This window comes from Notolepis coatsorum (assembly GCF_963971535.1).
Source record: "Notolepis coatsorum genome assembly, chromosome: 1".
NCBI lineage: Eukaryota > Metazoa > Chordata > Actinopteri > Aulopiformes > Paralepididae > Notolepis > Notolepis coatsorum.
Window position 1 is genome coordinate 80,570,174 of NC_140165.1, and position 72,089 is coordinate 80,642,262.

Below are 72,089 nucleotides of genomic sequence, written 5' to 3' on the forward strand. Positions count from 1 at the left end.
GCAGTTCGAAGAGGCAGTTGTTCGGGTGACTGGAGTCTTTAATGATTCTCTTAGCCTTGCCCTTGCAACGCTTGTAGTAAATGTTCTGGAGGGTGGGGAGCCCCCCTCCAATTGTGCGTTCGGCTGAACGTGTCACTCTTTGTAGTCTGCTTTGGTCTTTTGCAGTGCTATTCCCAAACCAGGAGGTGATGTTGCCGGTCAAGATGCTCTCTATTGTACATGAGTAGAAGTTCTTAAGGATCTTCTGGCTGACTTGGAACTTCCTTAGGCGCCTGAGGAAGTAGAGGCGTTGTCGTGCCTTCTTCACCACACTGTTAATGTGTGTGGTCCATGTCAAGTCCTCGGATATGTAGGCTCCGAGGTACTTGAAGCTGTTGACTCTCTCAACCGGTGCCCCGTCGATGCTGAGGGGGCTGTAGTCCTTGACCCCCGACCTCCTGAAGTCCACAATCATCTCCTTTGTTTTGCTGACGTTCAGGGAGAGGCTGTTTTCCTGGCACCATCCCGCCAGGACCTTGACCTCTTCCAGGTAGGCCCTCTCGTCGTTGGCAGAGATCAGGCCCACCACCACTGTGTCGTCAGCAAATTTGACGATTGTATTGCTACTCCGCTGAGCCACACAGTCGTGTGTGTACAGGGAGTAGAGGAGGGGACTCAGAACACAGCCCTGGGGGGCCCCTATGTTGAGGGTGATGGATGAGGAGGTGCAGTTGCCTGCTCTCACCACCTGGGGTCTGCCAGTCAGGAAGTCCAAGACCCACTGGCAGAGGTCATAGCCCAAGCCCAGGTCCCTGAGCTTGGCTATGAGTATGGAGGGGACTATGGTATTGAATGCCGAGCTGTAGTCGATGAATAGCATTCTCACATAGTTCCCCTGCCTCTTGTCCAGGTGTGATGCTGCTGTGTGCAGCACATGGGATATGGCGTCCTCCGTGGACCTGTTGGGGCGGTATGCAAATTGCAGGGGGTCCATGTTGATGGGGAGGGAGGAGCAGATGTAGCCCTTTACTAGCTTCTCAAAGCACAGAAGAGGGTCAAGTCCTAAGAAGGAATCGACGAAGCTTGTTGAAAACACCAGAGACACTTGGAGAACGGTCAACAGCTGATGACGAAGTTTGCACCACAGCAGCACCACCGACAGCTGGGCTGACAAACTTGCCACCACCAGCTGACCAGACACCTTCAACTCCAGTACTGAGAAGATCTACATGTCAGTCTAGACCAGGGGTTCCCAAACTTTTCAGGCCAGGGCCCAGAAAATAAGGCGTCAGAGAGCCGCGGCCCAATGCACATCGTCAGGCTTTTTTTTTTTTTTTTTTTGCCAAGCCAAATATCACTTCAATCCTATTAAGTTAGTTCAAGTTAGTTATTCATTTATATGTGCTATTTATGAGAGGGCTAACTTGTTGCAAAATAATAATGATAATAATAATAGCCTCATTAAAATACTATTGTTGCTTCGGTTGTTTTCAGCGTTTTATGTGCATAATCTGTTATTTAGTTTGAAATGTTCGTTGAAATAAGTAGATTTTTCGTTTTTGTTTATGTATTAAGTTAATATAAAACCATATAGTCACATTTTAGAATACAATAGAATAGAATTTTAGAATACAACTAGAAACACTGTCCTGGCCTGCTTCTAAGTTCAGTGGTCTGACAAAAAATATATATATATATATATATATATATATATATATATATATATATTTTTTTTTTTTTTTTTTTTTTTAAATCATCTCGCGGCCCACCCGTGGCTGTTCGCGGCCCACCTTTGGGTCGTGACCCCGACTTTGGGAACCACTGGTCTAGACCACATGACAGACTTCAGTATTTGTAAAGAACAGCACAGAGCTCTATCCTTTTGCATTAAAAAATATATATAAAAAAAAAATTGAAGGGGCAAAAGGAAAATAATTATAGAGCATGATATATATATCTATATATGACGTTGATTTATGGTATGCAGATTAAAGTAAATAAAAATATTTGTATTTGGAAATAGCAACAGTAGAAAAAACTAAAAGATGACTGTGTTTTGAGTCAACAGAAATGTTTACATTTATTGTTGTATGCCGGTATAGCATTTAAAGAAGGAAGGATGTGGTGATTTATACTAACCACTAGATGGCCCCATCTACCAGGGTACCACGACTACACGGTCTCTATAAATGTCATAATGAGACACCTGTTGCATGTTGACATAATGCTACCTACCTATTACCAGGACCTAAATAAATGATATTAAAAGAACCCCAGTTTCTTCATTGATGGACAGAAACATTACACATAGCACTAACGGGCCTGAGGAAGGGGCCCACAGAGACTGTGACCGAATACGTCAACAGAGCGGAGCAGATCACGACGCCATTGAGGAGTGCCGGAGAAGCACCAAACGATGGGCTAATGATGGCGATGATGATGAGAGGACTACCGGAGCTGTACAAACCGTTCACACTCTTGGTAACACACGGCTCAACGGACATGACGTTGGGACAGTTCAAGGCTAAGTTAAGGAACTTCGAGGCCTCAGAAGATGCCCACCCAGCCGCCGCGGAGGCGGGAGAGAGGGTGCTAAAGGCCCGAGCGACGCCAAGAGAGAGAACCAGGACCACGACGGAACTGGCGTGTTGGCGATGCGGAGATAAAGGCCATCGGAGAAGCGACTGCACAAAGACTGTCTGGTGTAGCTTTCTGCAAATCCACGGGGCACACAGACAGAGCGTGCACGAAGAAACACGACCAGAACGCGCGATATGCGCATGGGCAAGATGACAGCCATGGACGAGACAGCGGCCATGGACGAGACGGAGGCCACGGACAAAATGGCAGCTACGGACGAGACGGCGGCCATGAACGAGACGGAGGCCACGGATAAAATGGCGGCTACGGACAAGAAGACGGCTGTGGACAGGATGACGACAGCGGACACGATGGCGGTGACGGTCGACGTGAGACGGATCGAGACGACGCCCGGAGAATAACGGGACAAGAAGACTGCGCTTTCGGGGCGCGGACGGCGGGCACTGCCGGACCGGCCCAGCTGCAGCGGGCCCAGAGAAGGGGACTGATCGTGGACACAGGTGCATCGTCCCATATCATCAACGAGTCGGTTCAAGAACTTTGACGACACTTTCCACCCGGAGAGGCACAGCATGGAGCTGGCGGATGAGAGACGCACCTACGGATTGGCGCAAGAGAGGGGAGACGCACAGGTATGCCTCACGGACAGTAAGGGGCGCCGGCGTACGGTGACGTTAAAGAACGCTCTCTACGTACCATCGTTCCCACAAGGACTATTCTCTGTAATAGCTGCTACTGCAAGCGGTGCCAAGGTATTCTTCGATAAAGGTAAAAATGTTCTTGTAGAACCTGACAGTACCCGGTTTGACATAAAGATGTACCAGAGAATATATTATCTGAAAACGGAGTGTAATAAAAACGACCAGTGTAATGATAATAATGATGTGTGTAGCGGGACGGCCAGTCACGATATTCAGACATGGCACGAGATTATGGGTCATTGTAATTACGAGGATTTACTGAAACTGCAAGTAGTGTTAGAGGGCATGCACATTGAAGGGGAAAAGCGTAGACCTGACAAATTGTGCAATGTGCAAAACGGGGAAGTTTACTCAACCGAGATACAGAAATCCCACAGACAGAGTAAGGGTACCACTTGCACTAGTTGACATGGACCTAGCAGTCCCAGTAAGCAACGAGTCCATAGGAGGTTTTAGATATGTACAGTCTTTTACAGACGTGTGTACAGGGGCAGTGTTTGTTTACTTTCTCAAAGCAAAGAGTGACACACTCCAGGCCACAGAGAAAATCCTGGCAGACGTAGCCCCTTATGGTACAGTAAGATGTCTGAGATCCGACCACGAAACCGAGTTCACAAACAGAGAGTTCCAATCACTGTTGAGAAGGTATAAGATAAGGCACGAGACGTCACGTCCATATCCCCCACACCAGAATGGGGTGGCAGAGAGGGAATGGCACACCCTTTTCGAAATGGCTAGGTGTAAGCTAGCATATAGTAACTTACCTAAGAGCCTATGGCATTATGCGGTACAAGAAGCCGCTTACATCAGAAACAGGTGTTTTAATAAGCACTCTGGCACCACCCTGTATACAGCGCTGACAGGAAAGAAGTGTAATCTAGCCAGAATGCACCGATTTGGATCAGTGTGTTATGCGTACCTGCAGGACAGGGGAAAGCCCACATCCAAGGGTGTAAAATGATTTTTCGTAGGACACGACAAAGGAAGCCCTGCTTTCCTAGTTTATCATCCCGGTAACGGGAGAGTGCAGAGACACATGCTAGTCAAGTTTGTCACGAAGGCAACATGTGAGAGCGAGACACAGACAGAGGAGTCAGAGCTGGATTCCAGAGTAAGGTGTGTAGAAACAGAGACACATCAACCCAGTGTACTTAGTACAGTCGTGCAGACAGACAGTCAGCAACCCCCAGAGGGCGATGACGAGGAGCACCCGAGGGTGACGTCATGTGCCCCAAGCAGTGGGAGGAATCCCTCAAGGGAACACAAACACCCAAAATATCTGACAGACTATGTGTAACTGAGGGGTACAATTCCCTGACTGTATTAATCAAGTATTGGTATCATTAAACCACTACCGTCTTATGTACATTATACTGGCCATACCGTACACTAGTATATGATGAGAACACTTCCCCACAATGAATCGGTTCTACACAAAGTTGTCTTTAAGTATTTATTAGCAGCAAGAATACATAATATACTTTAATTGAATGCACTTGTAAGGCAAAGGAATGTGCGTAGGCAAATCAATAATGAATGTCCATTCTCTGGTTACGCATGAGATAATAATACAACTTGAATATTAGGAATTATATCTAGGGGATACTGGTAGGGGGTTCCACCGGTTGTAAGCCAGCAGGGGGAGGCAATGCTCTAATGCAAAGTCTGGGTCAGCGGGGACTCAATAGGCTCCTGCTCGGGAGGCGGTATATTACTCCCTGCTCGGCAGACGAAAGGCAGCTGTAATCCCAGTGTGCGCGCAGCACAGGTGGAAGCCGGTCAGCCTCTCCAATAGAGACGGGCTCGAATGATGGTCCTCACGGTAGATCCCACAGCAGTGGGTGTAGACGATTCTTATCCTCTCCACCAGCCTGGTACAAAGCAATAATAATAATACTCCAGCCGGAAAGGGGCTCCGCATTCACCGGTGCAGATCCTCCGGTGCGCGGTACTCCACACCAACCAAGTTGAACTTGACGTTACTCAACCAAGCTCTGATACTCCACTATCCTATTCGCACGCGGCTATAAGTGCTCTATTTAGACACACAATTGCTCACTTCACTTGGTCTTTGACTCGTGATGAAGGCTTTTACTAGTAAGGAGCGAACGATACGTTGAACAAACGTATTAGGATAAACAAGACTCTATCTTGGGGCAATACGAGCCCTACTTCACCGCACGTTGCATAGTGGGTGAGGCTTCACTTGTTACTAAGACTGAACTGAACGGACTGCGGACTGAACTACTTCTGTATTCACCTGCGCCATATTTATATGTTGGGCGAATAAACTAGTACCAGCCTTATTTCTGTCTCGTAGTCCTGGGCAGAACCGGGCATGTACAGACAAGCCTTGACGGTAGCTTTGAACTCGACTCTAGGGGTAAGACACTGGCGCTGGTGGCACGCCATCCAATAAGAGAACGCAATATTATGGTCTGTAGGCTACTAGGTTAAAGGGATATTCCGTGTATATGTACAAAGAATACACAAGGGATATCAAACGATATACAAATATTATGCAATATATATCGATCAATAAATACATATATTCGGTTTAATCTGACCCTTTGTAACAGCCGCCTCCTAATTAGTCCCACCTAATTAGCTAAGCAGAGACAGATTAACCGCACTGTCCACTACTCAATGTCCGTTGTGAGGGTAGGCAGTTCACAAAGTCAGTGGTCATGGTCGTCATTAAGCGAGTCGGGGAGCCTTGGCGACTCTATCAGCCTCGCCACGGGTCGGTTGTAGGTCCGCCCTTGGACGAGCAATTCTGCCACTCTGACCTTTCCGTCGGCACCAGTGGTCACTTTGCTTACGCGGCCGGCCGGCCACGCAGCTCGGGGTAGTGACTGGTCTATGGTCATGACGACTGGACGGGATGAAGGGGGGCTTAGGAGGAAGCGGGCCTGAGACTGCTTTGATCTGTGCTTGGCTGTGCCTCCTCCTCCTCCGTCTGTTTCTCTTGTTTGCTCTGTACCCCGTCTGAGGAGGGGCCGGTCCCGGCCGCCCAGTCAAGGAGTCGCTTGGGGTGCTGGGTTCGAGGTCAGCTACGTCTGGAGCGCAGCTGAGGGGGGTGGAGTTCCGAACTCCCTCTGGTGCCCACGGTTCTCTCACAGGCCTCTCGCTTAATGTCAATAGCCTCTGCTGTACGAGGGAGTGGCCGGTGTCGCTCACCTTTGTGTGTAGGCAGCGTGTAGACGTGGGTTGACTGTCAAGTCCGTAGAGGGGGCCCTGGAGCGTCCATCCCAGTCGGGTCTGAACCGCGACTGGGCATCCTTTGGGTCCGATGTGGGCCGCCTCAATTGGGAGAATGAGGTCCGCGTGGTCGGAGCCGATGAGCAGGGTCGGTGTGGCGCCGTCGATAAGCGGTATAGGTAGTTGACGTAGATGCACATACTTGGCCATCAGCTGTGGGATGGGGTAGGTGTACTGAGACAAGCCTATGTCGTGGCTGGTGAAGACGTTGGTTATACTATACTGCTTCTCGGGCTGGTCCACCGCTGCTATCTTGAAGGAGACCCTTTCACCTTTTATGGTCTTCTGGTCCCTTCTGATGGTGCGTATGGTCATGGTATCTTTGACACCCCGCAGGCCCAACTGGGCTGCTGCGGAAGCGAGGAGGAGAGTCTTTTCAGACCCATCGTCCAGGACGGCGTAAGTGTCCAGGACCTTGTCCTCGTAGCTCAGGAGCACTCTGACCACTTTGAGGAGCACTCGGGGGGTCCCGCTATGCTGGTCAATGTGGAGCACTCCTGTGCTTTGGATCGTCTGGGGTGGTGACGACTCGCGGTCGTCCGAGTAGCACCGTGACTCCCAGTGTCTGCTGTAGCAGTCGGGACACCAGGGAGCGGTCTGGTGGAACTTTGGTGCTGGTGCCACCGCCTCGGCATGGTACATTACCGCGACGGGCCCACTCTGTTGTCCTGGCTGACGCCTGTTGATGTCATGCAGGACCTCCAAGTGGGTGCCACCGCACCTGTTGCACTTCTTCTTCAAGCGGCACTCAGCTGCTAGTTGGCTGCGCGCGCAGCGGAAGCAGCGGCGGTGGTCCTTGATCCACTGACTCACCTCGTCCGTGGTCAGCTTCCCGAAAGTGTCGCATTGGTACAGCCGATGTTCTCCCTCACAGTACTGGCACTCAATCTTCCACTGGTCCTCTTTCGTCGAGGGGGTGTGGTGGTTCTTGTGCTGCGGTACTGATTCGGCTTGGTGCATAACGGTCACCAACCGACGGTTATCTGTTGATCCCCGAGGTCCGAGTCTTGGGCTTGGTCCACTCCATACGAACGTGTCGAGTCGTAGGCTACTGACCTCCCTGGCGAGGAACTCAGATAGGTCTAGGAGGGATGCCTCTGGACCGTTGGGGTCGCGGTGGTCTCTCTGCCGCCGAAAGCGCTCTTGTCGGGCGGGAGGGAGCTTCTCTAGTATCCTCTCTACATTAGAGTTAGCGTACAGTTCATAGATCCCCTTTTCCTTTTGGGACCCCAGCATCCCTACCAGGGACTGTACCTTGATAGCGAGGTCATCTAATGCTCTGTTGTCTCTGGCTGGGGGGAGACGGTCAATGTCTCTTATCTCCTGTATCACATAGTCCCATATGCGTCCATAACGTTGGTCGAGGGCTACTAGAGCCGCGGTGTATGGGGTAGTAGAGCTGGAATATGCCAGCGCTATATTGTGCGCTCTGGGCACCTTCAGGTGCTTGAGTAGGATAGCATACTTGTATGGTTCATCTGGTACGTCGGACAGCATAGTCTCTAAGCACATTCGTAGCTCTGTGTACTGTGCTCTGTTCTCGTGTGTGAAGTCCGGGAACGTCGGTGTGCCAAGGTACGATGCCATGGATGACTGGCACATCGGTGAGCGTTGGGGGAGAGGCCTCCTAGGCGAGTCTCCTCTTGCGTGTCGTCTTGGGCTGGTACTTGGTGGGTACCGAAGGTCGGGTACCCAGGTGCTGTTCCTCGGGGCTGGCGGTGCGTCAAACTCACCCGTGAGTTGAGTCGGGGGTTTGTAGCGTAGTGCCTCGGGGCTGACTTCTGGGCTGTACTGGGCCTCCTGGTCCAGAGTACGTTGCTGCTAGTCGGGGCTGTACTGGGCCTCCTGGTCCAGAGTACGTTGCTGCTGGTCGGCTTGACATTCCTCCTCTTCCTCCTCCTCTTCCTCTGCTAGGACCTGGAGTCTTCTGTTCAGTCTCTCGGCGTGGTCCGGTTCTTCCCGGTTGCTGGGTCTCGTATGGACCGGCCGGGGAGGGGGTTCGGAGACGTGGACAGGATCCTCCTGTTGGCGGGGTCCCGGGTCGCTTGGTCGGGTAGGGGAATGCGTCCTAGACCCTTGTCGTGACGATCTCCGGGAGCTCCGTGCGGAGAGAGGGGGTGTCGCCATGGTGATCAATTTGTCCATCAGCTGCGCCTGCAGCCGGTCGCGCTCTGTCTCGCGCTGGGCATGGGCGGCGTCGCGCGCTGCTTCGCGCTGGGCATTGGCGGCGTCGCGCTGCGCATTGGCTGCGGCGTGCTGCGCATCGGCGCGGCTTCTCTCAATGTTCTCTTCCGTCTGGAGGCGTCTGGTCTCCAGTCTTATGCGGTCGTCTTCACTCCTTTGTTGCGCCTGGAAGCGCTCTCGCTCGGTTGCAGAATGTTCGCGTTCACGGAGGGCTTGCGCTTGGAGTTGCGCGTGAAGGCGCTCTCGTTCGTCTGCAGCTTGTTCGCGCTCGCTCGTCTGTTGCGCTTGGAGTCGATCGCGTTCACCCTGAAGTCGATCGCGTTCGGTAGAGGCTGCCAGGGTGGCGATGAGTGCCTGTGCCAGCATCTTGTCCGCCTCGCTGGGGGAAGACGCCAATCGAGGCGATCGGCTCCTGGCAGTACTCGTTGGAGATCCGTTCTCCTGTCGCGTACCGAGGAGATCCATCTCCTGGGTGCGCGTCTCTTCTTGTGGTGGGTCGGGTTCCGTCCCGGGAGGGCTTTCTTTATCCTGGAGCTCTCCGGGGACTACCTCGTCGACGTTGGCGTTGTCGGGGGGTAAAGTCATGTCATGTCCCTCCTGGTCCCCCCCGTGAGCTTGGTCAGTTACGTTAGAACCCACTAGGGTCTCTACTGGCGGGGTAGCCTGGTCGGTAGGGTTGGACATAATTTTACTATCCGCTTTAGTTACTTTATCCGTATTTAACTTCCTTTTAAAGCTAGGTATTGGACTGACAACGTAGTCCTCTAGGTGAAGAGGTGGCTGCCGTCTGCGCTCCGGGCGATCTAGCTTAGGAGAACCGTTTGTGGAGTGTTCATCATCGGCCATGTCAATATTAATATTATATTAATATTACGCTAATTCTCTCCGGCTCGAAGGACCAATTGTAACTGAGGGGTACAATTCCCTGACTGTATTAATCAAGTATTGGTATCATTAAACCACTACCGTCTTATGTACATTATACTGGCCATACCGTACACTAGTATATGATGAGAACACTTCCCCACAATGAATCGGTTCTACACAAAGTTGTCTTTAAGTATTTATTAGCAGCAAGAATACATAATATACTTTAATTGAATGCACTTGTAAGGCAAAGGAATGTGCGTAGGCAAATCAATAATGAATGTCCATTCTCTGGTTACGCATGAGATAATAATACAACTTGAATATTAGGAATTATATCTAGGGGATACTGGTAGGGGGTTCCACCGGTTGTAAGCCAGCAGGGGGAGGCAATGCTCTAATGCAAAGTCTGGGTCAGCGGGGACTCAATAGGCTCCTGCTCGGGAGGCGGTATATTACTCCCTGCTCGGCAGACGAAAGGCAGCTGTAATCCCAGTGTGCGCGCAGCACAGGTGGAAGCCGGTCAGCCTCTCCAATAGAGACGGGCTCGAATGATGGTCCTCACGGTAGATCCCACAGCAGTGGGTGTAGACGATTCTTATCCTCTCCACCAGCCTGGTACAAAGCAATAATAATAATACTCCAGCCGGAAAGGGGCTCCGCATTCACCGGTGCAGATCCTCCGGTGCGCGGTACTCCACACCAACCAAGTTGAACTTGACGTTACTCAACCAAGCTCTGATACTCCACTATCCTATTCGCACGCGGCTATAAGTGCTCTATTTAGACACACAATTGCTCACTTCACTTGGTCTTTGACTCGTGATGAAGGCTTTTACTAGTAAGGAGCGAACGATACGTTGAACAAACGTATTAGGATAAACAAGACTCTATCTTGGGGCAATACGAGCCCTACTTCACCGCACGTTGCATAGTGGGTGAGGCTTCACTTGTTACTAAGACTGAACTGAACGGACTGCGGACTGAACTACTTCTGTATTCACCTGCGCCATATTTATATGTTGGGCGAATAAACTAGTACCAGCCTTATTTCTGTCTCGTAGTCCTGGGCAGAACCGGGCATGTACAGACAAGCCTTGACGGTAGCTTTGAACTCGACTCTAGGGGTAAGACACTGGCGCTGGTGGCACGCCATCCAATAAGAGAACGCAATATTATGGTCTGTAGGCTACTAGGTTAAAGTGATATTCCGTGTATATGTACAAAGAATACACAAGGGATATCAAACGATATACAAATATTATGCAATATATATCGATCAATAAATACATATATTCGGTTTAATCTGACCCTTTGTAACACTATGCCAGGAAAGGGAGTGACGAGGAGGGCAGTACACCTACCCCCGTTGAGTACTACTACAGGGTAGTCAGTGGGGTAAACCCAACCTTTAAAGAGGCCATATTGTCCCCCGAAGAAGGCAGACATACAGTGGGAGGGAATTGATTGATTGATTGAAAACTTTATTAACAGATTGCAGAATGGGTACAATACAGTACAGCTCAATACACACAATTGTTAAGGGGATGCAGACCAGAGAAAGACTTTCGTCTTGTTTACACCAGGGTCCCCCATTTTCAATTCATCAGGACATATATGACATACATGACATACAGATAGTCAGTACTGCTACATCTATACATTTATGACATACCAGATTTGCAAATACAGTACTGTTTGTGATACAGAAGGAGTCAAGAAAAGGGAGTATATACATTTGACGTAGAAACTGTACATTGGAGGAGGTTGGGTGGGGGGGGTTGGGTACACTGGGATATTGACAACCATACTGGGTAATTTACATTGGAGGTGGTTGGGGGGGGGGGGGGGGGGGGGGCACACTGTATAAACAAGCAAAACTGTACATTGAGGGGGGGGAGACTCTGTACAAACAAACGGGTGGAAATGGGTGTATTCAACCAAGTTACCAGAGGGCAGACATACAGTGGGAGGGAAATGGGTTTATTCAATCCAGGAGGGTATTGAAGGCCACGACAAATACAAAGTATGGTTCGTAGAAAATTGCTTAAATGCTGAAGGAGGGTAGCCTACCCCATGTTTAAATAATGAAGAAGGGTGAATAATTGCTTAAATGCTGAAGGAGGAGTAGAATCCAAGTTTGAATGTCTGACTAGAGACCATGTTTGAATACTGAAATTAATCCTATGTTTAATTCCACGTTTAAATACAGAAATGGGTCCCATGTTTAAGTACAGAGGTGGATGAGTTACCATGTTTAAAGTACTGAAATTAATCTTATGTTTAATTCCATGTTTAAGTACAGAGGTGGGTGATTTACAATGTTTAAATACAAAAGAGGATCTATGTTTAAATACAGAAGTGGAGGATTTGATCACCGCACCAGACAACAATAGAAAGACCTAGGCAGGTTAAACCATTTTATAGATATGGACTTCGAACAGTCTGCCAATTGTGTAAAAATATCCCAGAAGCGATATGTGGAAAAGATCCTGAGATGTTTCGACTGAAGTAAGAGATGTATAGAAAAACTGTGGGTAGGTTCATTTAGTTAGACAACCTGTACTCGCCCTGACCTATGTTTTGTAGTGAGTAAGAGTGTCATAGTATTTTTGCTGACCCCACAGAGAAGCATCGAACTAAGTCAAAAATATGTTTTTCGTTATCCCAGAGGTGCTGCAGACGGACAGCGGTGTTTCAGAAAAGACAACAAAGGTTTAAGGCTTAAAGCCTACAGTGATACTATCAGCCTGTGAAGCTGAGTATATGTTTCTAGCTATGACAATGCAAAATGTGTTTATCTAGAGCAACTGCTCGAAGTGATGGAGATAAGGTTATGAATATATTGCTCAAAATGCAGTAGGTAATTGAAATGTATCCTCTATACCGAATATGGTGTTTTTGAAGAATGGGCGTTCTGTCAAAACCGTTTAAAATGATGGACATTGTGTATATATGGAGACTGTTGTTTATGAGGACAACCAGGGGACCATTGTGATTGCTAGGAACCCAATGTGTCAACATAGATGTAAACATGCCATTATAGAAAATATCATCTCATCAGGTATGTCATCAGAGAAGAAAGAATGACACCGGTTTACTGTCCAATGGACGACAGAGTAGCAGACACTATGAGGAAACCTGTTTCAAATTAAAATTGAAGGGATTTGCAAGGGTCATGTTTAATGTGAAGATATTGACTGTCATACCCTGTTGATGTTTTTGGGATTATATTATTTCCTTTGTAAAATGTTTTTCCAAGAAGTCAGCCAGTATGTTAAACCCTAAGTGGGAGTGTTGAGGGCAGAGGTTCTGTGTAGGATTGTTAGTAATTACTGTCTAACTGCATAATATAACTGTTCACACTAGTGACTGTCTACCTGCATATATAACTGTGTCCACTAGAGGGAGCCCTAGGCGGAGACACTCAGGAGTACTACCAGGTGGCGTGTATAAGTAGCTATGTCTCCTCCCACTTCTTTATCTCCCCCATGTCTCTCAGTGAGAGAAGACCTGTAGAACTGCTGCTCTTCATGTGAATAAATAAACCACGCCAGTTAAGGCTCAAGATAGAAACCATGCCTCTTGACCACATTATTGTCGCCCTATAGCCGAATTCTGTTAACAAATAGATATATAAATAAGTAAAAAGGTTCACTCTAATAAGCTAATTAGCAGTATAATACAGTACAAAATATACATAAATAAAACAAATCTTCACATTAATTAAGTTCCTCTGTCTCTCTCTCTCAAACCATGGGCCGCAGTTCCCCAGCTGTCCGCCAGATGGCGCATGAAGCCAGGAAGACAGGACAGATGGCGGCCACGACAAAGATGTAAACAAACCAACTCCATCCAGTTTGTGTGAGAAGCTATTGTTTTGTGTCCGTTCACGTAGGGCCACTAAGTCAAACTTCAACTACATTGGAAGACGATGTCTCTCAGCAGCCGTGCTTCGGACAGGATCTACACTTTAGTAAGTAACGCTTGTGTTTGTGCTTTAACAGGCTGTAGGTGTTCCATCCAGGTAGGGTGTCGTTGTGGGGCAGCTATTTTGTTTTTATGCCCCTGATTTTGAGGACATTTGAGGTTAAACATCCGGACTCTAACATATTCGTTTAAAAAGATAAGTAAAACATTATAAATGAGCTAACTAACATTAGCTGCCACGTCTTGTATGGTGGATCAGGATGCTAACTAATTATCCCTGGTGGCTAGCTCCTATTTATTCTCTCTCTCTCTCTCTCTCTCTCTCTCTCTCTCTCTCTCTCTCTCTCTCTCTCTCTCTCGTGTGAGTGAGAGAGAGAGAGAGAAAGAGAGACACAGAGATGGAGAGAGAGAGAAAGAGAGACAGTCAGAGAGAGACAGAAAAAGAGAGACAGGGAAAGAAACTAATGAGGTTGTGGCATGTCAGCAATAATTAAATAACATTATAGACATTGACAAATAATTGGCAATGTATAAACAATTAGCTAATTAGCTAATCAACAACAATGTTATCAACAGTCAGGGGAAGGAGTCATCTCTCTCTTTTTCAATTGAATTCAGTTATTGACATGAATAGTTACTGAATGTTGCCAAAGCATATTACACACATATAAATACAATGTTACAATATTAGCATGAATTCAAGTAGATATTAAATTTCATACATGTTGTGACTACATCTGTGTTGATGTTACACATTTCCAGTTGTTTGAATGATGTGGCTACTAGGCTAGGACTGATCTGTGACCCTTTCTACTTACAATAGTAGTACCTACCTACCCTTACAATCTGTGTATACAACCTTCTACAAAATGCATACATAAATACATCTATGTATGCTTATCCAGTGCAATAACTTGCAAAAGGGCAATGTGCAATAGACATACATACATACATACATACATACATACATACATACATACATACATACATACATACATACATACATACATACAAGTATACATACATACATACAAGTATACAAGTATACATACATACATACATACATACATACATACATACATACATACATACATACTCCTAATAGACAGTCTCCTCCCCACCGCATGTATATATTCTCTCCCCGCCGTATGTATATCTCTCTCCCACCCACCCCCTCCTAATGTACAGTCCCCTCCCCATCATGTATACTGTCAGGATCTTGGGGTAACAGTACTGTATATTTGAATACCGTTTATGTCACAAATGTATCAGTACTAAATACCTACATGTCCCTATGCCATAAATGTCATGTATGTTGTGTATGTCATAAATGTCTATATGAATTGAAAATGGGGGACCCTGATGGAAACAAGACAAACGTCTTTCTCAGGTCTGCATCCCCTTAACAATTGTGTGTATCAGTGGAGGTTTCTCTATGACAACACGTGAAACACAAATTCACTCATAATTAATAATTATTATTAATTTACATATATATATATTTTTTTTTTAATTATTATTATTATTATTATTTTATTAGAAAAGTTTTCCTCTGTAAAAAAATGCCAGTGAATTTTTTTTTTTTCAAAAATGGTCAAAATTGACAGCTCTGAGCAGGCCTGCACTGCAGTAATGACTGCAGTAATATTCGTGCAGAATAACTGCACAGGTTGACCCAGGATTAAATAAATAATAAATAATAGCCAATCAAAATAGGCTATTAACTTCATCTAAGCACGGTCTGTGCAGTTAAACTCTTGCCATTGAATGGGGGATTGAATGATTGACAGCCTTGACAATCCAATAATACACGGAGGATGAATGATTGGCAGCCTTTGAAATCCAATCAGAGTCTGCCTGGTAAAATACCTGCGGAACTGCAGCTGGACTGGCGTCAGTGTTCTAGTCAAAGTTGTGTTGTATCATCTCATGTGTGCAATTTGCCTGAAGAAGAACATTAATTTGCCTAATATAATCATTCATATTTTAACCCTTTATCTGCCAGGGATTATTCTGATCTTAATCCACTGTCTGCCAGTACTGTAAGTCTATGGAGATGTTCCCCTTCTTTGCAGGGCTATAACTTTTTAAATTGTATTGCTAAATTGACATTACTATGGCCCATTCAACGTCAAGTATCTATCGTTTAGGATGTAGCAACGTTCTACTTTTTCATTCACATATTCATACTAAAATACGGTCTAAAGTATAAATATGTTTTTATCGTTTTCTGCAGCATTCTGCAGAACGCGAGTTATAGCTATAAATACATATATTACATCATCAAATGTAGTTTGATACCGATTGACGTCAGATAAAAAATGTCAATTGTACAAGGTCCTAAACGTCATGCCTCATCATCTGCTGGTGACCGGAGGGGTGGGGGGGGGGGGGTTTATAAGTCCGTGGCCGACGTTAAATCATTAATGTAGTATGGGCGATACATAGATCACAGCAGTTTATATGGATCATAATAATCAAACGCACTAAAACTTACCGCAGCTTCCTCTGACTGTTGGGTGGTCAGCGTGGAGCAGAAAGTTCGCGATTATGGGATGTTGATATATGCGATCCATTTCCAGGTTGTATAATAGTATATACGTCCAAATCGAGTTATTGGCAACGGATCGCTATCCAGTGTATCAAGCTCGAGTCCCGGGAGCAATAGCGAGTGGCCGGACGAAATATGGTTGAGCACCACTTCCTGCCGCGTCACTTCCTATTTGGGCGATTCGCAGATCGGCCACCAGATGGCGGTCTTGAACCGTTGGAGAGTTGAGAGGAGATCAACAGCAAGTCTCAAGTCTCCGTGGGTAAAATATGATTGACATGACAGATTTTTGAAATATTGATCTCAAAGATGCCTTACGGCGTCATTGGCAGATTACGCATGGCGGAGAATGACGTGGTAACACGTCATTGGCGAATAAAGGGTTAAGATCTTTATTCACTTGTTCACTTATTGTTGTGCACTGCATCGTTTACTTGGATGATATATATATTTTTTTAAATCTCAGTTGAAGACTAGTGTAGTTGTAGTTGACGTGAACGTGCCGTCTTGGACTGTGAAGGCAAGCTAACTTGTAGCTAGCTACTAGCTTAGCAAGCTAGTAGTTTACAGTACAGCTGTAACAACACAGTAGGCTAAATTAAACTTTGCGCCGACATTAGGACCGAAGTATAAACCAGCAACTGAGCAACATGAAGAAGTGGACTTATGCATCTGGATCAGAAAAAAGTAAGTTGTAATGTTTGTATGACGAAAGCCTGCTTAGCCTGGATGCTAACGTTAGCCAGCCGAATTGTTTAGAGAACAATACTTGTAGTAGACTTGATTAAGGGATTGAAACGTTGTTAACGGCTATGTCACATATAAACACAATGTAATGTATCACGTTGGCTGCTGGCTGCTAATGCAGCCTGCAGATAATATTTGCATGTGCACGGTGTTAGTGATGCTGGCTAAATGAATGAACGTTGTGTCTGAATGTTTGCCGCTAGCTTGTGGCTAGGCTAACGCACTTTGCTGAAGGTGCACAGCTGAGCTAGTGTCTTTGTGGCTTTCCCGGTTTGTCACGTGAGATTCACTTTGGTGTGTGTGCTCTTATGAATGAGAACTGCTATCTTGTCCGTTGTGTGGGTTTGCGCTGTGTCTGAGACAACGGGTGGCTTGTGTGTTGCGTGAGATGCAGAAGTAAACATTGCCAGGCATTCTGGTTAATGTAGTCATTGTAGTTCTCCCTCTTTTCACCCACAGTTAAAGGAGACATGACATGCTGGTTTGATGAAATGTATAGTGTAAATGAAATGAATAGTGTATGTATATTCAATAGTAGTATTGATAGTATATTAATATGTATATTGATATTGATATTAATTAATTGATTGATTGGTGTTGGTATTAATATTAATATATAGTGTATATTAATATTATGTTTTCATCTGTGTCCACTGACCACTGACACACAGTGGGGGATGTTTTAAAAATATAATTTAATATATAATATAATATAATAATTTGTGCTTCACCTAAAAATTTGGTCACCAGCCTCCACTGGTGTGTATTGAGCCGTACTGTATTGTACCCATTCTGCAATCTGTTAAATAAAGTTTTCATTCATTCATTCATACATACATACATACATACATACATACATACATACATACATACATACATACATACATACATACATACATACATACATACATACATACATACATACATACATACAAGTGTGTACTCTCTCTGTCTCTCTATCTGTGTCTCTCTCCCTCTTTCTCTCTCTGCCTCTCTCTGTCTCTTGTCTCGCCTCTGTCTATAATCTGGCATATTTACACAGAAATGATCATTTTGACTGTGTACTGTGCCTATTTTAAATAAATACAAATAATAAATTATTATTCAAATACGTATTCTCTCTCTCTATGTGTGTCACTCTGTCTCTCTCTGTCTCTCTATCTCTCTCTTTTTCTCTCTCTCTCTCTCTCTCTCTCTCTCTCTCTCTCTCTCTCTCTCTCTCTCTCTCTTTCTCTTTCTCTTTCTCTTTCTCTTTCTCTTTCTCTTTCTCTCCCTCTATCTCTCTGTCTCTCTCTCAGATCCTCCTGGCTATAGTAGTATTATCCTGGTCCTATGTGATCTATGGCAGCAGGATAGCAGCTCAGTGGCTCCTGGAGAAGAGGACCATCCTCTCGCCGCATGACTGACAGATGAAAGCAACCAATAGTGTCCTGTCATTACACAACTGACACCTAAATGGACCAATATGTTCACTGCGTGTCCGATGGATTGACCCTTATTGGACTTAAAATGATCCCATCACTGCAAACAAGCTTAACAAGGTTAGTACAAGTGATTTGTATTATGGCTGCCACCAGGGTGAGACATTTCCCCTCCAGTTAATAAACTCATGATGACGCCAGTGTTACTGGTTAATAAACTCATGATAATAAACTCATGACGACACCAGTGTTACTGGTTAATAAACTCATGATAATAAACTCATGACAACACCAGTGTTACTGGTTAATAAACTCACGACAACACCAGTGTTACTGGTTAATAAACTGATGATAATAAACTCATGACAACACCAGTGTTACTGGTTAATAAACTCATGATAACACCAGTGTTACTGGTTAATAAACTCATGACAACACCAGTGTTACTGGTTAATAAACTCATGATAACACCAGTATTACTGGGTAATAAGTTCATGACAACACCAGTGTTACTGGTTAATAAACTCATGATAACACCAGTATTACTGGTTAATAAACTCATGACAACACCAGTGTTACTGGTTAATAAACTCATGACAACATCAGTGTTACTGGTTAATAAACTCACGACAACATCAGTGTTACTGGTTAATAAACTCATGATAACACCAGTGTTACTGGTTAATAAACTCATGACAACACCAGTGTTACTGGTTAATAAACTCACGACAACACCAGTGTTACCGGTTAATAAACTCACGACAACACCAGTGTTACTGGTTAATAAACTCATGATAACACCAGAGCTACTGGTTAATAAACTCATGATAACATCAGTATTACTGGTTAATAAACTCATGACAACACCAGTGTTACTGGTTAATAAACTCATGATAACACCAGTATTACTGGGTAATAAGTTCATGACAACACCAGTGTTACTGGTTAATAAACTCATGATAACACCAGTATTACTGGTTAATAAACTCATGACAACACCAGTGTTACTGGTTAATAAACTCATGACAACATCAGTGTTACTGGTTAATAAACTCACGACAACATCAGTGTTACTGGTTAATAAACTCATGATAACACCAGTGTTACTGGTTAATAAACTCATGACAACACCAGTGTTACTGGTTAATAAACTCACGACAACACCAGTGTTACCGGTTAATAAACTCACGACAACACCAGTGTTACTGGTTAATAAACTCATGATAACACCAGAGCTACTGGTTAATAAACTCATGATAACATCAGTATTACTGGTTAATAAACTCATGACAACACCAGTGTTACTGGTTAATAAACTCATGACAACATCAGTGTTACTGGTTAATAAACTCACGACAACATCAGTGTTACTGGTTAATAAACTCATGATAACACCAGTGTTACTGGTTAATAAACTCATGACAACACCAGTGTTACTGGTTAATAAACTCACGACAACACCAGTGTTACCGGTTAATAAACTCACGACAACACCAGTGTTACTGGTTAATAAACTCATGATAACACCAGAGCTACTGGTTAATAAACTCATGATAACATCAGTATTACTGGTTAATAAACTCATGACAACACCAGTGTTACTGGTTAATAAACTCATGATAACACCAGTATTACTGGGTAATAAGTTCATGACAACACCAGTGTTACTGGTTAATAAACTCATGATAACACCAGTATTACTGGTTAATAAACTCATGACAACACCAGTGTTACTGGTTAATAAACTCATGACAACATCAGTGTTACTGGTTAATAAACTCACGACAACATCAGTGTTACTGGTTAATAAACTCATGATAACACCAGTGTTACTGGTTAATAAACTCATGACAACACCAGTGTTACTGGTTAATAAACTCACGACAACACCAGTGTTACCGGTTAATAAACTCACGACAACACCAGTGTTACTGGTTAATAAACTCATGATAACACCAGAGCTACTGGTTAATAAACTCATGATAACATCAGTATTACTGGTTAATAAACTCATGACAACACCAGTGTTACTGGTTAATAAACTCTGCCCCAGTGTCTGTGTTTCCTCCAGAAATAAGCACGGCCACAAGTACCCGGATATGCCGGTCAGCTGGTGTTTAGAATGTTGGCCATCGCACCATGGTGATATTATAGTTCTAGAGTAGAGACATCGACAATCTGATGGTGTCCACAGTCCAACCTAGACAAACTCTGTCTATCTATGCTTCTGGCGTGTAACTGCACCATGGCAACTGTTGATTCTTGGAATTTAAAGACCCAGTACAGTGATGCTAATTACGTTATTATTGTGGAAAGTTAAAGGTGTGGCGTCTGTAGTGTGGTAGTGAAAGGGTTAACCTTCTGTAGTGTGGTAGTGAAAGGGTTAATGTCAGGCGTGTTACTTCACACCTTCAGACGTATTATTTGATTTGTTATAACTGTTTTAGTGCTGCACCCTCTCTGAGTGCAGCCAACTCTCAGTACGTTGAGCGAGCCAGCCAATGCCAAGTCAAGTCAAGTCAAGAGTCAAGAGTTTTAATTGTCACGGCATACAGGTATACAATGAAATGCGGGTGGTCTTGCCCGCAACGATGTGCAATACAGTGGTACAACATAATAGAATAAAAAAAAAAAAAAAACATTGTGCAGTTAACAGGTAACATGGAGTGACATCTCGGTATCTGTACATAGTTATTTACAGAGCATATGGGACATGCTAGTTAGCTTTGGTAGTGCAATACACTGTTCCTGTTATTCTAATTTAAAGTGTCCTTTCCTTTTGGCCATAAGTGTGCGTGTGTGCGACATGAGTGTGTGCCCGCTCATGTTAAAGTGTTAAGTGGCTGCTCGTGTGTGAGCGTGCACAGCGTGCGTGTCGTGTGTGTGTTCATGTGTGCTTGTGTGTGGATAGTTCAATGTTCTGAGCACTCAATGTTCATTGTTCAGGGCTCTGATGGCCTGGGGGAAGGGGCTGAGCCTAAGCCGCTCTGTCCTAGTAGCTGGGGTTCGCAGGCGTCTGCCTGACCTCAGCAGCTGGAACAGGCTGTTATTGGGGTGGTGAGGGTCTTTCATTATCCTGCAGGCTCTGGATTTGCACCTCTTGTTGTATAGAACCTGCAGGGGGGGTAGTGCAATACCCGTGGTACGCTCGGCTGAGCGCACCACTCTCTGTAGGGCCTTCTTGTCCTGTGCCGTGCTGTTTCCATACCAGGCAGTGATGTTTCCGGTCAGGATGCTCTCTACAGCTCCTGAGTAGAAGAACTGGAGTATCTTCCCCGATACTCTGAACTTCCTTAACTGTCTCAGGTGGTAGAGGCGCTGTTTCGCCTTCTTTACTACTGTGTCTATGTGTGTTGACCATGTCAGGTTAGGGCTGGGCGATATGGCCAAAAACGTTATTGCGATAAAATTATAAAATTATTTTCATATAACTCGATATCGATAATTATCGTTGATATAATTTCTGTCAAGTTTAATTAACTTCTTATGCCCGGCGCCGATGGACGGGCTATTAATAGACTTGTTTTGCTGCTGCGAATGTCTCGAGTTGATGTCGTCATCAGTCCGCGCACGTTCTTCTAACCCCAGTGCATAGATTATTATATTCCACCAGGGGGCAACCTACCGCCACTGGATCATATGCATTATAAGAATGGAACACAGTTAGCCAGAGCAAGCGGTGTATCCCACGACAATGTACTAAAATCACCCTAAAATACTCCGTTCCGCCCCAATACATTGCAACGACGTCCACCGCATACCCCACACTACTCTAACCGTGGCCTCAGAATTCACGCCACACACCCACTCGGCACGTAAACTATAATTAATAGCGGCATGCAAGCTAATGATCCTAGCCAGCCTTGTTTACTACCCAGAGGTGCACCGCGGGTTTCCTTCACTGTCGCCATCTCCTTCACTGATTGGTTGTTAGTGCGTGTGCTCATATCCAAGCTTGGAAAATCGATATATCGAAACTTTGCGACCACGTTTCATGTTTATTTCGAGGAAATAATTTATCGCGATAGTTATCGTTATCGTTTTATCGCCCAGCCCTATGTCAGGTCCTCTGAGATGTGGACCCCCAGGTACTTAAAGCTGCTCACCCTGTCCACGGTAGCCCCGTTAATCATCAGTGGTGTGTGCGTCTCCTGCTGTCCTCTCCTATAATCCACGATCAGCTCCTTGGTTTTACCAATGTTCAGGAGCAGGCTGTTGTCCTGGCACCAGCGTTCCAGTACCTCAACCTCCTCCCGGTAGGCCTTCTCGTCGTTGTCCGAGATCAGCCCCACCACCACCGTGTCGTCTGCGAACTTCACTATGGAGTTGGAGCTGAACTTGGCCACACAATCGTGTGTGTAGAGTGAGTACAGCAGGGGGCTCAGAACACAGCCCTGGGGGGACCCGATGCTCAGGGTGATGGTGTTGGAGGTCTGACCCCCCACCCTGACCGCCTGGGGTCTTTCGCTCAGAAAGTCCAGTACCCAGGCGCTCAGGGCGGAGCTCAGACCTAGCTCGATCAGCTTGTCCACTAGTCTGGTGGGGACTATGGTGTTGAACGCTGAGCTGTAGTCAATGAACAACAGTCTCACATAGCCCCCCTTCTGACGGTCAAGGTGCGAGAGGGTGCTGTGCAGTACCTGGGAGACCGCGTCGTCGGTGGACCTGTTTGTCCTGTATGCAAATTGCATAGGGTCCATATCACTGGGGAGGGAGGCACAAATGTGGTCCTTGACCAGCCTCTCGAAACATTTCATGACCACAGAGGTGAGTGCCACCGGTCTGTAGTCATTTGGACATTTTGGGGAGGGTTTCTTCGGTACAGGGATGATGGTAGACATCTTGAAGCAGGCAGGGACCACTGACTCCGCCAGGGATTGATTAAATATGGCGGTGAACACTGGGGCCAGCTGGTTGGCACAGGACTTGAGTATGCGTCCTGTTATGCCATCTGGGCCAGCAGCCTTCCTGGTGTTCACCTGCATAAATGCTCTTCTCACACTGTGTTCCGACAATGAGAGAGCGTCCCCGCCCCCCGCGGTTGCCCCCCCCCCCCCTCCACAACAGCCGGCGCACAAGTGACGTCACTAGCCGGAGAGCCAGCAGCGCCACTGTCTACACCAAACCGAGCGTAGAAGGTGTTGAGCTTGTCTGCGAGGGAGGCATCGTCGCTCCCCATTGAGGGGGCGCTGACTTTATAGTCAGTTATTGTCTTCAGTCCCTGCCATAATCCTCTTGTGTCGTTTTGTGCCATTTGTGTCTCCAGTTTGTCAGCATATGTCCTCTTAGCAAGTTTAACAGCCTTGCGTAGAGTATAGACTGAAGCCTTATGCTCCTCCATGTTTCCTGACTCTCTACCCAGGTTGTAGGCGGTGGTGCGAGAGTTCAGAGCTGCTCTAATAGTGCTGTCCACCCACGGTTTCTGGTTTGGGAAAACCCGCACCGTTTTCCTGAGGACAATACCATCAGCTATTGTTGTTATGTAGCTCACCACTGTGTCTGCGAGCTCGCTGACGTCACTGGCGCTTCCTTTGAACATATCCCAATCCGTATCTGTAAGCACGTCCTGGAGCGTGGCCTCTGATTCGTCGGTCCACTTCTTTGTCTCACGTGACACGACGGCGTCACGTGATCTTTGTTGATATGCCGGAAATAGCAAGATGGAGTCGTGGTCGCTCGAGCTTGAGGACCCCGTTAATGGCGGAGCGGCTACTGCCTTGTAGCCGGCTCTGAACGGGGAATAACAGTGGTCGAGTGTGTTCTTCCCTCTGGTGGAGCAAGCGATGTGCTGAAAAAAGGACGGCATCACTTTCTTCAGGTTTGCCTGGTTGAAATCGCCGGCCACTACCATCGCTGCGTCTGGATGTTTGATCTGGTGTCTGTTGAGGTGTCTGTTGAGGTGATCGTGTAGTTCTCCCAGCGCTTTGCCCGTATTCGCGTGTGGGGGAATATATACGGCGGTCATGATGACCGCGGTGAACTCCCTCGGGAGGTGAAACGGACGGCACAGGATAGAAAGGTGTTCCATGTCCGGGGAACACGAGTTCGAGAGAACATGCACCCCTTCGGGATTAACCCAGGAATTGTTCGTGAGGAGGCAGACCCCGCCGCCGATGCACTTTCCTGAGGCAGCCGTTCGATCTGCACGTAATACTGTGAAGGCGTCCGAGGGAGAGACGCTTTTGTCCGGAGTCGCCGACGTGAGCCATGTCTCCGTGAGACACATGATGTTGATGTCTCTCATCTCCCGTTGGAACCGGACCCTCGCCCTTAGGTCATCCATCCTACCCTCCAACGAACGGGCATTCGCCAGAAAGATGGATGGAATTGCTGGGCGGTAAGCAGCTCTTTTTAGTCTCAGTCTAATACCTCCACGTCTCCCTCTGTGTCTCCTCCTGCCGTAGCCTTTGTTCTTTTCCTTGCCGCCATTCTCCCGTCTGATTTCTGCTGGCCATTCTAGGTCAAAAGTGTCTCCAAACTCCTCTTTGAGCCCGGGGTTCAGGTCCATAAGTGTCTGACGGTCGTATGACGTACCCGCCAGTGTTGCTTTAAATAAAAAAGTAGAAAAAACAAACATAATAGCTAAAAGTGTGTACATCGTTGCGGAGCTAAAACCAGAGGCGTCTGACCGGGGTCGCGTCCTCTCAGATATCCGCGCCATGTGCAGATCACATGACGTATTACAGGAGGTGAGAAGGACTTGGTTAGTCTACTTTTGAAACGTCTGTGGTCGAGTTCTGTTATGTGTTCTGTTAGTCCTCCTTTAGCTTCACAGTTAAAAACAGACGACATAAGAGCCTATTTCTTTCACTCTTGATCATGCATCAAGAAGACTTCAAACTGACGTCTCTCTCTCTCTCTCTCTCTCTCTCTCTCTCTCTCTCTCTCTCTCTCTCTCTCTCTCTCTCTCTCTCTCTCTCTCTCTCTCTCTCTCTCTCTCTCTCTCTCTCTCTCTCTCTCTCTCATTCCAGCTCAAACTGTGGACACTCCAGAGAGAACCCAGACACTCTCCAAGTGATCCTGGTGGGCTTTGAACCCCCGACCTCCACATCACACACGAGAGACTTCCTTTAAACATTTTTTTTTTGCATTTTTACAGTTTTTCTGGTCACGCAGGACCGATAGAGGAGAGGGAGAACGGGAGGAGATGTGGGGAAGACATGCGACAAATATCGCCGGGAGCGGGAGGCGAGCCCGGGACGGCCGCGTAGGTGTGCGAGGCACTATGCGGTGCGCCACGAGGGCACCCACGAGAGACTCTTTAATGTACAAAACAATGCACAGTGCAGGACCCACCACCTCTAGTAACAAAAGACACATGAAAACCCCTCAAGAACCTCAATGCTGACTTGGGAGCGGTATGGACAGCAACCGGTTCGGATTCAAACTTTCAAACCATCACGACAGACTGTTTGACAGAACCCCCACTGTCTGGACAGATCTAGATAGATAGATAGATAGATAGATAGATAGATAGATAGATAGATAGATAGATAGATAGATAGATAGATAGATAGATAGATAGATAGATAGATAGATAGATAGATAGATAGATAGATAGATAGATAGATAGATAGATAGATGGACAGATGGACAGATGGACAGATAGATAGATGGACAGATGGACAGATGGACAGATAGATAGATAGATGGACAGATAGATAGATAGATGGACAGATAGATAGATAGATGGACAGATAGATAGATAGATGGACAGATAGATAGATAGATGGACAGATAGATAGATAGATGGACAGATAGATAGATAGATAGATAGATAGATAGATAGATAGATAGATAGATAGATAGATAGATAGATAGATAGATAGATAGATAGATAGATAGATAGATAGATAGATAGATAGATGGACAGATTGAGAAAGGTCACAGGGAATTTAAATCCTGGTTATATGTTTATTGTTTATGTGAATTCTAAAATAAATAAATGGCATTTTGTTATTATGACACTGTTCACCACTTGTCTAGGTGGTTTATGTGTGTGTGTGGTTGTGAAGGGAATTATACATACACCACTCATTATTATTAGGGATGTCCGATATTATCGCCCTACCGATATTATCGGCCGATATTGGCATTAAAATGTGATATCGGAAAATATCGGTATCGGTTTAAAAAAACCCTTTTTTTTTTTTTTTTTTTTACATTTCTATAGCCTTTATTTAGCCAGGCAAGCAAGTAAGAACAAATTCTGATTTTATTTATTGTCAAAAGTATGCATAATGTTGTGTTAATTCCACAACAAGAGATATGTAATGTTAATTACCTGAAATTATTCCTTTTTTTGGGGGGGGGGGGGGAAACCCTGCATATATTGGTATCGGTTGATATCGGTATCGGAAATTAAGAGTTGGACAATATCGGTATATCGGTATCGGTAAAAAAGCCAATATCGAGCATCCCTAATTATTATATATATGGGGGGTGTCGGGGGCGGCTACGTGGCGTAGTGGGCAAGGCGCTCGCCACGAATGCGGAGACGCTGGGATCGAACCGCTCCACATTGCTTTCAGTTTAGCTGGTCGTTCATACTAATACACATTGGCCGTATTAGGGGGTGGGAAACTGATGGGTGGGGATCGGGCGTTGTGGACAGCGACTCCTACAGGTCGGTTGGTGCGCCTGCGCAGTAGAATCAGGAAGTGTCGGGGGCAGCGTGAGCCTCCCACGCGTTACTCCTCGTCACTGAGAGATCGAGCTGCGCAGGTGAAAAGATGCGACTGCTGTTACCTCAAGTACCGGAGGGGACTTGTGCTATGTATGACTTAGTCCACATTGCAGCCGGCTTGTGGGAGGCAAGAAACAGCGTTCGTGACAGGGGAGGGTTGAATTGGATGATACAAAAAATTGGGATGGGAGAAAATATAGAAAAATGGGAGAAAAAGTGGATCAAAAAAAACATGGGGGGTGTCGGGAGAACCCAAGAGCAGAACACAAGGCAGAGGAGAATGAGTTGTTTTAGGTTATTTAATGAAAACCCAGGGAAGGACAAGGTGGCAGGTAGTGGAGTGCTGGGAGTGAGAGGAGACAAACGGTGGACGGGTGTCCATGCGGTCCCGGGGAGGTGCAAGCTGGTGAGGTCTGTAGGTGTTTTTTTTTTATACATACACTCCTCTCATTATCATACATACACTCCACTCTCATGAATTCTGCAATCTCTTTCTCTCTCTCTCTCTCTCTCTCTCTCTCTCTCTCTCTCTCTCTCTCTCTCTCTCTCTCTCTCTCTCTCTCTCTCTCTCTCTCTCTCTCTCTCTCTCTCTCTCTCTCTCTCTCTACCTCCCTCTCTCTTCTAACAATGGTAACACAGTTGTTTGTTCTCCAATCCCTGAGATAGAGTTTGTGACGAGGTATAGAGACACACACCAATGTCTTTCCATGTGTTACCCAACAGAACTTGTAGGTGTTACTCAAACACAATATCTCTTCTTTCTCTCTCTATCTCTCTCTATATATATATACTGTACAGGTGCAGCTCAATAAATTATCGTGGACAAGTCAATATATTTTGCTGTATTGCTGCAGTATTTTGTGCAAAAGGAGCCCCAACCAAGTACTGAGTGAACATACATGAACATACTTTTCAGAAGGCCGACATTTCTATATAATCTATTTTTTAATGTAATATTCAAACATTCTGAGATACTGAATTTTGGGCTTTCTTGAGCTGTAAGCCATAATCATCTAAATTAAAACAAATAAAGTCTTGAAATATTTCATATATATATTTCAATATTTTTGTGTGTAATGAATCTATAATCTAGGAGAGTTTCGCTTTTTGAATTGAATTACTGAAATAAAATTACTTTTCCACAATATTCTAATTTATTGAGCTGCACATGTATATTACTCTATTCACACACACTTGCTTTCCGTGCATTATAACTCGAGCACACACACACAGAGACACACACACAGCTGTTATTTATGTGATTCAGACCGGCGGTTGCTGTAGTGATACACACCACAAACGCCTTTGATGTTTTGTGTGTGTGTGTCCAGTCTCAGATATGTAAATGCTCTTAATGAAATGGGTGAGCAAGAGGGAGAGAAGAGCTTCTTTTGTTGGTCAATCAGGTGAATCACACATTCTGTTAAGCAAAACACATCAGACAGACACATCCCCTTTCTCTTTCTCTCTCTCTCTCTGTCTATCTCTCTCTCTCTCGCTTTTCTCTTTCATATTATATGTAATTAGAAAAATTCAACAATTCTATATGACTTGTGACTTGAATCTGTGGAATATGTTTATATAATGTTTATTATATACGTATGTTTTGAACAAAATCTAATATAAATGATTTATTTTCCAGCACCTTACATTTACATTTAGTCTGCATTTAGCTGACGGTGTGTGTGTGTGTGTGTGTGTGTGTGTGTGTGTGTGTGTGTGTGTGTGTGTGTGTGTGTGTGTGTGTGTGTGTGTGTGTGTGTGTGTGTGTGTGTGTGTGTGTGTGTGTGTGTGTGTGTGTGTGTGTGTGTGTGTGTGTGTGTGTGTGTGTGTGTGTGTGTGTGTGTGTGTGTGTGTGTGTGTGTGTGTGTGTTCAAACGATCACCACCATGGTGCTCGGATATACAGCCCTCGGAGCCGACCTATCTCCCCGCTGTTACGCGTTTTACGCAAGCCGAGGTAGAGACTGTATTACGCACGCTCCCCAATAACAGTGCATCTGGCGTGGACGGTGTCTCCTATGAACAGCTCAGAGCTACGCAGCCCGACATTTTAACATCCATATTTAACATCTGCTTGGTGAACAGGAGTGTCCCTGATTCATGGAAGGGCGCTCTCATCTATAGGATCCCCAAAAAAGGCAATATCCCCGACGATCCGTCAACCTGGAGAGACATTTCCCTTTTACCCACCATCTATAAAGTGTTCATGAAATGCGTTCTTGCCCGAATCCTCCCGTGGCTCGTGGATGAAAACATATTATCTCCCAAGCAAAAGGCCTACATCAATCGGCAAGGCATGAATGAACATGTGTTTTGTCTCAAAACGGGTATCGACGACTTTAAGCACGGGTCTAGTGAATACTTTGCTGTTTTTCTGGACTTCCGTGATGCGTTTGGAACTTTAGCACACAATGTTATGATTACAGATCTTGAGGAAATACATCTGCCCCAGGTTTATATTGACATTGTCAAAAACGTGTATTGTGGTTCCTTTATACAGGTTATCTGTGGTAAACAGCTCACAGACCCCATCCCTCTCCAAGTTGGTGTTAAGACTGGTTGTCCGTGGAGTGCTGTTAATTTTGTTATAGCAATAAACCAGTGGTTGAAGTGGCTCTGTATGTGTGCCCCCGCTAATGTAATTTCCCCTAACCCCGCACAGGGGTATGCAGACGATGTACAGGTTGCCTCATATCATGCGTCTGAAACAAACACCATGCTCTCCAGAACTGACTCCTTTTTGGAGTGGTCTGGATTAGAGGTTAAGGATTCAAAATGTGCAGTGTTTTATGAAAGGCGGAGTGGGGGAAACCGTTGGTATCACTCAAGCACAGACACAATACCTGCATTCACAATTGGCAATAAACCCATTACAGTCTATTCACGTCATCAGACATACACATACCTGGGTCACAAGTTTAATGTGGCAGGTGAGTGGAAAGAACAGGTAGATGAAATCATCTCTGAATACACCAGCAGACTTGATTTAATTCATGCATCACCACTTCCACTCATCATGAAACTTGAGGCAATCAGAGTAATGGCATTGGCCAAAGTACAACATCTGTTCTCCAATGTACATATTCCACGAAAATCACTACATGATTTGACTAATAAAACCGTACACCTAGTGAGACAATGGACTGGCCTCAACACACATACAACACACAACATTATATTTCACAGTAAACGTGAGGGTGGTCTGGGTGTTCCCAATTTTGAATGGGCATATATTGCTACACGGCTCTCCCCATCTGTTGAATATGCTGAACAGTGACGACCAGTATGTGAGAATGCTCGCCCGTTCTTCTCTTTTCTTGGACCTAAAAAGACGTAAGGTCCCCCTGGCGCGTGGTTCGGACCCTAACTTCCTAGGCTTCAAGAGAAAGCCGAATGGAAAGCTGGACAGTCGCTCTCCTGGCTTCGGTGTGTGGTCAGACTGGCCGGACCTTAATGACATGTGTTGCTGGGCTGATGTTACCCTGGAGTGGGTGGGGTCTAACTCTGAGGCAGTGGCTGTCTCAGAGAATATTATATCTGACCCCAGTATCTCAGTCAGAGCATCTATGTCTGTGTGTGGAATGGATCACCAACTTCCACTGACTAATGCCCGAGGTCGCCTCCTGTGGGCACAACAGCAAAGACAGCGGGAACAATGGACTGAGTTGAGACTGCAGGGGAAGATTGCGTGTCTCCCTGCTGCGGACCATTCTGTCTCTCACTCTGTGTTCAAAAATGTTGCCATAGATGAGTGCATTGTTATCTTTACTCTGAAAGCGAGAGTACAGGTCTTACCATCTAAACTGAATCTCTCCATCTGGTTTCCAGGCAGTCATGCTCCTCACTGTATTCATCATGACAATAACCAAATAGCTGAAACCCTGTCCCACATCTTAAATGGTTGCCATGTATACAGGGGCCTCTACATAAGTAGGCATGACAGAATAGTAGATAGCGAAAGATATCTCTTATTTTTAGGTCCTCCATCACGCTGTTTAAGCATTCTACTGTGAAGCCAAGCATGTTCAACCTGTGCAATGATGATTCCATGTTCTCTAGTATTACAGCTAACACCCCTGATGTATTTGTGGTAAATGAACACCTTAGGGAGGTGTCCATTCTTGAGGTTGGCTGTACTTTTGACTACAGCTTAGAAGAAGCCTTCCTAACCAAAATGCTACAGCTACAGCAGACCATCTCACAGCTAGGCTACAGATGTAAACTCCTAGTTTTTATCTTTGGCAGCCTAGGGCATGTGCACAAGTTGGTTGTGAGGGGCCTACAAATAGCCGGTCTCCCCAAAAGGAAGGCCAAGCAGTTAGCCAGGTACTGCTCAGTATCAGCAATTATAGGAAGCCGCTCAATTTGGAGGAGGCGCTGTTACCTTTTCCCATGATTCTGCCGTCCATGCACCTTGTACCTGACTGTTCTTCATAATTTTCTGATTGCACTCGCATTGTTTATGTCCTTTGTATGAGGCTTCCTTGTACTTCTGTTTATGTGGACATAAATAAACATTTCATGTGTGTGTGTGTGTGTGTGTGTGTGTGTGTGTGTGTGTGTGTGTGTGTGTGTGTGTGTGTGTGTGTGTGTGTGTGTGTGTGTGTGTGTGTGTGTGTGTGTGACACACAGATACACAGACACACAGACAGATACACACAGACTCACAGATACACACATACACACACACACACACACACACAACTTACACACACAACTTTGTGGCTGCCCCACACCCAGGAGTAACAGACTGGCCACTACATTCGCTAAGCAGCGTTCCTGGCTCCAAAAAGCACAGCTAATTGATTAATTAACCCTTTCACTACCGCACTACAGAAGGTTAACCCCTTCACTACCACACCAACCCTTTGTCGTGTGGCAGTGAAAGGGTTAACCTTCTCTAGTGTCGCAGTGAAAGGGTTAACCATTTGGTAGTGTGGTAGTGAAAGGGTTAAACGATAATCCATTCCGTGTGCGTCTCCCTTGTGACATCCCAAAGGGCAATTCTTGTGAACAGCTTGTTTGGGGCTTGTTAATCTTCCAAAGCAAAGCAAAGCAAAAATACCTTTTCCAAAATACAGGACCTTTTAATTAATTGAACCTTATACAATGGCTTGTGTGAATATCTGATTGTGATTGGCAGATAGGTGGACATGATTTCATACAGTTGGCAACTCACATTCTAATTATTTTATACTCACTGGGTATACTCATTCTCCAACGGACTTAAGACAAAGCATTTGCTCTTTTAGGGCCATTTAAGACATCTTAGGGCCGATTTTGGGATTCCCCAACTAGTGCTGGGCGATATGGCCTAAATATGATATCACGATATTTTCTGACCTTTCGGCGATACACGATACGCATCACGATGTTTTTCTTTTTTTCCCCAAACAATTCATTATGAGGCTTACCAAGACAGTATTTGAGTTTGCAAGCTAACATTAAAGACAAAATAAAATACCCATGCATTTAGCATTTTTATATTATATATTAGATTTAGATTATTGGATTATTAGATTATATATTGCATATATTTAGCAATGAGATATTATATGATTTAGATATGAAATATGATGAATTGAAAATGGGGGACCCTGATGTAAACCAGACGAACGTCTTTCTCTGGTCTGCATCCTCCAGTCCACTGTTGACTGTTGTTGTATTGAGCTGTACTGTATTGTACCCATGCTGCAATCTGTTAATAACGTTTTCATTCATTCAGTCGGCAAACAGAATCATTTTGATTGACAGTCGCGTCTGCCAATTACGTCACATCGCTTGCACCCGCCCTGCTGTTCTTAGCACCAATCGGCAAGCGCCTATTCATTTTTTACTTCCGCCATTGGAGAGCTCATTGACAACAACAATGGCAGCGGTAGCTCGCCGCGGCCAACGTTTAGCTTTTAGCTCCGCAGAATGACTAAACGACTGGAGGCATAATGATTTTACTGCAACGGATGTTATAATAAAAGCCTTTCCATACATCTGTCTGATTGAAAACTTTATTAACAGACCGCAGAATGGGCACAACTGAGTCAGATTATACGACTACGATATGAACGACTAATGCTTGCGATATCTAGGTCGACCACGGACGTTGCTATGTAAATACGCTGATGTTATTGAAAGTGTAACTATATAACGTTAATGCCACAAAACGAATGCCTTTGTTATCATAAGTAGTAACTTTTGATGCAGTAGTGTGTGTGTGGTAGCTGTTCAAAAGTGTCAACGTGTGGACCAGATTGACGCGACACAAGCCTCTTGGTCAAAACATCACGATATCCACGATACGTTTAAAAAGTGTATCGTTAATGAACTGTACCCGATATTTATATAATATCATATCGCCCAGCCCTATCCCCAACTGTCCCTACTAACACAACAGTAAATATAAGGTTTAAATAAATATAACACATTGTCATATTTATTTAAATTATGATTAATTCATTCCAAGGAGGCCTGTAGAGTTGACATGATGGAATCACTATGATTCCTCCCAAATAAAGCCCTTAAGAACACGGAGCACAACAGTCTGTCAAGTTAAGACTGCTCCTAAATCCTGCTCCTAGTCAGGGCCGAATCCAAGTTTAGGGACGGTTAGGGAATCCCAAAATCGGCCCTAAGATGTCTTAAATGGCCAAATGTTTTGTCTTAAGTCCGTTGGGAGAATGAGACCCAGTCTGTTATGGTACAGTTTAACAACATGGTATAATCTGTTATGATACAGTTTAACAACATAGTATAATCTGTTATGATACAGTTTAACAACATTGTATAATCTGTTATGGTACAGTTTAACAACATGGTATAATATGTTATGATACAGTTTAACAACATGGTATAATCTGTTATGGTACAGTTTAACTACATGGTATAATATGTTATGGTACAGTTTAACAACATGGTATAATATGTTATGATACAGTTTAACAACATGGTATAATATGTTATGGTACAGTTTAACAACATGGTATAATATGTTATGGTACAGTTTAACAACATGGTATAATCTGTTATGGTACAGTTTAACTGCATGGTATACTATGTTATGGTACAGTTTAACTACATGGTATAATATGTTATGGTACAGTTTAACAACATGGTATAATATGTTATGGTACAGTTTAACAACATGGTATAATATGTTATGGTACAGTTTAACTATATGGTATAATCTGTTATGGTACAGTTTAACTACATGGTATAATATGTTATGGTACAGTTTAACTACATGGTATAATATGTTATGGTACAGTTTAACAACATGGTATAATTAAGCATTACATCACGCAACGGATTGTGTTATACAAATTAGATCACGCCTATGGGTGGTTGTTAGGCCCGAGGCGCAGCCGAGGGTCGTTAGACCCCCATAGGCGTGATCTAATTTGTATAACACACGACTTCAAGTGATGTAATGCGTTTATACAATGACCGAATTCACCCAACCTTATTGCTATACAATAAACACACAGTAATTGAAGCATAATGGAGATTTATTCACAAAACCATCCACAGAGAAAGTAGATCCAATAGTAGATCCACTAGTAGACAGTAGACACCAGAGGGAGCTCCACAAACCATGTTAAACCCAGATTCGGCTCAAACAAGGGACTAAACGCCCTACCCACAGCTGTAAAGGAATGTGAATCACTACCCACTTTCAAAACCAAAAGAGAGCACCTACGGGAGACTGCAATTTGAAACTGGCCCCTGTAAATGTCCTAACCCAATCCCCTCCAATGTACAGTAAACCTAACCCAATAATACACAAGACCCTTTTCTTGGGACCGAGTAAGGTTTCTTTGATAATCCAATGTACAGTCCCCCCCCCCAACCACCTCCAATGTACAGTTTCCCCACCCCACCCCAACTACCCAACCCCCCCTCCACCCCACCTACCCAACCTCCTCCAATGTACAGTTTCTTCGTCAAATGTATATACTCTTTTTTAGACTCTTTTTGTATCACAAACAGTACTGTATTTGTAAATCTGGTATGTCATAAATGTATAGATGTAGCAGTACTGTCTATCTGTATGTCATGTATGTCTTATGTTATGATGAATTGAAAATGGGGGACCCTGATGTAAACAAGACGAAAGTCTTTCTCTGGTCTGCATCCCCTTAACAATTGTGTGTATTGAGCCATACTGTATTGTACCCATTCTGCAATCTGTTAATAAAATGTTCATTCAATCAATCAATCAAATCTGAAAAAATAAATAAATAAAAAGATCGACGGCCATTTTTTTTTTTTTTTAATGTCCGCAATTTTCTTTTGTTTCACAATGAGTCATGACAAATTAATTACATAATCCATGTGTATGTAACGAACTAACATATTCCAGTTGACTATCTTTTTTGGAGGATTCGTTCAAAAGCTATTCATACTTCCATTTTTCTATCTATGGCGGATTGATTCAGACAGAAAAAATAAGTAATTCGGTTGTGGGAGGGATCTGGGGTCACGTGGAGTGTGTTATACGAAATAACAACCGGTAACTTGACTGTTTCAGCCAATCAGAATCAAGAAATTTGCATGCCATTGTATATGGTACAGTTTAACAATTAAGCATTAGATCACGAGACAGAGTGGGTTATAGAAATTAGATCACGCCTATGGGTGGTTGTTAGACCCCCATAGGCGTGATCTAATTTCTATAACCCACGTTGTCGTGTGATCTAATGCTTTTATACAATGGCCGATGTCATCCAACCTTATTGCTATACAATAAACACACATTAATTGAAGATTTATTGACAAAACCATCCGCAGAAAAAGTAGTTCCCAAAAAAATAAAGAGAAGTTGCCTCCTTGTGGAAGCAGCTCGGAAGTGCAACTGTCTCTCAACTAACACATCCAACTGTTCTCACTAACACATCCAACAAACTAACACATCCAACTGTTCTCAGTAACACATCCAACAAACTAACACATCCAACAAACTAACACATCCAACTGTTCGCACTAACACATCCAACAAACTAACACATCCAACTTCTCCTTTTTTTTACCTACTTTCTATAGAACTTCATTCTTAGATGCTTCTATAGAAAGTAGGTAAACATTTTTTTTTAAATGCTTTGCCCTATAGAAAAAAAAAGTTTTCTTTGCCCTATAGGAGGTAAAACTATTTTTTAACCTACTTTCTATAGAAGCAGCTGGGAGGTGCACTGTTTTAAGTGAGCGTGGATTATTGAATTGATTGATTGCAAATTTTATTACTGTCCGCCTTGTTTCCAACTGGTTAAGCTTGGCGACTCTTTCGAAGTCGCCCTCTTTCGAAGTTGGTTATGCTTAGAGTTTGGAATCAGGGCTGGTGGTCTATCGCCCTGCTCTAAAGACAAACTCTAAGCATAACCAATTACCCACCAATTACATAATCCAACATTGTTTAAGAAACTAACACATTCGCCGTGACAGAATAGTTTTTGATTTAGTTGTTATGACCCTATATCAACATATCCATTCGTAAGGTTATTGTCCGCCATCTTGCTTTCACTTCTAAATCCACGACTGGCGGAGTGATCGTAATTCGGTTGTGGGCGGGTTCTAGGACCACGAGCCTGGGGTTATGACAAATAACCATGTGTAACTTGACTGTTTTAGCCAATCAGAATCGAGAAATTCGCATGCCATTGTATAACATGGTTTATTACATGGCGTTTTCACATTCGCCGAAATGCTTGCTTGTGATTGGTCAACAGCCCCCCGACTGCGGTCATTATTTTTCGATAATGACCGCAGATTTTTCAATAATGACCGCAGAGCGCAGCTGTTGGCAATCAAGCCCACTGACACACACTGCTGCCGGCGATGACAGGGGGCGGAGTGCCGAGCGGAGCCCGAACACAGCGGAGCCAGAACAGATCTGCTGCCCGCGCGATAATAATAATCACTTTATTTGGGCTGACAGAGCCACAGAACAACTGCGATTTGTCAAATGAATTAGGTATATTGTTAGTAAGTTAGCCATGTAATAAGCGGGATAATGTATAGCCTACTCGGTCATTGTCGCAAAATAATTGACCTTCACTCCGTTTAAAACACCTCGGCGCGGCGCCTCGGTATTTTAAACTCCGTGTCGGTCAATTATTTTGCGACAATGACCTCCTAGCCATACATTATCCCTTACATAATCTGTTATGGTACAGTTTAACAACATGGTATAATCTGTTATGGTACAGTTTAACAACATGGTATAATATGTTATGGTAGGGTTTAACAACATGGTATAATCTGTTATGGTACAGTTTACTAACATGGTAGATGAGTTGTAGATGGAAAATCATAATTTTCTAATCACTCAAAATAGTGTGTGTGCGTGTGTGTGTGTGTGTGTGTGTGTGTGTGTGTGTGTGTGTGTGTGTGTGTGTGTGTGTGTGTGTGTGTGTGTGTGTGTGTGTGTGTGTGTGTGTGTGTGTGTGTGTGTGTGTGTGTGTGTGTGTGTGTGTGTGTGTGTGTGTGTGTGTGTGTGTGTGTGTGTGTGTGTGTGTGTGTGTGTGTGGACTCATCTGTCCTAGTGCTCTGTAAGCCCTCTCGTTTTGGAACACAGCTGGAGATGGCAGGTCTTTTGTCTTGCCCACTTCACAAAGGCACACACACACACACGCACACACACACACACACACATACACACACACACACACACACACACACACACACACACACACACACACACACACACACACACACTCACACACACAAAGTGTCCAGATGGTGATTGAGTGAGGAGTAGTAAGAGATGGAGATTCACTCAAGCTAATTCTCCTCTCCTCTACTCTCAGGAATTCCCCCATCTCTTCTCTATACTCTCTCTCCTCTCATCTCCTCGCCTCTCATCCTTTTCTCTCTTCTCTATACTCCTCTCCTCTCCTCTCCTCTCCTCGCCTTTCATCCTTTTCTCTCTTTTCTCCTCTCGCCTCCTTCAGGAATTCCCCCTTCTCTCCTCTTCTCTACTCTCTCCTCTCCTCTCATCATTCTCTCTCTTCTCTCCTTTCTTATCCTTATTTTTATGGAATACGCTGCAAGTAAAACTTTGTCTAGAGGCACTTCCTACTGTAAATGCTTTTAAAGGTATGCTACGATTAGCCCTTCATGAAACATGTAACTGTTTTACCTGATGCTATTGCTGATGTGATTATGCTCCTTGCCACACAAATGGCCTTCTGTATTTATATTTGAATTGTATGTTTTTTGTTTAATGCCCTGTTTTATGTTGAAACTTGTTGTGTGCCGTGTTGGTCAGGACTCCCTGGAAGAAGAGATCTTGTATCTCAATGGGACATTACTGGATAAATAAAGGATAAATAAAAATAAAATCCTTCAGGAATCGCCTCATCTCTCTAAGTCCTTCTCTCTCCTCTCCTCCTCTCACAATCCCACCTCATTGCTCCCACATAAACACCTGTTTTCTATTAAAGGGGTGGTTGTGATGTGGACTGAAAACAGCTGCATTTACACTGGTGTTCAATGTTGTCACGATGCATCTCCGACTGCCTCCGGAGGGGGTTTGGGGACGACGACTGGATCCGTCCTCAAAGTGTCTCCGGGTTGGACCTAATTACTGCTTTGCCTGCTGCTTGCTAGCACCTAGTCAAAGTCTTCGCACAAAGGCCTGTTTTTTCTTACGTGGCAGTTCTATGTGGGTTGAACCTGTTTTCTGATTGGACTGTTGTCAATTGGGAGGCCATTTTCCCTGTGGAGACCATTTTATATGGGTATTTAAGATCCATCGTTCTTTCTTTGACATGTAACCCTGATGAAGGCCTGTTGCAGAAACATGTTGGTTTTAATTGTAAAGAACATTATTTTTAGAACATCCATCGGCCTCCAAGAGTTGCAGAACTTTTCTCCTTTGGTTGTATGTGGATTGGAAATGCGGATTGTATTTAGACTTACTGTATCTCAAATAGGGTCACAATGCCGGTCAAGAGAGTGAACAATTTAAAGTACCTCAGAGTCCACATATCCGAGGACTTGACATGGACCACACACATTGACAGTGTAGTGAAGAAGGCACGGCAGCACCTCTACTTCCTCTCTACTAAGGACGTTCAAAGTGAGTCAGAAGATCTTAAAGAACTTCTACTCATGCACAATAGAGAGCATCCTGACTGGTAATATCAAGCAGACTGAGTGGCTCGATCAGCCGAACACACAATTGGAGGTGGACTTCCCACTCTCTCCAGAACATTTATACCAGGTGTTGCAGGGCCAAGGCTAAGAGAATAGTCAAAGACTCTAGCCATCCAAACAACTGCCTCTTTGCACTGCTGCAGTCAGGCAAGCACTCAGAAGGAGCTTCTATCCCCAGGCCATCAGGAGGCTCAATGATTCTATGCAACACTAACCCATCCATCTACATTCATTGTAGATCACCTCTAACATTCACTTTAACAACACTTTTTAACACTACACCATATTTGATCTATTTATTACTAAAAGATTTGCACTACATCCCTACCTCATTTTTGCTTTTTGTACTTTAGTTTGTATAGGCTATTGTATATTTAACTTTTTTTTACTGTATGAAGCACAATCTCAGGGGCTCATACAGAACCAAGCATTTCACTGTAATGTACATGGCGTGGCAAGGCCGTAGCAGCGGAGCGCGAAGGAAGACCCAGACACAGAAGGGACTGAATCCCCCCGGAAAAAGGGGGCCCGGAGAGGCCAATGACGCCACAGCATCAGGACCTCACCAGGCGGTCACTAGTGACACCGCCCCCCACATCGCCAGCGTATTCGGATAGGGCCCATCCAAGAGCAGGCCCTTCCCCCCACTAGCACGCCGCCTGGCTCACTGACCCTGGGATACTCAGGCAGCATGGCTGTAACTCGAAGCACTCAAGAGGCTACACTACAGCGGGAGCAGGCAGCGCACCGGGGAGACGACCTCCAGAAGAGGCCGATCCCTCAAACCAGGCAGCAGGCACTTGACCCGAGCCTGGAGCACTGCGGACGAGACGGGCGCCAAAGGGGTCAACTGAAACAGCACCCCGGCGGAAGGGGCGTATGCTGGCATTGTTGAGCACTATGTCAAAGCCTCCACCAAAAAATCCCTAACGCTCTAGAGGGGCCGAGGCAGAGAAGGCTGACACAATTGGCAGACGTCATGAACGTGCAGGGGCACACTCAACCGGGCAACCCAGGAGTTGACTCCGCTCCAACACACCAGGGAATCAACCACCCTCTTGGTTCAACATGAGGTGGTTGTTCCTATAACCCCTCAGGAAAAAACTCAAACACACCTGCGGGTATACACTGGCTATACCGCAGTACAAGTGTTTTAGTTTTCAAAAAGAGGTTATCCCAGGCCTACGGGTCGACGAAAACAACTTCGGACCGGGCCCAGCGGACCGGGACGTACAAAGGGATGCCAGAGGAGTACTATAAAAACCACCTCAACAGCCCCCTCTCAGCCATGCGTAAGCGGGAGAAGAGAGGGACGAAAAGAATGGAGAACGAACATCTCCATAATATCAAACCCTGACCCGGCATTTTTCCCCCTGAAAAAAAACACAAGTCCCTCAGGGTACCAGAACAGCAGATCTGCGTCCCCGGCGGACAGCGGGTTAACTGACCTGGACCAGCGCGACCAGAACCAGTCCCGTGCCCTAATCACGCCGACATCCCCAACTCTAGGAGGGGGGGTAGGTACGCGTGTCGATCTAAAACATTATAGAGGGCGCCACCCAGACGGTCCCGTTCGTACCGCGCTCAGTGGCCCACCCCAAGGGCGTGAGACCCCTCTACCTATGCTTTGATCTATTCCGTTAACATCCCCCAGATATGAACGAGAATTCGTCGAGACAACCTAGTAAACTGGCGCTCGGAAGAGACAAACTCCATCCCAGTTGCCCCATAAAAACGCCGTTTTAATGATGAGCAACCAAGGCGCACAAGCCTCATGCGTGATTCCTATCAGAAACACCCAGGGCCAGCACTATGTACACGTCGAGACCCAAAACACATCAATGGATAGTCTAACAAGACACCAGATACCGTTCCTCCAAGCCGCCTGGGAGAACGACAAGAAGCATTTTTTTTTTATTTTACATTTTTTCAGAAAAAAGAATACGGACATGGGTCCCATGCGACGCGGCTGAGGGAAAACACCACCCCGTCAACCACACTTCATAAGAGGGGACGGTGAGCGGCGTACCCCTATGACGGGGGGAAACCCATGACTCAACAGACCTGTAAGGTGAGGAGTCAGGAAAACCCTAAACAATACCCCGTCCACCTACTCCAAAAAGGAGAGGATGGGGAACCCCCAGAGAGACTTCCCACGTGAGCTGTATAGATTGAAAAGACATATTGCAGCATTGAGCTATGTAACAATTGGGTTAGGACTCTCCGAGGAGGAGCCCTGAACTCCCAGAGGAGAAGACTCCGACACCAGAGGAGGAGGCTCTGACCCAATACACACACTACCAGTAGGGAGCAGCGCAGAAGAACCACGTCTCTACTGCGTTGCATCACCCACCAAGCTCAATAATCGAATTGAATGCACATACAACAGAGCAGAACTCCTTTTCGAAGTTCTACTCACCTTGACAATCTGAGGAGGAGGCTCTGAAACTCTGAGGAGGCTCCCTCACTGGGAGGGAGGGTCCGAACTCACAGAAGGCTCTTCTCCCTGAAGAAGAGCTCTGTGAGGAGGAGGCTCTGAAAACTCCCTGAAACAGAACCATAACATGGAACCTGACCAACTCACGGAAGTCTTACCAATAGAAACGCGCCCAGTGACGTACTCTATGGCGGGGGAATTTCCACGGTGCACACGCCCAATCATTCAGGGCGTGGGACCAGGAAACTCCCCCCCCCCCCCCCCCCTACCCTGTAACGTGCCGAACCAGCAACGTGACAGGAAGCCCGAAGGACAGGGGGTTTTAACCCCTGCCCAAACAGAAAAAGGGGGAGGAAGGGTTTACCAGTTCACCCCTTTACGACCCCTCACCCCTGATACGATGTAATGACAAAGTAGAGCCATGACACCAGTCATAGCATGCTACATGAAGCGTTTAACAGCTTCACATAGCTCATGTGCGAACCTGCTATCTGATTTTTACTAAGGAAAAACACAGAACAGAGAGGGCCCCTTTAAGAGCCCCGGTACCAGACTTACACATGTGCTTCTGTGGGCCAAAACCTAACCCAGTTGTGGATCTCAACGACACACACAACCCTTCATCACAACAAAAAAGGGCAAAAGTACACTCTTACTACAGAGGAACGCTGTTTTTCATAACGAGAGAGACATAAGTCCTCGATTAAGTATTGGCCACAGGCCTTGCTAAGCACATATGATAGTGACCAAACAACCTTTTCCCTAGGAAAAAAATCGTTTTCTCAAGCAGAAGCACAACCCCAGCAGTGTAAGCTGAGGGTTACTACATCGTATCCCCACAAACAGTGACACAATATATTGTAAACAAAACATGTTTGAGAGGAGGGGGGGAAGCCCCAGGGAAAAACCGGGGGGGTCACCCCTCCCTACCTTACCCTTGATACGACCAGGTTGAACAGGTACCCCTGTTAATATGTGAACACGCTGTTCATTGTCATCACAGGCTGAGAGAAGAATTTATTCCTCAATCACATGTCACTAAGCATAGCTTCACAGGTTACTTAACCCACTTAGTTGTGAGTTCAACCACGTTACTAACGTTACATGAACACACATGTTCTCATCACAACTAAACCAGTTCATTTTTACACACGTAAAAAACAACGCAGATTTTCTAGGTAAAGAGAAGCTATACCAGTGACAAGACAATTCACACACAACACGCGTCATATCCTCAATGTATTGCAGCAACACACGTTTTGGAAAACATCGTTATTACCAAACATTTAGAAGGGAAGGAAAGAAGAAGTGTTAAAGTCCGGCAGGACTCCTACCTCCACCCTGAGCGCAGGCCGAGAGGACTGCAACACTGGTTAACGGGACAGCCGAAGTCGAACACGGCGTCTCCTGCGTTGGTGACGAGGGTAATGTCCACTGCGCCACCCAGCCGCTACGTTCTCCATGTTGACGAAGTCCTCGCTGGCAGGGCACCCGGTGTAGGGTCGACTAACATCCTCTGTCAAAGATGACGTCGTAGTCAGAGTGTTAAGGCTTGTTATACTCACAGTAACGTTCAACAGTGTAGCATTAAGCTAACAGCCGCTCCCGACTGATAGCAACAAGCGTTTCCTAGCCTAGTGAACACAACGTGCTAGCGCCGCAGCTAACAGCTGACTGGCTAACAGTAGGCCACACACTAGCACGCAAGCTAAGCAGCTATCACCTGAACTGTACACAACGACATAACAAGCCACACTTCAGACAGGCCGCCGCCTGAATCCCTCCTCATCCTAAGAGAGAAGAGAAAAAGAAATGTCAACACAGTTTTCAACGGTGATTTACCAGACATACAGCGGAGTCGGCACAATTCCCATACGGGCTGCAGCCGACTTGAGCATGGAACTACCGATAAAGAAGATCCAGACCCACATTTCCTCGTGTTTAGGGTGTACTCTCACATTCATTTGAAAGATGGGGCCTTCACGGGACAGAGACGCATCCGCTCGTCCAGAGAACCCCGGGTTTAAATCAGATCTCAGTCGCGGCCCATTAGTTTGACCATTATGGGCGTCAGACCAGGACCCTCCGTCCGCCGCCTAAGAGGCCGAGCAGAGGACCCCAATCTGGGGCCGGCCTTCGTAAAATTGTCAGCTAACCCCCATAGCATTAGCAGACAACTGGCGCTCGCATAGCAAAACATTACTCACCCAGCCCAGAAAACAACCAGTTTCTCACAACAGCCGGTGCCTCCTACAGTCCAGCTGTATAACCGGAGGTTCAATACCTATCCAGCCGCAGCAAGAAGGACTGCAGGTGGGGAGTAGATCAGCGACGCGAGCCCCTAATACGAAAAAGCCGGTGGAGGTCAGAATGATCATCATCTTCCAGACACCCCAGTGACGAAGACATTATCGCCGTATTTTCTCGAAAATAGTGAGAGAGAAAATAAAAATATAACGTTAACGTATCTCCTTGTTCTTCCGTTTTCCTTTCTAAAGGAATAAAAAAAGACACCCTCTCGTTCGTTATCAAGACACACAGCGAGCCAATGCACACCTGGCTTATTGCTGGGATCAGTATTAACAATAAAATAGAATGGTCTAATCAGGGTATTCTGTAAATTACTTTCTAGCTCGTCGCAAGCCCATACACCATGAAAACGAGACCCCAGCAAGGATGAACATAACGTTTGCAATTCTACATTATTCATTGTCTAGTTAGTAGTAATCTACCAGCACTTGTCGCCGGTCATTGATTTCAAGAATTGAGTCAAAACAAGCATATACGATTAGAGTAGCTGTGGTGTGTAAAGGCTGTTGGAATCTCATCTCCAGACGTAGATTTCCTGTAGCTGCGGGCGAGGATGCTAGCCCATCCTCGTCAGGGTCCAGATTAAAATAATATAGCCCATATCCTTCTAGAAAGTCCTTTCGATCAAAAATCAGAGCAGAATCCTTCAGATGACGGCCTGTGGCAGTGAATAAGCTGTAGAACTCCCTAACAGCGTTTCCCTGTGCAAACTGTGGCTGATAAGCTTTTGATGGGATCTGGCGACCGTTTTGACTTAAGGCTGCATATTCTAAATTAAAATGCTGAAAATTAAAAGGATTTCTAATAGGTGTACCATTATAGGCCTCGTGTTCTACTAAACCTAGTATTACGTATTTTGGTAGCAACCCCAGGAAAATGTTCTCGTGGGTTGACACCCTCGAATGAATAGGAATAGAGAATGTTTTTACATTAATATGTGCTAATGGATATAATGCATTTCCCTTCTGTAACGCTGATGCGTGACCTAACTGTACAGCCGGTGATACTACAACCTTCTTTACGAATAATGTCACATTAATAATATGTAGAATGTAGCCCCCATCGACCGCTGACATTATACAGAAATCGTCTTTAGCTCTAGTGAGTTTTATTTTTAAATCAACTTTATTTAATAATAGACGATCGCTAGAAAATATATCTGAATGGATTCCACCCAGGAGATGAAACTCACGGGATAGAGCACATTCCAGACCCCTGGTTTTCAAGCCTTTATTACGCCCTTCGTTTGTTAAACGTATATCTTCCATAGCTCCACCTGTATCTTTAGCGAATAAACCAGCAGTAAACTGGCTATTCAGACTATCCGGGGAGTAATTCAATAATGTCTCAATCCTAGCCCTATAAGGATGTGTAGAACTAGATTGACTGATTAAACGATCCTGCACGGTTACATCTACTTGGCTAAAAATTGTGTTTAAAGGATAGTTGATTAGAGAGACATTAGCATTGGCTACCAGATTACTACCATCACCATTGGTAATCTTGGCCTTTAAATATAATAACGTATTATTGAGATCTAAGTATCTTTCTCCTTCACCAGGTATATGAAATTATATAGGGGAATCCCTAGTTAGAGCTGTTATGGGTGATATTTCAATATAATCGCTTCGCTCGATCGATAGCTGTGTATAGGGTGCAGCGAAGATATCCAGCTTGGATCTAGAGCATTCTTGGGACCACTGATGAATCATTCTTCACTTAGAATATATCCTTTACACGGACACGCTTCTTCGTCGGACGTCTTCTCTGACTAACGGCCCTTGCTTTACCCTTCTTCTTTTTATAAGACCTTTTATTCCTGCTTCCTGTAGATCTGCATCCAGGCGGTATCCTTCCTCTCGATGATCTCATACCATAACCGGAACCGTTTTGTTCACCCATCCTAGTGGTGACTTTCTGGATCACGTCATGTAAAACCTCTTTTCCGATATTTTTAGCCGCTGTCTTCATGTGGGGTTTAGCTATGTTAATACCAGTTTTAAGAAAAGGCATAACAAACTTGAATAATCTTGAGAAAATAGACCCGATCCCGCGGCCATACTGTACGGGCGCCCCAGCAAATCCAGCTAAACCGTGTCCCACCTGATTTACATAATAATTAACGAAACGGTTAGGATGCCCGTGGGCCTCCATAATATCTTTACTTCTTTTTTATTACACGCTTACGTTCGACGGTTTAAAATGTAGTTTTACGATCACTTTCCCATACGTAAAATTAAGTAACTGGTCTCTATCTGTGTCTTGATTTCTATTTGAATAGTATTTATATCGGTTTTTGACACCCTCGAATAATGCACTTTATCATAACGTATGTTCACCACGTCTCCGTATGAACCCCGGATCTGTACCGTGGATAATAGAGGAACGAACGCGTTGCCTACGAGCTGATGGTCTGATAGGTTTGAATATATGAACAGATTATATACCCCGGAACCTAGATCCGCTGGATGAGGCGCTACGGTATTAGCTAAATCATACCATTGGTAGCATTTCAATCCCAGAACATAGCATAACCCAGGAGGGAACCTCACCTCATAAAGACCAAACCCCGTAAACTCACATGTATTGCTAATTTCGTTATAAAGGAGCCCCGCCTTTTTATCCCCCGTTAAGCGTAGACTATCGGTGATTAGTTTTATTAATTGTTTAGTGTTTCTATAGTAGCCTCCTGAACCTATTTGCACTCGTTCAACCACTATGTTAGGATGTTTTAGCTGTCGATACTCAAAATAGGCTGATTCGGCAGGTATATTGTACCATGTATGTGGGTATGTTATTTCAGCCAAACCTACTAGCCATTCTCCTTTTAAATGTAGGGGTTTAGCCAAATTAATATTGAAACTGGAACACTTATTCTTGGGGAAAACAGTCATGCATGCGTTGGAAGGGAGTGTGACGTAAAACCCTTCCATTGTGATAATATGACGAATTATGAATTCCTCCTTAAAAGTCTAGGATTATATAAGGACCTTATTCATACAGCTGTGATAGTACTCTTTAAGATATAAGAATGAAATTTCGCCGGCCACCCCCTCCATTTCACCAACGTGAATATTTTACCATTTACCTTCTTATCTCCCAGACACTCCTGTATCATGTAGGTTTTGTTCTTTGCCTCTACAATCTTTTGTAGCTCTAATTCATAGAATGTCCTGCTTATCGTATCACCATCTTGGTCTTTCAGGACATAGACCACAGGGACGCGGGGTAGACGTTTCTCTATAATAAAGGTCTCGTGCGTATACGTTTGTTCATAACGCTTGTCGAAGGCAGCCTTGTATCTAGATAGGCATACAACCGTACCTATATCAAACTTAAATCTAGGTTTTTTTTATGAGCTAGAGCTGATGATCCGTACAGGTTCTGAAATACTTGTAGTATGTTATTTTTAGAAACCTCTTTGGGTTTCATTTTAATACTGGAGTGATACGTATTATTATAACTCTGAACCATATCCTGCAACATGTCAATATAACGAAAACTATTTTTAGCTGTAAAAAATCTCCACATCCTGTCCTTCAATGTGCGGTTCAATCGTTCGATAACACTCGCCTTCATTTCACTTCCGGTTGCGAAGTGGTGGATGTTATGTTGTTGTAACAGTTCTTTAAAATGCTTATTAAAGAATTCTTTACCTTCATCCGTTTGAATTTTTACCGGCGCATCACTTTCCTCTAGAACTTTAGCGAAGGCCTTTGTAACAGCTATACCCGTTTTATTTTTTAAAGGCCTGACATAAACCATCTTTGAGAATACATCAATTATAGTCATTAGATATTTAAAACCATTGTTATACTGCGCCAAGCTTTGCATATCGCATAAATCAATTTGAAATTGATATAGAGGTCTTGGAACGAATACTCTATTTCTGTTAAAATGTATTCTAGCAGGCTTATGTAGAGTGTAACTGTCCTGCTTTGATAACCATGTTTTGATAACATTTATTCCTACTTTACCTCCTATAGAAAGCTCAAACAGAACTTCCGGTTTAGCTGCAATATGTAGCGCACGCATTTGGTTATAGCTCCGCTCCCGTTAACGTTAATTTAGTTTAAAAACCTTATTTGGACAATACCAAAAGAGATTAAACCACATCGTATGTATTGATAAGACCTTCTACTAACTATATCAAAAGACAACATGGATAAGGATAAGAAAAAGAGTGGAAAGAAACAAGAAACAGCAATTCCAACGGCGCCGATTGAAACACGTTCAAGAAAAATAACAGGCGACGCTGCGGCAGATCCGTCGGTGACAAGCCCCGACGTGGGGAATATAAAGGAGAATACACCGGGACCAACGACTACTGGCCCCGAGAGGGAGACAATAGATGACAACATAACAGGAACGACAGGAAAAAGTACCGTGAGAGATAAAGCAGGTGATTTTGAGAAGATAATAGCAAACAAATCCATCGGATCCCTCACTGCACCCATAACATCAACTGACACAAGCAGTGCAATTACACAACCCGACTTCAACTCACTGACTATCCTGATGAAAGAACAGATGGTCGCTTTCAAATTACACGTTGCACACATCGATATTAAATTCGAACACATCGATGCTAAACTCGAAGAGGTTATGAGAGCGGTCGCTGCACAGTCCATGCGAATCACGACAGTGGAGAATACGGTGACAGAAATTACACGGGCAGTCAAAGAGAACGAGAACATCATCAACGTTGGTTTGACAGAGGTAACAAAGGAGATAAAAAGGGTGGAAGAGGCATGCCGGAGGAAAATACAAGAAGTTAAAGATGAAGCGATGGAGAGGCTACTCGAAACCCAACGCTACTACAAGCGAAATAACATCCGCATTGTAGGACTTGATGAATCAGTCAATTGCGCAGACGACAAGTTTCCAACAGTGCTATCAGAGATTTTGGGTAACAACTTTCTAAACACAGAGCCGATAGTGGACCAAGCTTACAGAATCGGTACTCGGGATCAAAGAAGCAACGGACCAAGAGTCATCATTGTTACTCTGCGCAAGACGGCAATAAGAGATGACATCATCAAAATTGCTCGCAACCAAAGGGGAAAGCTGAAACATGGTGAAAACCCAATATTTATCTACGAGGATCTTTGCAAAGAGGCCATCGCTCAGCGTTTCCCCTACAAGGAGGTGATGCAGAAATTGTTCAAGTCTGGCCTCAGACCAAGGCTAGTATACCCGGCGCTATTATCGATCGTGGGCAGTGACGGCCGTAGGGTAGGATTACACACGCCTAAAGAAGCCGAGGAATACTGGAATCTACATGGAGCAGAACCCCCAAGGCAGAGCGAAACACTGTCTAAAAACAGATAAGCCTTCTCATCTCTCTCTTTCTCTGTGTATATCAGTATTAGAATGACTTTATCCAGGCTCAACAAAAGTAGCAGATGATATGCATGCCGGCTACACCAAGGCATAATGTGTATAATATGATTCGTAATGCATTATATTTTCAGACCTCTGGTCTCCGTGGAGACAAGAATATATCATTGACACTAAGAACAATCTGGAATATTCTGGTCTCATCGCTCGACTGCTCTGGGTCACTTAGAAATATCCAGAAAATACTAGTAGTCATGAACCCTGGGTAGGAAGATCATTCTGGAACATAACAGCAGTCTGTTAGTATATACTAGTGTATTCTACAACCTTCTAGAATATAATGCACCATTACAACGAAGGCCTGCAACTCTAACATTAACATCCGGTGTGTATAAGCATAAGCATATGATCAATTGACTGAAGTTTAATCAGGCCTTAATAAGACTTTAAAAAAAATCAACCACACCTAAACGTATGAGCACAACAAGGTTATTCTAATAATTTAAATAATCACTCCACTGATGTAGAGATTGGCACATTGTAGCTCTAAAATTCTCTGTTTTTCTCTTTTATCTATTTACTCAATTCTGTTCTAGTGGCTTCTCCACGTTGAGTTTTATTCTATCTCTCACTCCTTTTTTTTTTTTTTTTTTTTTATCTTACATTGTTCTTTCCCATTGTTCTTCATATTAAGGTGTTAATGTTTCTCTACAATCTTTTCCTTTTTTCTGATGTTTCCTACATAAGTTAGTAGAAGGTTCAAATGAATATATCGATGAAAGTGTATTATTCTTTTTTTTTCATTTTTCATAATATTTCATTACAGTAAGGGAACTTGAAAATGTTAGATCCTATGGCAATTAGCATAGGAAGATTAGGATTACAAAACTCAGTTTGGGCAATCCGGTGGCCTAAGGGAGGGAGTCATACGCGGAGGATGTGTTTTTGGAACACAGGCCTGTACGACTCTCTGGGTGAGGGGAAAAAAGGGGATTTTTATTTGTATATATATATGTTTTTAAGCTCGGCTCTCAACGGGACCTCAATAATTGGATGTACATCTATTGTAGCTTCGCACTCCAGAAGCATTACCAAAAACTACACAAAAACATGTATAGATTATGGCTAGTTTGAATATAATGATATGGAACACTGGTGGGATAAACAAACAACACAAACGCAAAAGCGTGCTCACACTGATGAAAAAAGAACATGTGGACGTGGCTCTACTAAGCGAAACGCACATTTTAGAGGAAGACATAGATACGTTAGCGGATAACACATATCATAATATTAGTCACTCTTCTTTTGGTACGAGAACTCGAGGTGTAGCCATAGTCGTCAGACGTAAGTTAAATATTGAATTAAAGGGGGTATGGTCGGATGCGGACGGGCGTATAACTATAGCTAGGATTGTACACAATAACAGGAAAATAGCGTTGGCAGCGGTATATGCCCCAAATTTGTACGAAGAGGGTTTCTTCACTACACTAACCGATGAAATGTTAAACCATCCCGATTACTCATTTATAATAGGTGCGGATTTTAATGCCATTTGGAATCCAAGGATGGACAAATCTTACCTCGCCTTTTCCAGCGAACAAAAAAATTCATCTAAAGCATTAAAGGATTGGTCAAAGATTACAGGTGTAAATGATTTATGGCGTTCACTTAATCCCACGACCCGAAAGTACTCTTGTCGATCGGCGAGACATAACACATTATCCAGAATTGATTATGTCTTTGCATCCCCGAGACTATTTGATAAATATGAAGTGGAAATGATACCCAATGCACTATCAGATCACTGTTATTTACTCCTAAAAGCAACATTTGGTATACTATCTTCCCGGGCCCCAAGATGGCGTTTTAATTCGATGCTGCTTAATAACAAGGAATTCATTACACAACTCAAAGAAGCTCTCATAGTATTCCTACGGGAGAATGCAAACTCGGTGCAAGACCCCAGAATAATATGGATGTCGGTAAAGGGTATGATCAAGGATTTCACTGATAGATTTTCCTTCATAATGCGCAAGAATCAATGCACAAAACTGTCTGAACTGGAAACGCTTTACTCAACGTTATTTAATTCTTTAAAATACAACAACTCAACTAGACTAGAAAATCAAGTTAACGTACTAAAAACAGAGATCAATGCCATATACAGACAACAATCGGAAATGCAAATACGCAGCACAAGACAACAGCAGTACTCCCAAGGTTCTAAACCTAGTCACCTATTAGCCATGCGATTAAGAATTAATGCAAAATTTGCAGATATAACTACCATTAGAGCACAACAAGTACTTGAAACAGACCCCAAAATAATAAACGATACATTCAAATAATTCTACTCCGACTTATATAAATCAGAAACGACCTTCGATCAAAACAAAATGGACACATATCTTAATCAAATTATTCTCCCTAAACTTTCAGAGGATGACGCTAAACAGTTAGAAACACCGATCACACTAGAGGAACTCAAGAAGGCCATATCCGAAATGCAAAATGGTAAGGCTCCTGGAAGAGACGGTATCCCATCAGAAATGTACCTTTCTTGTTGGGACATAATTGGACCCTTATTACTAAATATGATCTTATACTCAGTCAAGGAGGGGAGCTTCCATAAAAACGACAATATTGCATTCATTTCAGTCCTTCTCAAAAAAGACAAAGACCCCACCGAGTGCGGTAGTTACAGACCCTTAAGCCTCCTCGGAACCGATGTCAAACTGTACTCTAAGGTATTAGCCATCAGATTACAAAAGCATATGACGTCTTTAGTTCATCCGGACCAAACTGGCTTCATAAGAGGTCGCCTGATCACTGATAACATAAGACGAATACTGCACATACTAGATGCAGACAAGGACGACACCATACCTAAGGCGATGCTGTCCCTAGATGCTATGAAAGCCTTTGACAGGCTGGAATGGTCGTATCTATGGGCAGTATTAGAAAGGATGGGGTTAGGAAAAGGATTCATTGATATGATTAAAGTATTATACAAAGACCCATCGGCCATGATTACAACAGGTACATTCATCTCCAAAATCTTTCCGGTATCACGCTCAGCCAGACAGGGTTGCCCTCTTAGTCCCGGACTATTCGATCTATCATTAGAGCCTTTAGCACAATATATAAGACAATCCCAATCCATAGAACCAATCGTAATCAAGGGCACACAACATAAAATTAGTTTATATGCGGACGACGTAATATTGTTCATGCAAAGCCCCAACACCACATTGCCTCATCTACTCAAGTTGATTGAGTACTTTGGTGATTTATCGGGATTTAAAATAAATTGGCCGAAGTCGGCTTTCCTTCCACTTAACACCCATGCAAAAAAAGATACAACCCTCCCAGGTGAGATACCTATGGTAAAATATTTTAGATGCTTGGGTGTGGAAATATTTCCCACCATAAGACAAACGGTGAAGCACAATTACACAAAAATACAGAACAAAATCAAAGACGACCTGGACAGGTGGGCAAAACTTAAAAACTCAGTACAGGCAAGGGTATCAATAGTTAAGATGGATGTACTACCTAGAATCAACTTCATCAGTTCAATGCTACCGTTACCCCCTCCAGAGGGTTACTGGAAAAGATTACACTCCACATACAAATTTATTTGGAATAACAAACCACCACGTATAAAAAGATCCACCGCACAGAGAAATAAAGCAGACGGTGGCATGGCAGTTCCAGATTTTTTCCAATATTTTAAGGCGTACACATTAAGACCATTGACAATATGGTTTGATCCCCAAGCATTAGTATCCTGGAGAAAATTGGAAGAAAACATAGTAGCCCCACATAGACTGAAGGACATAGCACACACTAAACTACCAATCAAGCACTGTGAGCGGAAATTTGGCCCCATAATTACCCATGTGATCCGGATATGGCGTGAAACACAAAAAAAATATCCTAACCCACAAAAATGGCACAATCACACTCCCTTATTCAATAACAATGCACTCTTAATTGAAAAACGTCCTATAAGATTCCCTATATGGGAAGAGCAAGGCATACACTCATTAGGGGATGTTTTTAACAACCAGGGTTTTTGTAGTTATGGAGAAATATGCAAAAAATTTTATCTCACCAAGTCCACATGGCTTTTTTACATACAGTTACGGCTATGTTTGAAGTCTCACGGTGTTCCATTAGACATACCAGTTGAACACCACAGATACCACAAATTCTTCTATGAAAGAGAGACATCGAGAGGTTTTGTATCAGGTTTTTATTATCAATTACTAACGTCCTCGTATGAAACCCTCCAACTAGACTCTGTCTGGAGGAGGGATATACCAGACCTGGAAAGTGACTTTGATTGGCAAGGAGCATGGGCAAATGTCCGTCTTACATCAAGGAACCCGGACCATCAACAAATCAATCTTAACTATATTCACAGGACATACTTGACTCCTATAAGACTGAACAGAATGGGTCTTAAACAAGACTCAAAATGCTCCCAATGTACAAATGGAGACAAAGGGACATTTATGTATTGGGACTGCCCACCAGTTAAGGCATTCTGGAAAGATGTGACCCATCAATTATCAAAACTCATATCTTGGAATATACCAGTACACCCCTCTGTATTACTATTGAATGATGTTTTTGAGTTTGCAGTAAATCGACAGCTAGTTTCAACCGGAAAAAATGTGCCGGAAGGTTTGGTTTCTTACATATCTCGATGTGATTTATCAAGAAATATCTACAGCAAGAATTCTGGGTCTCAACGAATCCAAAATGTCAATGTGGTTAGAAGTGGTGGAGAGAATAAAAGCTAGCTTATAATGGTAGTGTCTGGTTAGGAGTGAGGGATAATGGAGGTACTATCCAAGGAGGGGTCCGGGAGGGGGGGGTTCGAGCTGGAGCATATGTGTGTAGGGTTTTAGATAATAGGTATTAGGAGTATATCCTGTATAAGACATTGGTATAATTGGTAATTTCGTTGGATATACACTGTATACGGTAAAATATTATTATATACTTTTTTTGTTTTCTGTTTCAGTACTTGCATGTCATTTTAGCCACCTTAATTGTTAGTTTCATTATGCATTGTGTGTTGAGTACTGACTTTTAATCATTTTGTTTTGCAATAATAATAATAAAAAAAAAAAAAAGCTCTGCAGCCTTTCTAAGACGTTCTACACCCCCATACGAACCGGGGTTTGATGGGTCATAATATATTTTAGCTAATATACCGTCCATATTTTCTACCACCTCTCCCCTAGGAATATAATACAGGAGTGAATAACTAAACAGGAAACATTTCTTTTTTTAAAAACACACCATTTTATTTTTCAGAAATAAACATTTCATACTCTATACACTTTTGCCAGTTTTGGTACAGTGGACATGAACACAAGTACAGAGTCGTAGACTGCGTCAGTATCGATCTCCGGGTAATCTAAATGTATATCCTTAATCAATTCTTTCAGACATTCGCTATTCTTAAATGACTGAAACTCGAAGAGCAGTCCTTCGCAGATCCCTTGCATTCGTAGAGGGGACGGAATGGGTAGACACAGGCGTCCTAGGAGAGCGCTGATTGTTAGCGGTGAGCTGGATTCATCAGAGTACAGTTCGTATCCAGTTTAGAGTTCGTACGGGGAGTAGGTCATGATTACTGTCTAAAGTACATAAGCGTTGTAGCTCTTTTTAAAATGGTACTTTATGGATAACACGACCCTTCTTTCATGCTTGCACCTTTAGCATCTCGCTCGTGACAGCTCCACACGTGTGAAGACACTCTAACCATGTGTTTACAGGAACAGTAAATAGGATGCTCTCGGGGCCGAAAGCATACCTCTTGAAGATTGCCAAATCCCCTACCCCACTAACTCCTGGGGTGTTATGTATAGAAATACGTGCTGTGTAATATATGAAATAGCTTTCTATATCACTAGACCCTGATAGCAGATTGATTAGCTGGCCATCCTTGAGTTTTCTAGCTACTAGACCGTCTAAAACCTCAAAGGAAGTTTCTTTTAGTTGCCAGAATTCTCTCTCACTTAAATAGATTTCTGGTCTTCTTCCAATGCCTTGGAAGTCCGTTAGAGCCAGTTTATATATCGCAACTCTATCTAATCTTCCGTCATATTCCAGACTCAATAATCCATCGGATGTCGGCCACACTTCATTATAAATATCATGTCCATATCTGCAAGGTGCCTGTAGCAATGCCTTTGTAGTAAATTCCCAAACATAGACTCATGATTAACTAATGTGTGGAAATATTTAGGCCTCAAAACAATAATTCATAGATTTGTGTGTGTGTGGTTAAATAAGACTGATTGTGCAAATGCCCTCCTGGGGTGACAATGGCATAGTGGCAGCTGGGGTAAGACTCCTTCCCTTTAGGGGGAAGATCAAACGAAGAACAAAAGGTCACCTAGACATGTTATCTCGCTGGAGTATCCTGTCACACACACAGACACTCACATACTCACACACACACATACACTCACACACACATTTTCACATACACATCCACACACACACACACACACACACACACACAATGATGAGGTTAAAAGGAAACAACTGTTACATCAAAGACGGCCTGGGGACACAGACAGACACACACACATAATCACACACACACATTTTCGAATACACATTCACACACACACACACACACACACACAGAGACACACACAGAGACACACACACACACACACACACACACACACTCACACAGGAGATCTCCAAACTAACTATTTCCTAGTATATTGTTAAATAGTAATTTGAATAAGTAAGTTAAAATATAATTAGTGTTTGGTCATACTAAAATGTCTACAATTAGTTAATGTGTCTGTGCTATTTTCAATAAATGTTCAATATTAAAATGTATTCTATTAAGCTAACAGAATGATTAGATTTCTTTCTATATGGTATTGAAATGTATTCTATTAAGCTAACAGAATGATTAGATATATGTTCTAAAAGTCAAACAGACTTAGTAATAAAGAAATATATCTGTGTTTAGGTAATCAATATATCTTGAGGTACATCAAAGTACTAACAAGTCAAGTAATGTGTTTAAGTAAAAGATATAAGGAAATGAAAATGATGCAATGTTTAAACTTTGATTAAGGTAGAGGGTTAAAGACAGCCTCTTTTTGCAGTAACTGAGAAGAGGGTTTGGCCTATATGCCAAACCCCTATTTTTCAAATACAAGATTAGCTGGCTTGTGATTGGAGCAATCAATGTGATGATGTCATCAACTCCGAGACACGGCCTGGACTATAATAAGGGGTGTGTGATGGTGGGAGAGGACACAGAAAGAACCGAAGAACACTCTGGAACCAACCAAACCCACACAGGACAGGACCTCACCTACCATCTCCACCATCAACACCAAGGCAGAACGAGAACAAAAGGACTTTTTGGAGGGAAAACCAACTGCTTTGTTTTGTCAGCCAGGACAACAAAGACCTGCTTTATACTGAAAACAGACTGCTTTGTTTTGTCAGCCAGGACAACAAAGACCAGCTTTATACTGAAAACAGACTGCTTTGTTTTGTCAGCCAGGACAACAAAGACCAGCAACAATTTATCTTTATACTGTAATATTAGCTGGTTGTTATCATCTTACGGCATAGTGTTTGTGATCAACAACCATAGCATCTTCTTATTGTAATTTGTATACACTCTTTCTCTCTTATTAAACAACTGTTAAACTAGTTTTCCTCCTTAATTCCTTCTGCCTTTCGGCCTGCTCAGTCAGTTTGAAGAGAAGTGATTCCCAGCTTTAAAGTATTGAGACAACGCAGAGTACTAACCAACAGGTTCTGAAGCAGAGCAGAACCGAAACAGCCTGGGAATCCACTTCATTTTGGTGCCGTGTTACCCGTGAACAAGTGGCGGCCCTGGACGAGATTTTTTCCCTTCACTCATCAGCCTACACGCCGGTCGACGAGGAGAACAACTGGTCGATCGTCTTCAAAGTAACTGGAAGTAGTTACAGAGAGGTGAGTGTGGGAGAAGAATGGGCTGCTCAGTTCGAACAACAAGGGGTTGGGGAAAGAAACTAAAGAATTTAACCTCATGTAATCATGATGTAAGGGTAAATTAAATTGAATATTCTGGCTGGGGAGGGCGGCTCTGTAATCACCGGCGTAGTATATTTTATAGTAAAAATGTTAGCACTATGAACGGGGCGCCGTTGCCAGTCGGAACAAGTAAGGGGATAGGAACATGTCTTAGATTCGTGCTCAGAGTTAAGCCGGGATAGACACCGTGCGTAGTATGTCTCTTAGAGTAGTGACTGAAGCACGCCGATGCATAGTATTCTCTACAGTAGAAGAGTTAGCACAAGTAGGTCTGGTTTTAGCCTTGGGCGCGGGCGGGCGTGCGGTAACAAAATAGTGCTTAATGAAATGTTTGCCGGTCGCGCCGCGTGCGGCGTTCGAGAGGCGGAAATGTGCGTGAATGCTGATTTTGTATTTTTTAATTGTGTACTTTTTAATTGTGTTAGGAAGCGTGTATGAATGTATGTTTGGCGAATGTTTATGGTTAGGAGTGATTGGTGAAACGTGTGAGAGTATAGTTATGTAATTTAGGGCACCGATTGGCCGTAGGGAATTTTAAGAAGACCGCCGGTTTTCCGAGGCCCGTCGAACGCAGCAGCCGTTAGCTGTGGTATTAGCCTCTGGACACCGGGGCATGCGGAGCGAAAAGTAGACGTAATTCAAATGTATAAGGTCGATCGATAGTGTCTTGAGATTACGGGGATATGTAATGCACTTAAAAGTTTTCATATTCGTGGCGGATAAAATAGTTATGTAATGTTTAAGGTGATCGGGATTTTCTAAACCCGACCCGGAAGTCGTTCTAAGCTCGCCGGAAATGACGACGGAAGCGCAAACTAGTGTTTTGATATTATGTTTTTATATTTCTAATTAGATCACTACACTGGCGTTTTGAGGGAAATAGGATTCTGTTGTGGGGTATGTGGTATTATATTAACGTTGCGAGGGGACGGCCCGCGCGGCGGAACGGGTCGTTGGGAACGTTTTTATGGGATCATGGGGTAAGCTAGGCTAATGCTACTTAGCCGCGCTAACGGCTAAAGCGGTCGCCGGATGTGACGTCGTAAGCGCGCGCTAGGTTGAAGCTAACTAGGCTAATATGCTAGGCTAACATGCTAAGCTAACTGTGCTGACGTCATGGCATGACGGGACTCTCGGTATGTCTCGCGAGGGGGCGTCCATCTTGACGGGGCTCCGAGCGTCCATCTTGGGAGGGTGCCGAGCGTCCATCTTGGGAGGGTGCCGGGCGTCCATCTTGGTAGGGGTGGCGAGCGTCCATTGTTAAGGGGAAGGTGGAGTTTATTGGGAATACGATAGGGGGCAGAAGTGTACAGGATGAATATGTTTGGATTCTGCTCACAGAACGTTTTCATTGTACACTCTCTCTCCCCCTCTCTTCCTCTCTCACTCCCCCTCTTCTCTTTCTCTCTCTCTCTCTCTCTCTTTCTCTCTCTCTCTTATTCTCTCTCTCTCTTTCTCTCTCTCTCTCTCTCTTTTTCTTTTCTCTCTCTCTCTCTCTCTCTCTCTCTCTTCTCTTTCTCTTTCTCTTTCTCTTTCTCTCTCTCTCTCTCTCTCTCTCTCTCTCTCTCTCTCTCTCTCTCTCTCTCTCTCTTTCTCTCTCTCTCTTATTCTCTCTCTCTCTCTTTCTCTCTCTCTCTCTCTCTCTCTTTTTCTCTTCTTTCTCTCTCTCTCTCTCTTTCTCTTTCTCTTTCTCTTTCTCTCTCTCTCTCTCTCTCTTCCTCTTTCTCTCTCTCTCTCTCTTCCTCTTTCTTTCTCTCTCTCTCTATTTCTCTCTCTCTCTCTTCCTCTCTTTCTCCCCCTCTCTTTCTCCCCCTCTCTCTTTCTCTTCTCTCTCTCTCTCTCTCTCTCTCTCTCTCTCTCTCTCTCTCTCTCTCTCTCCCCCTCTCTCTCCCCCTCTCTCTCTCCCCCTCTCTCTCTCTCTCTCTCTTATTCTCTCTCTTTCTCTTTCTCTCTCTCTCTTTCTCTTTCTCTTTCTCTCTCTCCCTCTCGCCTCCCCTCCCTCTCACCTCCCCTCTCTCTTTCTCTTTCACACCCCCCTCTCTGTCTTTCCTTCTCTCCCCCCCCCCTCTCACCCTCCTCCCTCCCTCTCCATTTTACCTCTCTCCCTCTCACCTCCCCCCCTCTTTCCCTCTCCCTCCCTCTCTCTCTCTCTCTTACCCCCCCCCCTCTCGCTCGCTCCCCTCATTTCAACACCGCCTCTCTTCCATGTATTTCCCCCCCTCGGCCCCCCCGAAACGCTTTCTCTTTCTCTCCTAGGTTAGGGCCTGTATATAGAGTTTTTTATGAGTTTCAAACGCGGTGTAGTGCTAGGTATATTGTTTATTGCTGTTTACTGTAAGGTTTCAGAGGCTAGGGAGGGGATTAGGCACCCCGAACCTCTAGCCTCTAACAGGCGGCAGTGGGCTCGCAAGAGTCTGGGCGCACGTTAAACACAAACCTATAGTGCTGGGGAGAAACTGAAGGCCCTCGTGCGTAACGAGGTATGAAATAACATACCACTGTGGCACCGCCTAGTCGGCCCAGGAAACGTCGCACGTAAGTTGGTGTGGGCACTGGGTGGTACGTGGGCGACAGTCCACACCTAGGAGCAGGGCGGTGCACCGTAGGGGGCACAGCTCCTGCCATGAACAGGCAAGGCTGGCGAAAACGGTCAATATTTCCATGCCCAGAGCAAGCGGGGTGGGGACAAGACCGTCGGTTTCTAAACTGAGTGGCTGATAGGTACTACGGACAGTCAGCCGCTTGGGGTCCTGACTTGATGACGGACTATGAGGTCGCTATCGACTGGGTCGCCAGCCGGTTGGGAGAGCGTTATGGCAGAGACCATAAATGCACCTGGCTCAATGTACAGTCAGGCCACAGTAACCTTACTAGCCGATACAGGGTTAGTAGGCGAGTTGTGCTTCTGTGATCAGTGTTTTTGAAAAGAAAATGCTGGGAAGCAGAGGGATGAGGGGTGTCAATTCAGAGGAATCTGGATTGTCTCTCCTAAGATTGGAAAGGGGCCCAGCCTTAAACTGCACCTGAAGGTAAAATAAGGGGACTTCTTCCGTTCATGTGAGGAGACCTTACCGCCGGAAGTGGAGACCTGCATCTCTGTTGGGGGAGAGGGGCCGGCGTCGGACAAGGCAGCCCTAAGAAAGGAGCTGGTTGTACCGGCGTAGCGGACTGCCTAAACCTTACGGGGAGAGGTGCATCTAAGTAGGGGAAGAAGTGCATCCGAACGGGAGGAGGGTACTCTTAACTGGAAGGAGGTTAAAAGGGTCAAAGCGGGTAGGCTGAGTTTGGGACTTATTATGCGTAGGTTGTTCCATATTCAGTTTTATTGTTGTTTTTAGGGAATTTCTAGTGCTGGCAGTGGTATTGCCTGCGTTGGCGCTACGCTTTGTTCGACAAGTCATTTATTCTTTTGTACAATTCAATACAAAACACTGCAATCAAGACACTGCAATCAAGACATCGAGGAAATAGTAAAAAAAAAAAAAAAAAAAAAAAAAAGAAAAAAAGCTAAATATTCAAATGACAAACTTTGCATGCAATCACACTGAAATGTATAGGCTACCATGTCAACCTAAACGCTTTGTTCGCACTTCATTTTACGTTTGGACGGGCCCCGGCTGGGGCTCAGTACCAGTTCATGTTGGTGGGCCGTAAGTAGGAGCATAATTACGCTACTCGGCTGCGCCTGCGATGGGGGTGTGGGTAGACAGTTCGTCGTGGCTCACTGTCTGCCTCCACGCTTTGTGCGCTGTGTGTGACTCGTCGGTGCTCGCTGTCACACTGCGCACATTTTTCATTTTACCAGGGGTACGGGGACTGCTAAACGTCGTGGCGGGGGTGGGCTCGCTGTCTGCCGCCGCGCATTAACGGGGTGCGCTAAGCGTGCACTCGTCAAAGGCTCGCTGCCACACTACGCGCGTCGGATTATATTGGGTGTGGATATTTGTGTGATTGGTTACGGTGGGGTCAGAGGTGCTGTATGTGAGTGTATGGGTTGTGAGTGGAATAATTTTTGAATAATAATTTTTGAATATCCTTGAGTAAGGGGCCCGGGGTGTCACGTTCCAGGTTGCAAACTGGGGGTGATGCCGTGGGCCACAGGACGAGTTGGCCAGTGGAATGTCATTGGTCGGCAGGATTTTCAATATGGGGATGGTGTCGCCACCTGTGGTTATGAACGGGTTGTGTGACACTGTTCTAAGTGCACGGGGACTTCAGTGACATAAGGCACTGAAAATTGATTTCTGTTCCCGTGAGAAGAGCGTTATGATAACACCTAAAGGGTTAGGTGTTACGGGGGATATATAATAACTGTGTGAGAGATTGTGAATGGAAAATATGTGTTACTGATATGTGTAATGTAATATGAGCGAAATACATACTAGGCTTTCACGGACAGAAATAAATATAGTTACACATACACATAGTCATTTGCAAAGAACGATTAGGGTAAAGTGAGATTAATCACCTAAATTACAATGTCCGATACAGATGTTTAGTAAATGATAGGCTGTAAATAACAACTTTCTGATTGACCACCATCTCAGGAAACAGCTGATGGAAAATAAGTTCCCCGGAGTGGTAATAAGGAGGATCTTGACAACAGGATTGAGAATCTGGGTTTCCAATGGAGACAACTGGAAAAAAGATTAAGGCGGTGTCATTGATAAATCAAAAACGAAAAATGCACAAATGCTCTCATATGATCATAGTCTAGGAGATGCCCGACATTCCATGCTTAAAGACAAATGATGGATTGTGAATGGCAAATGTCACTGATAATTAAGTGTATGTTTTGCTTCTCTCTTTTCACAGCTGCTCCAGGACGGATGGCCGGCGCTGACAATTCCGAACCCCAACAGGGAAATCGAAGAGACTGTTGACAGTCAGGGGGTATAGTATCACAAGACCGAGATTATCAATTCCTGTTTACACCAATATAAAAGTGTGAGTGAAATTAACTCAAGTTTGGTAAAAATAGTTTGAATACAGAGAAACTTGCTTTCCAAACGGTGACGTTACGAGTGATTGAAGGAAAGGTGAGAATGGAAAATACACAGATAGGAGCAACCGGAGGGTTAGATGCACTGACCATAGAAAGGGTAGACAATCTGTCTATTTCAACGACTGGAGATGTCACAATAAAAGTGACGAAAAGATGGCCAAAAATATTCAGGCCATTACAGAACCTTGTAGTTAAAGGAGGCCGGTGTAGAATGCGTACCCAAATCAAGATAATGCCGATAACCTCTGCAGACATTACATTGACCGAATTGGACGTTGACTTGATTGACTGGAATTTGATCGACTCCCCTTTAGTGTCCAGTGAGACGGAGGGACTGGAAATAATGTCTTTTACTCCGCCACAGGGAGTCGTTGCAGCAAGCGACCCAGAGACAGCTGTAATCCAAGCTGAAGTGTCCGTTGCAGATGACTGCCAGTTACAGACGTGCCTCCCTCTCGAAGAACAGCTAGACGGGTAGTGGACTATCTCCAAGGCCTACTCCAGTCCACACAGCCCGGAGGGGAGACAGGTTCCAATCGCCTCTCTCCCTCTCCCTCTGGAGAACCAGATGGCCAGAGACAGGCCCAGTTGGGGCCACAACCCGTGCCGGAACAACAACTAACCCCAATAGGACCACCCACGAGGTGGCAACCACGAGGAAAAGGTGTAGGCAAAGGCAGGAATCCGATTGGCTACCGTGTGCGGCAGGTGCACTGTTGGACGTGTGGGACCCTCGGACACATTGCTCGGAACTGTGCAGAGCAGGACCATATATCCCCAACAGGGCGTGTTTGTGCAGGAACAGGTGGCGGGACCTTCCCAACCATGGGCCCCTCTCAAGGAACTGTGACTGGACCAAATAGGTACGTGGCTTTCTCCTCCGAACAGGCTCCAGGGAACCATGGCGATGATGGCATACCGCCAGGACATGTACTGGGCCCGATGACCCCAGGGTCATCCGGTCACAGGCAACTGACCCACCGGGTCCCACAACCCGGGGGAGACCGCCAGTGTTGTTGGGGCTGTGGAGTGAAAGGTCATTTTCAAAGGTCATGTCTGCAGAGGCCACCGGCAGAATAAAAGTATATGCAACTGACTAGGGTAGAGGTGGGATATATTGAATGATAAAATATGCTCCTAATTAGATTAGAATGAAAAGTAAATAGAGGTGTTAGGTGATTAGATTATGAATGAAAGTTACTAAAAACGAATGTATGGGTGACTGACGAATGCATGAACTAATCAGACTAACAAGAGGTCAAATTATGTTAAACAGTTAATCGATATTAGACAGTGTGATGATGTGACACTGCGGCAGTTAGTGATCAGTAGATTATCCATGCTCGGTCAACATTCAGATTGATCAAGAGGTGGACTGCATGATTAAGAAATTGAAAAGACTCATAGTTGTTTCTAGTATTTTATAGTATTGATAGAAGCATATTAACAGTTATGAGCAATAGGATAGGTGTTTGTTTACTTTTATTTTTACTTCTCTTTTCTAGTGTGATATGAGCAATTCCTGACTTAGGCCGGGAGTGTACATTTCGTTTATTCATTTGATTTCCCTTTTTATTTCTTAGTTAAAAATGAGCTAGAAAGCTCACAAGTTTGGTTTATTTTTTCATTTATTGATTTGGCAGCGTTTTCTTTGTGTTTTGTTTTCTGTTTTCTTTCTTTCTGTGTGTTTTTTCTTAGGATACCTGGCAAGCTGGGAGTGATCTCGACACATCAGGACGGGGTAGTTTATGTCTGTAAAATGGACTGGGAACAAAGTGAAGGAACATGAGCTAGTTATGGATTTTTGTTCTCCGCCCATTTGAATACCCAGTTTTAGGGGCTGGGGGTGTGTCGTGGTTGGTGATAGTGTTGGGAAGCATGATTCTCTGTACATTAATAAAGCTCAATAGATTTGGTCGCTATTGGCCAAATTAGTCTTGTGTAGGGTGTGAACATGTGCAATTGATGATTGGCTTGTGATGTGAAAGATGTGTGTTTAAGGCGGACTGTGATTGTTGCCATACACACAGGTTACTGGGGGAATGGATGTCAGTGCTGTCCGGTCCGGGATGCAGCTGTCCAAAACCAGAGGGAGACGGTAACGATGTTTTCATGTGTATTTCACATCGAGAGGTGGAGAGTATACTGTTTTGACGGCATAATATAATGAGAGCCATGTGAATTTTTCAGAATTTTGAAATTTAATGATCTAGAAGCCATGAAATATATAGATAAATGATTTGGAAAAGAAAGTTGTCAAAAGCTCAGACCAGTAAAGAGAGTCTGAGGGATGGAAAATTATGGATTCTCAATCAATTGTTGTGGTAGAAGTGATCCCCACTGTCCCCCGAAGCGATGTATTCACTGCAGGATACGGATGGGAGAGGACACTGGCTAGTGTCCACCCAGCGGTTCCATGGGGAACCACAACACTGCGGAGAACCAGGAGACGCCTACCTCTTGGGCCGGGAGAGTCTTGGCCAACGCAGTGACCGAGTCTTGAGGCTTCAGAAGGGAACGACAGACAACCAACGAGGAGACAGGCAGCTAGGCCTCAGCAACGACTCCGGCTGTCAACAGAAGCAAGGCCTCAACTATTGACCAGGGGGTCAACAAGCGAGGGGGGGGAGCTGCTATCGCCCCTATCGACGACCAGGCGGAGGGGAGGAGACATAAACCTCTTCCACTGATCCGAGGGTCAACCAGCGAAGGGGTCGAGCAGCCAGCAACGACCTCCCCATCGCTGTGAAGAAGAAAGATACTACAGCAGGGGGCTCTACCCCCTAAGAGAGGATCTCCACGAGTCAAGATGTGCTTGACAGAAGATGGGGTGTAATAAGAAAGGCAATTTGCTTTCTGAGTTGCACCCAGCAGTCGTGATATTGCACCAGCTCTGAGCAATAAAGAGGAGGCAGGGTCAAATCTAAAAAACATGGACCCCCCTCCTCAAATGCTCTATTGATCTTGGTACGAGAACAAGTATTAAAGACTGCACAAAAACTGAAATGGCTAATTTGAATTTTAGGATCTGAGTGTGACAAATCAGATATATATTTTATCCTAATATGATTTAAAATGTCTTAAGTGTTATCTAGATAGTAGTGTGTAGAGATTGATATCTATGTTTGACATATTAAGGATAGGTAAACTATCCGAGTGGGGAACTGTAGTAAATTCCCAAACATAGACTCATGATTAACTAATGTGTGGAAATATTTAGGCCTCAAAACAATAATTCATAGATTTGTGTGTGTGTGGTTAAATAAGACTGATTGTGCAAATGCCCTCCTGGGGTGACAATGGCATAGTGGCAGCTGGGGTAAGACTCCTTCCCTTTAGGGGGAAGATCAAACGAAGAACAAAAGGTCACCTAGACATGTTATCTCGCTGGAGTATCCTGTCACACACACAGACACTCACATACTCACACACACACATACACTCACACACACATTTTCACATACACATCCACACACACACACACACACACACACACACAATGATGAGGTTAAAAGGAAACAACTGTTACATCAAAGACGGCCTGGGGACACAGACAGACACACACACATAATCACACACACACATTTTCGAATACACATTCACACACACACACACACACACACAGAGACACACACAGAGACACACACACACACACACACACACACACTCACACAGGAGATCTCCAAACTAACTATTTCCTAGTATATTGTTAAATAGTAATTTGAATAAGTAAGTTAAAATATAATTAGTGTTTGGTCATACTAAAATGTCTACAATTAGTTAATGTGTCTGTGCTATTTTCAATAAATGTTCAATATTAAAATGTATTCTATTAAGCTAACAGAATGATTAGATTTCTTTCTATATGGTATTGAAATGTATTCTATTAAGCTAACAGAATGATTAGATATATGTTCTAAAAGTCAAACAGACTTAGTAATAAAGAAATATATCTGTGTTTAGGTAATCAATATATCTTGAGGTACATCAAAGTACTAACAAGTCAAGTAATGTGTTTAAGTAAAAGATATAAGGAAATGAAAATGATGCAATGTTTAAACTTTGATTAAGGTAGAGGGTTAAAGACAGCCTCTTTTTGCAGTAACTGAGAAGAGGGTTTGGCCTATATGCCAAACCCCTATTTTTCAAATACAAGATTAGCTGGCTTGTGATTGGAGCAATCAATGTGATGATGTCATCAACTCCGAGACACGGCCTGGACTATAATAAGGGGTGTGTGATGGTGGGAGAGGACACAGAAAGAACCGAAGAACACTCTGGAACCAACCAAACCCACACAGGACAGGACCTCACCTACCATCTCCACCATCAACACCAAGGCAGAACGAGAACAAAAGGACTTTTTGGAGGGAAAACCAACTGCTTTGTTTTGTCAGCCAGGACAACAAAGACCTGCTTTATACTGAAAACAGACTGCTTTGTTTTGTCAGCCAGGACAACAAAGACCAGCTTTATACTGAAAACAGACTGCTTTGTTTTGTCAGCCAGGACAACAAAGACCAGCAACAATTTATCTTTATACTGTAATATTAGCTGGTTGTTATCATCTTACGGCATAGTGTTTGTGATCAACAACCATAGCATCTTCTTATTGTAATTTGTATACACTCTTTCTCTCTTATTAAACAACTGTTAAACTAGTTTTCCTCCTTAATTCCTTCTGCCTTTCGGCCTGCTCAGTCAGTTTGAAGAGAAGTGATTCCCAGCTTTAAAGTATTGAGACAACGCAGAGTACTAACCAACAGGTTCTGAAGCAGAGCAGAACCGAAACAGCCTGGGAATCCACTTCACCTTAATACGAGCAAGTCTGTCCGCTGTGTGTATAACGGGTGTACATATATTGTCTGCCATTATGCTCGAGGACTATCTGAAAGGGTCCATTCTAAATATATAGCTTTTTTTTTTTTATACAACGCCCACATTTATGTCACGCGTAATATCGCACACCTTCCATAGACACATACATACACCTATAATGCTCCCTATGCACATCCCTCCAAGGCTTGCCCATATTAGTAACCTATTAATGGTATCTACCGATATAATACTGCTTTGATCACATTCTGAGAGATCTACCGTAGTCACGCCTTCTACGGTCTCTGTAAGCTGTGCTGCTGTTGACATACTTCCTCTTATTATAACTAAGATATTAAGGACGTGAGAGCAACCCCCCTGGACACCTCTGAATCTCTTTATCACTCTAGCAGAATGTCGTATCAAAGATACAGTCTGGCCTTCTGTAAAAACATTAGGGGTCTCAGAACGGCAGAGACACATCCCACCTAGAACCGACCATGGCTCGCTCTAACACCTCTGATCGCTAGGGGTAACCATATAATCACACACACACCTCTGAAGCGTAAGCTTTTTGTGTTCCTATAAACACCCTGTCGTAAATCTATTAGCCTCGGACAAGACATGCATCCAGCAAAAAAGGGGAACTAGTCATAAATATATGACACCGCTTGACAGGAGCTGGATACTTTGTTATCCACTCACCAGGGGGTGTGCCATAATTTTCAGGTTGGCCACCCTCCTTCATGACAGCGTTGGAGGAGTGTCACTTCAGAACCAATCTATTGAGAAACAGATTGAGGACTCACAGCTTGACATTTCAGCCTTCAGAGGGGGAGACAGCCTTCAGAGTGGTGATGCAGTCTACTCAGAAACAATAAACTGACAGAGAGGCTATTGAGCAACCACTTCGAAGAAAGCATTTTGGGGTTTTAAGAAAACACACATTGTATTTTTCTTAAAAATATTCCCCTACACTCACACAGAGGCATAGACGCCTACATAATGGAGCATTCGAAGCAGGTGCTCCACCAGTATTGAACTTGGGGGAGCAAACGTGTCCCTTTGCTCCCTCACTTTTTGATCATATGAAAAATATGATATGCCCCCCCCCAATATACAAATCTTATCTAACCATAACTACGTAATTTCAATCAAATTAATAATACGCAATGACACTTAATAGCAAGTTTTTAAATTTCCAAAGATTGCGACACCCCCCTGCCCATTTTGGTTTGATCCAGTGCCTCCCACCCCCCAGCAGACAGAGTGGAGCCGCGGCACACACTCCGCACAGCGCTGCAGCCTCCAGGTGAATAAGGTGGTGGCCAGTCAGCGTGAACACTTTAGGCACAACAGCAGGCTTTTCCACTAAGTAAGTTGTTCAAACAACCTATTATGTTAGACATGTCTTTACTATTGAGTGGTAGAACTTCTACCACGCAATACAATAAAAGTGTTTCACGGTCCGAAATGCCATCTGGTCATACCGTAAAATAAATCCTCTAATAAATAATAATAATAATATAACTTTGTCGTTAGCCGCTAGCTAACGTTGTCATATTATCTAGATAATGGTGTCAGCTGGATGACATGACTTCGTTTGCAAAATACGTTCGCTATCTATATGGCAGACGAGCAGGGCCGGATTAACGACGGCCGCGGCCTCAAAAAGATTTTTTTAATTTTTTTCTCTTTTTTTTTAACTTTTTTTTTGGAGATCGATGTCATGACTGTGCATTGCAGACTCAGGGAGGAGGCAGAGAAGGAGAGAAAGAGACACAAGAGTTACAGGTAATGGAAATATATCTTTTTTCTCTTTCTTATTAAAAACGTGGCCTATTTGAAAGGAGATTGATTTAATAAAAATAAATGAGCGAAAAATCAATATATCAGTATATATATATATTAATATATTATTATTATAGTAATTGGCTATCATACTGCAATATAAACTGAGTTTTATAGAGAAAAGAGCAGCTTTATTGGTCAAGATTGAAGGCTCTATATTGCAGGAAATTGCACGTACAGGTTAATTAAATTAAAAAAAAATCGGCCGTGGAGGGGGCCGTGCCTGACCCCCTCCAAACCACCCCTTGCCTGTCCCAAATTTTTTTTTAAATAAAAATAAAAAAAATTAATTTAAAAATAAAAAAATTGCACCCCCACTTTCAACTATAACTAGGCAGCCATACACAGAGGAATATTGTATTTGTCTTAATTCCCCTACACACACACAGAGGAATCATGTAGAACACAGACACTTATTCTGAAACTTTATTCTGAACACCAGGGGCGTTTTTAGGGTTAGAAAACATTGGGGGCTTCAGCCCGGGGGGGTGGAGGGGGGGTAACCCTCTTTTTTTTTTTACACAGAAATACGCAATTTTAGAGTAATTAGAAATGAATACTGAATAACTAGAATCATTAGAGGTTCTCAAAGTGAGGTCCAGGTCCATGAGAGGGATCTGGGCAGTCCCCATAGAACATTCAAAGTTAACAGGACCAAATCATCAGTTTCTTATTTATTTATTTATTTAGCCAGATAAAACATTGATCTGGTCCAAGAAGCCCCAACAGGAGTACAAATATACATATATACACATATATATACATATATATATATATATATATATATATATATATATATATATATATATATATATATATATATATATATATATATATATATATATATATATATATATATATATATATATATATATATATATATAATATATATACATATACTGTACATACATACACATATACACCAATAACAAAATAAAAACACAGTTAAGAATCATACACATAAGCAAATAAACAAACAAACAAACATATGCACAGCCTATGTACAAAATAAATAAACAGTTCATCTCTAGTCTTTACAGTTTTTCCTGGTCAGGACAGGCAGAGATGCAGTCCCTACTATCCAAAGTGTCTTTTCCCTCCTGGATGATGATGATAATAATAATAATAATAATAATAATAATAATAATAATAATAATAATAATAATAATAATAATAATAATAATAATAATAATAATAATAATAATAATAATAATAATAATAATAATAATAATAATAATAATAATAATGCATTTGATTTATAAGGCGCCTTTCGGGAAACTAAAAAAAAAGTCCACAAATCGGTGAATGAAAAAATTATAGGATCAAATGAAAACTACTTACTAAAAATGTTTAAAAGTACTAAAAACCAACAAAAAATACCAAACACTAACAAACGTTTTTTTTTTTTTTTTTTTTTTTTAGATCCGGGGCTAGGAGAAAAACATCCGGGGCTAAAGCCCCGGAAGCCCAGGGCTAACGACGCCACTGCTGAACACACATTGTATTTTTCTTAATTCCCCTACACACACACACACACACACACACACACACGCACACACACACACACACACACACACACACACACACACACACACACATTCTAAGGCCATGGTTAGACTAGTGTATTCCTGGCGTTTTTTTATACGTTTTTGACGACGTTTGATGTCCCTATTACACAGAAATGCGTTTTTTGGCGTTTTTTTGTGGATACGGCTGAAACGCAAAATTGTGTTTGCGTTTGGAGATACGCAAAAAAAACGAATCGACAACAGCGTGTAGTCAGCACGGCGCCGTTGTTGCGAAAACGCCCATGCGCAGTAGATACCATCTGCGTGCCCTTCCGGTGACAACAGTGTGTGTGTTTGGGACATAGCTCCGTGTCCCAAATAGCTTCAGCTACCATGTGTTGTCAAGTTATTGTTATAAGGACCCCAGCTACAACAGTCTGCATTCCCTTAACAATTGTTTGTATTGAGCCGTATTGTATTGTACCCATATGCAATATGTTAAATAAAGTTTACATCCATTCATTCTGCTAGCATTACCGATTGCATGAGCAGCTGGCTAACGTGAGCTATCAGGATTCAGACCCTGTTAGCTCAGAGCTCCTCTTTCAACTTAACAAGCATTAAACAAAATGGCCCAGTCATCTATTCACCTTTGTTTAATACACACAGCGTTGTCTCTAATGTTATCTAACTACTGATAGCTCGTGATATCATCAGTTTTGGTGCTGGCTAAGTAGCGTGAGCTAACGTTAGCTTCTAGCCACAATGCTATATTGTTATAATGGCATACTCCATTGACATTAGCATGCAGCTAACAATGCTACCGATCTTTTTTTAGACTAAACTATCCGCTCTTGGTGGTCACTTGTGTTGATGTTAGTTTTGTTTCATCAACAAATGACAGGCAGAACACACAGTGAATGTATCCGTTTTGTTTATTGCACTTTTATTAGGCTTTGCTGAAAAAGAATTGCTGCATTGGGTAACTAGGCAAAAGATGGTGGCCGCCTTGTTGACATTTGCTTTGCAGGCACATTCAAGTTCTGATTGGTTGAAATTGCCTTCATGTTTGCCACCTACTGCCACCTACTGCTTTGGCAGTGTACTACATCAGTGTGCTCGGGTGACAAAAACGGAAAAAAAACGAAAGTGTGACTCGAGGCGCACAACGTCGCGGCGATACGCATATGACGACGATACGAAAATGATACGAAAGGTGTAACCGACGCCTAATCCTCCATGCAACCATTTTCTGAACACACTCACACACACACACATTTATCCAGGAAAACACACACGCACACGCACACACACATTCTGAACACATACACTTATTCTTAATTCCCCCACACACATTTGAAATGTTTATTTATGTCCACATACATTTATTCTGAAGATAGACACTTATTCTTACATCCCCTACACATACATTGTGAAATGTTTATTCTGAAATGTTTATTCTGAAAAAAATATATATATATATTTTGAAAAAAAAATTAACTTTTATTTTGAAAAAAAAAATCTGAAAACTCCTCCTCTTCCGAAACCGGATGTCCCTCCCCTCCTAAACCGGAAGTTCCGCCTCCTTGAATCCTCGACCAATCAGAGAAGCCCAAAAGGTGTGGATGCACAATCAATCAAACTAAAAGGGGCGTGGCTAT

The 72,089-nt window shown here is 43.7% G+C and overlaps 1 protein-coding gene and 1 long non-coding RNA gene across 2 annotated transcripts in view; one reads left to right on the forward strand and one right to left on the reverse strand.

Moving 5' to 3' along the window:
- Positions 1-13,417: 13,417 nt before the first annotated feature.
- Positions 13,418-26,182, forward strand: LOC311242745. The gene is made up of 3 exons (XR_014620638.1): positions 13,418-13,569; positions 18,120-18,362; positions 25,214-26,182. It is a non-coding gene; the product is annotated as an uncharacterized lncRNA (long non-coding RNA).
- A 43,104-nt stretch (positions 26,183-69,286) lies between these two features.
- LOC311239603 (atrial natriuretic peptide receptor 1) overlaps positions 69,287-72,089 on the reverse strand; it is a gene marked incomplete at both ends in the record, with an annotated part of 83,160 nt that continues 80,357 nt past the window's right edge. The window contains one exon of the mRNA XM_084327973.1: positions 69,287-69,295. Coding sequence (XP_084184099.1) covers positions 69,287-69,295 — 9 coding nt within the window. The remainder of the gene's footprint in view (positions 69,296-72,089) is intronic.